This window comes from Diadema setosum, chromosome 3 (genome assembly GCF_964275005.1).
Source record: "Diadema setosum chromosome 3, eeDiaSeto1, whole genome shotgun sequence".
Taxonomy (NCBI): domain Eukaryota; kingdom Metazoa; phylum Echinodermata; class Echinoidea; order Diadematoida; family Diadematidae; genus Diadema; species Diadema setosum.
Genome location: NC_092687.1, coordinates 48,141,824 through 48,213,912, shown reverse-complemented (window position 1 = coordinate 48,213,912; position 72,089 = coordinate 48,141,824). Strand labels below are relative to the sequence as shown.

General features: G+C 36.9%; 3 protein-coding genes across 6 annotated transcripts in view; 2 read left to right on the top strand and 1 right to left on the bottom strand.

Annotated features, from left to right (window-relative positions):
* Window positions 1-4,287: 4,287 nt before the first annotated feature.
* On the bottom strand, window positions 4,288-14,148 carry LOC140226478 (inactive hydroxysteroid dehydrogenase-like protein 1). Its single transcript, XM_072306943.1, has 7 exons — window positions 13,935-14,148; window positions 11,520-11,642; window positions 10,178-10,288; window positions 9,000-9,100; window positions 6,815-6,931; window positions 5,509-5,736; window positions 4,288-4,657 (listed from the first exon to the last, which is right to left on the bottom strand). Exons 1-7 carry the CDS (start codon window positions 14,146-14,148, stop codon window positions 4,478-4,480), a joined length of 1,074 nt encoding a protein of 357 aa, XP_072163044.1. The 3' UTR covers window positions 4,288-4,477.
* Window positions 14,149-27,167: 13,019 nt separating this feature from the next.
* On the top strand, window positions 27,168-43,497 carry LOC140226476 (secreted frizzled-related protein 4-like). The gene is made up of 5 exons (XM_072306942.1): window positions 27,168-27,674; window positions 40,007-40,096; window positions 40,859-40,974; window positions 42,341-42,499; window positions 43,387-43,497. The coding sequence occupies exons 1-5, from the start codon at window positions 27,221-27,223 to the stop codon at window positions 43,489-43,491; spliced, it is 924 nt and encodes a 307-aa protein (XP_072163043.1). The 5' UTR covers window positions 27,168-27,220; the 3' UTR covers window positions 43,492-43,497.
* A 20,844-nt stretch (window positions 43,498-64,341) lies between these two features.
* The window catches only part of LOC140226475 (uncharacterized), a 10,623-nt gene continuing 2,875 nt past the window's right edge, over window positions 64,342-72,089 (top strand). For all 4 annotated transcript variants that reach the window (XR_011900964.1, XR_011900963.1, XM_072306941.1 and 1 more), the window contains exons 1-3: window positions 64,342-64,625; window positions 68,128-68,304; window positions 71,376-71,657. Coding sequence is in view for 2 of the 4 variants with exons in the window: in XM_072306941.1 (XP_072163042.1) it covers window positions 64,403-64,625; window positions 68,128-68,304; window positions 71,376-71,657 (682 nt within the window). In the remaining 2 variants the exon portion in view is untranslated. The remainder of the gene's footprint in view (window positions 64,626-68,127; window positions 68,305-71,375; window positions 71,658-72,089) is intronic.

The window sequence follows — 72,089 nt, the reverse complement described above, 5'->3', positions numbered from 1 at the left end:
ATTTGACATGTTGAATTTCTACGACCGGTCGTGGGCTTTCAGCCAATCAAGATACGGTAAAATGCAAGCGCACGCAGTACGCTTTAATACTCATTGGTAATGTACTGAAGACAGAACAGTCGTAAGCCTACTCGTAAGGTCTGATCGTACAGTGTGCGTTGGCAAGTCGTACGACTGGGTCTTATGGTCCTATAAAGGTCGTATAGTCGTGAGTCGTGTAGTGTGCGGCGGGCTTCACTCTTGTGGGCAGCCAGTTAAGACCACCTACCAGTCTAGTAACCATGCTACCTGATCTTCACAGCAATTATTACAGACACTAATACCCCAACTTTGTCACAAAATCAACGAAGAAAACCAGTAATTTCTGTAATACTACATGTACTGTTTGTTCATTACCATACAGTGGACTTCTGTTAAAATGGAAGTCTTTTTCTTTTGTTATATCGAAGTTACGGAATAACCAAACAAATGGGCAATGAAAAGACAGAGAAAATACAGTTGCGGCCTGAATTTTTACTTGTTGCAACCGGAATTTCATTATAACCATGCTCGTTATGACGGGAGTGCACTGTATTAAGTTATCATTATAATAATACTAACAGCTGGTTTATAACGTACAGCTGTATTTGACACTTGTTAGCTGGTGTAAGACCACAACACAATGCTCTAGCTATGGCCTTTCCACAAACATGGCTCATTATGAAGTCAGCCAAAACAACGTGATCAAATTTACTGTGGACAAATTCACCAAAGTTGTATCTAGCTATGTACATTCCCAAAACTGTTCGTCTGTATGTCAATATGTAGGTGTATAAAAAAAAAGTAACCCCTTTTCTTTATTCTGTTGTGTTTCAAAGAAAGAAAAGAGAGAAAAAAATTAGGCCCTGGGATGTTTGCCTTTGGGCCACCAAAAATAAAAGTTAGTGTGGAGCCCTGCCTATACAACAAATAGTTTGCCCCAAATTTACCCCCTAAATTATTATATTTTTTTTTAACACAAAATTGTGAACCTATACAGAGTTATATAAATGTATACAAGCAGGTATCTCTATGTCCTGATAAACTAACAAAAAAAAAAATCTAAAAATGGCAAGAGAGGCAAAAACAGAAAGACATTATAAAAGCACTGCCTGTGTGATGTAGCTAATCTGACTTTGGTGAAACATAGAAACACGAAGTCAAATTACAGCATTATGTTTGCAATATCAAATCAAACTGAAATAGCGCCTGGACTTATTTCAAGTTAAACAGGCACAAAGTTGATAACTGCAGAGTGTACTACATAGAAATCTCGATAATAAGAAGGATCTTAAAGTCAAGACAATTACTTTTATCTGATTTCTCACCATACACTACTACCAGGGTGCAAAGACAAGGTAATATAGAGCTATAGATTTCAGACCAACAGAATAAACCTGTTAGAAGAGGGTTTTGTTACACCTCACTTCTTCAAAATGATGTTCCATTGTATAACATGACAGGAAGACACAGCCATGAAGGCAAGTGAATTTTAGAAGAGAGAAAGCAATCACTGCTCCAACTTACTAGTATTCTAATAATGAAAATTTAGCAGAAAACTGCAATAGTTGCTGTGCCATCAACTCATTCACATATGGTTGTCACATGGCAGTCATGTGGCTACCATGTGACAGCCATAATGACTACAATGGGAATGGCATGTGACAGTCATGTGACAACCATTATGACTACAATGGGAATGACATGTGATTGCCATGTGACTACTATATGACTACAATGGGAATGGCATGTGACAGTCATGTGACAACCATTATGACTACAATGGGAATGACATGTGATTGCCATGTGACTACTATATGACTACAATGGGAATGGCATGTGACAGTCATGTGACAACCATTATGACTACAATGGGAATGACATGTGATTGCCATGTGACTACTATATGACTACAATGGGAATGGCATGTGACTGCCATCAAAATGATTGTGAAAATGATTCAAGCTGAGGAACAGGATCCACATACTGTACAAGTTCGCTATGATGATCTGTCTACAGAAATAGTTCCTTTATGACTAAATTATCTTTGTTGTACTAAAATTATCTTTGATGTATTCTTATACGCTCTCAATAATGCTCTGTTTTTATAATTACATGTATGTACAAGTACTACTCTTGGCAGTATTTCATGCTTCTCTTTCCCTCTTTTTTTTTTTAATTAAAGATTTCTCTCTTAAGACATGATTAACAGACATTCATTTCAAGATTATAAACGATGTAATGACCTGTACACATTGTTTACCTTGTCATTCCATAAAGACTGTGCCTACAATACATAGTCACGAGAAACAAATTTTGGCAATCAGTGTTAAGCTGCCTCAAACAGGTTGTGGACAAAACACAATGAATGGAAAAACAAACACACGATAAGATTACAAGAACAAAAAAAAAACAAAAACAAAAACACAACAACGACTGATATAACAAGATATTAGATGTTGCATGGAAATGTCCATAGTCCTGATTTTTCTGTTGTACAAAATCAATACATCACTGTGTGCTACTGTTACAATAAGATCAGCTGTAAGGACATATCTGCTATAATGAGCTGAATCTTGTAACTTCTCAAGAAAGAAAAAAACAAAGACTAATTCTTGAGCTCAAGTAACTCGACTTGGGAAATGACGTCATCACTCAGCAAGAGTCATCATCCAGAGAAGTCTTACTCTCTGGAACTATTAGACAGGAGATCTCATTGGTAAAAACACTTGTCAAATTGAGTCCTTTCATTATCATGTTTGAAACTTACTGTCCCATATGTAGGCCTACATCAGGGTTGTCAATAACTTAAAATTCTTCATCGTACCATGTTATACAGAAGAAGACATATACGTATACACGTGTATATTATTGTTCAAGTGTTTCCAGGATGTCTGTTTTTGGTTTATTTTTAAAAGGATGCAGTGAAAACATTTCAGCATGTTGCTGTGACAGGCTGCAACTCCTTGTGGACCACCTTGAGAAAAGTGAACATATGTTTGTGGAATGCGTTTGATATGAGTGCTCTAGATGTTGATAACAACCATACATCAATTCCAACGAGTGAACTACAGTGTAGCTTTTACCCTAACCTCTTTGTTATAATTTGAGTTCCCCATACCTGATACTGTTCATATTATTACAACCTTTTCATGCTCTTTGGTCAACTAGCATCCCAACAGAAATAAAAACCTTCTTCTGCTTGGGACCACCTAGATTTCCTCCTTTATTGGGTAACCTCATTCCATCATATCAATATTTTGTATTCACCAAGTCTATCATTATATTCTTCTTTCAAAAATCCTGTGATTTGTACAAAAGAAAAATGAATTTGTATATTACCTTTGTTAAGAAATTACCTTTGTTAAGAAATTGCAGAAATGAATAAATGTCGAAATAAAATATCAAACATAATGGATTTCATGAAATAATTAAAACTATATGAAAGGAACAGAATCTGCAAAGACACCTCGTTATATCAGGTATCTTGCTATCTCCAACCTCACTCAAACAATGTTCTACTGTATTTCTTCTTACTTCTCTCTAAACTTCACGTCAGGTTTGAATTCACTATGATATTCTGCCTGATAAATTATCCTTCAATTTGCATGCTATCAAAAAGGTTTTTGCCTCTTACGCAGTGTAACCCCACACCAATTAATACATGGCCCATCTACCTTCCCTAGTCAAAGGTTTACCACACGGACTGTGTTAGGATGTAATGCAGACCTATCAGTGTCCACATACATATCGTTCCTGGGGTGACAAGACCTGGTATCTCAAATTTGGGTGAAATTACTTTTTTGATAATGATCAGATATCCAGCAAAGTGATGTTCTGTGCAAATCCTATCCGTCATACCTTCCAAATAAGCCACCACGGCATGTCAAAGGAAAAGCTATCTCATTTGATATAGTGCTTTGGCTGCCATGTTTTTTTTTTGTTTTTTTTCTTTCCTGAACATTTGACATTTTTTAGATACACGCTGTATGGGGTCTTGTCACCCAAGATATCCCTTATGCACTAAACCAAGTTTTCATTTTATCTTGAAGCAACAGACATACCCTACATCTTCATTACAGGACTCTAAAAGGTGCAGAATTTGAATTTTGATGGAAGGAATTCTGTAGATCTGCTATCTGAAGCATAAAATGACAGAACAAAAAAAAAGAAAGAAAAAAGAATGCATAACAAAAAGTTAACATACAATGCAGCTGCACTAGCTTACTCCAAGAGAAGCACACAATACCTTACCAAAACTCTATTTGGGCAAGAAAATTATGATACATGTACATGACTCAGAAAGAAAAACACTTTATTCTCTTGTATTTGAGAATATCACGTAGGGTACAATTTACACAGCCAGAAAACTTCTCCTTTCAACACTTTGGAATCCTTACAATCAATGCACAACTTAACTCATTGCACATCACTGGTGACCTCTGACCTTGCGAGTGCTCTATGACCCTTGACCTTTTGGAGCATCCTCAGTAGGTGTCTTCTCAGAGAGTTTGTTCTTTGAACCTGACTTGCCGATCTTCAGCTTCTTCCTGATGAGGGCTTGTCTACGCAGCGCACTGTTCAAGGTACTTGCTCCCCACATCCATGTATCACGGGGTATGTGGTTTGCAATCCAGGACTGAAGAAAGTAAATTGAGAAAATCACATAATGGACTTGAACAAGACTAATCCACCAAACAACTAAATGACCTACTGCAAAAGTGGATATTCTTGGGAGAAATATTTTTCATGCGTGACCAACTAAAATGAATTTCCCGTATTTCATCTTAGTGAAATTAAAACATTTATTGTTGGTTCATATGTCAAGCAAAAATATTCTTGTGCTTTTATCTTTGCACTAGTTTCAGGTTGCACAAAATGGGCGAAAGTTTCCACACCTTGAAAATTTCCAGGTATGCAGTATTCAGCTTTAAAACTTTGTAACTTGAGTCATCCATAACTGGGGGTTTCTAAATGAGATGATTCAATGGGTTCTGCTTTGGACAGAGGTATTGCTATTTCAGTGTAAATACGTATCAACCTTCTGTTTTTCACAGCCATGTAACTTTACAAAGAAACATTTCCAGCAGACACACAGTAAGCAAAGTTTTACAGAAAATTCTAAGCTTTACTGTAATGTGAATCTTATAAAAAAGCTGTGGTTAACTTTCTTGTAAATCACCAGGAGTTAAGGTATTGCCCAGGTCTGGGAGGCATGACATTTACAGACACGTGGGCAACCATTGCAGAAAATCAAAACTTTCTCAAAAACCCTACAGAATACAGCTACTCAGTCACCACACAACGCAAGCTATTTGTGTGAGGAATAGAAGCTTTCATTGGACTGTGGCATTGGGGATTTATTGATCGGTTTGGGCAGGTTTGCACCATTTTGAGCCAAATATGCGAAATTGGCATGCCGTCAACTGAGTCCGACATGCGATTATGGCACATGAAGAGTTAACTAGAAGAGAATGGGGGATAGCTTACCTGGACGGCATGAGGCCAGTACCCAGCCGTTCTACTGCTAATGCCAATAGAGGCCACAGCATGCTTTGCATACACACTGGCGGATGGAATAAGGAACCTGGAGTGAGGCACAGTGGAGCCAAAGTCTGCCATCTTGGTGGCAACATACGAGGGCAGCAGACTCTGAACGATGATACCGTGATCCTTGTATTCATATTGCAAGGCTTGGGAGAAATAATCCAGGTACGTCTGAGGGGAAGGAAAAGAGAAAGAGAGAGAGAGAGAGAGAAGGGGAGGGGTTATAAAATCTCACTCTACCTCAGTGCACACCCTCCATAACGAACACAGTTGAAACAAAATTCAGATTACAATAAAATAAAAATTCAACCCGTAGCATTATCCCCTTTAAGTTTTTTACTGTTTATTTGTTCGGATATACCAAATTTTTTATATAATGAAAGAACACTGCAGGCTTTGAGGACTTTGTTATAACGGGAGTCCACTGTACTTTACTACTACAATTCCACCCAACTCATGACCAACATAAAATCTTCATAACAATAAAATGCACTGATTTTAACACTATATGAATTACAGTTATCAGTTGTGATAACTTCTCCTGTTCCTACCATTATCCTGTAGGACAAACAAAAATTGATAACCTCTTACCTATACTTTATTACTAGTGATGATGAAATTAATTTCAAGAAATGCAATTGGATAATGATTTATGCCTTGGCAACATTTCGCAATGAATTTTTGCTGTATGTAGTGAACAAACAGTAGGAATATGAACACTATGGAGGGATGACATCATAGGACACATAAATCCTCTCCACAAACCGAGTGGAAATGGACCAATGTTAGAACTCATGAGCAAAGGTGGCTTACTGACAGACTAAATTGACAACCATGGTGGAATATCGACAAGAAGGGTCGTACACCAGCTACACTGTAATGGAAATGTTCATGTCAAACATTTGACAGAAATCAGAGAGACTGATCACAGGGCAGCTCTGAAGCTGAAGAGTGTACAGAGTGTGACCCACTCAATACAATGAAGCTGAAAAGTGTACACAATGTTACACACCTTACACTGAAGCTGACAAGTGTTAGGAGTGCCGTTGAGGATGAGTCCCAAGTATACGTACTCGGGCAAGCATCTATGAGAAATGGATGTTGTAGCAAAATCAAAACGTCTTCAATGGGATAAACTGAAGCTGACAAGTGTACAGAGTGTAACCCACTTTACACTAAAATTGGCAAGTGTTATAGGAGTGTAATCTATATTACACTGAAGCTGACTAGTGTACAAAGTGTAACCCACCTTACAGGCAGAGTAGACAGCTAGTTGAGGGCTTGGGTGTATGGAAGCTCCAGATGAGATGTTTACCACAACACCTTTCTTTCTCTCTACCATCTGAGGCAGGATGAGGTTCGTCATCTGATGGAATGGAAAAATGACAATCCAAAAAATATCATAAAATTATGCTGAATACCTGTACAGTGTGTTTCTGTTATAACAAACACGTTTATAACAAAATTTGGTACAACAAAGTGAAAAGTCAGGCCCTAAAATTATTTCTACATATTTCACAAACCAAATTTTTTCTTCTTTTTTTTTGTTCAGATGCAGCCAAATCCTTATGTAATGAACAAAAACTGGAGACCTTGAGTGCTTTGTTAAGTATAAACAGGAATCACCTATATGTTTGATTGACTTGATATATCTGCAATATGCTAGAATCAAGCAGTTGCTGATATGAAGGGGCATGAATTTATCAGTGAATTAAAAAAAAAACAAAAAAAAACAAAAAAAAAACACACATTTTTCAGTTGACCTGAAAAAATCTGGCTTCCAAATGTTCCACACAATCTTAAATCCCCTTCATGTTGGAGAACATCAAACTTGCTAGATATTGCATTCATATTGAGATTTAACCCTAACTAGGCCGGGGGGGGCCTCCGAGGCCCCCCCCCCCTGACGTTTCGCGCGATTTATCACTATCGCGAGAAGCTATCGCCGCGACGTTTCATGACTTTTTTCTTTCGAGTCTCCCGCATCTTTTGACACCAAATTTGCGATGCCCGGGTGTGCAGTTCCGAAGTTGTGCATAAATACGCACGTGCATGTCAGACCAAAAATTGCTCAAAAAAAGGAATTTGTGTACAATTTCAATGCAAACTGTGTTTACAGGCAAATTTCATAAAAGCATGATTATTTTGGGGTTTTATACATTAAAATCAATTAATAACGCATTTTCTTGTTCGGAACAATGTCACGGACAAATTTCATCGAAAAAACAATGAAAAACATCAAGTCGAAAAAACAGAGAAATACATAAGAAATTCAAAAAACAATAAAATACTTAGGAAATTTTTTCTGATTGCGCAATTTTTTTCTCTTACATTTCCTAAGGACACTAAAAAGAATATTTACACAAAAAATGTGCATGTTTTGAGCTTTATTTAGTGATTTATACCAAATTGTCTGATTTCATGCATCATTATGCATAAATTAGCATAATTTAGTGTAAATGATAATTTTTGAAAAAATTAACTTCATGGTACTTTAGATTACATCATAGGCAATGCGTGTGCCAATTTTCGTTGCGATCGCGCGGTCGACGGCCGAGATCCGGAAGGGGGGCCTGGGAGGCCCCCCCCCCGGTTCTATCATCTACCTGAATAGCCCTGCCTAGTAAGGGTTAATGGTAAAAGTAAAACAGTTATATGTCTTCACAGAAAAAGAAATTATCAACTGAGACTCTAAAACTGTGAAGCTATAACAATTTAACACAAAGTTACCTTGACTTGTATATGTGACCCTGCATCACAAAACCAACAAAAAGTCGCCACGCATGAAGTTTTAGATAAGGGCAGATTCTGAAAGAGCAGACTCTAACTCAATTCAAATGGACCCTTCTAACCTATTGAAATCTTGGAAAGAAAGCACACACTCTGGAAAGTGTGAACTGAGAAAAGAGGCTCTGAAGTACACAGTCTATCCAAGCACTTAATCTTCACCAAACTGCACTAGCTGTGTGATGATGGGACAAAAAATAGGATGTAAACCACAGAGGCAACAACAATGAAGGGATTATCAGATTAAACTGAAATTGAGCATGTACTATTAAAACATTCTGTCCATGATTAATGCTAACTTTCAAAGCAGCAGCCTTATCCCTTCAAAAGTTATTAGAGTTAAAAGTGAAAGTAAGGATTTCAAGACATGAAAAGGAGCTTCTGAGATCTATCTGATCTCACTACTTTCCACAAAAAGAGTTGTACTGTACAAAAACTGCTTAAAACATAATTTTCCATTCATTGTACGATTCCAAACTTAGGAATAATGTAGATGAAGAATAGCTCTTTCACAAAATATGAAAAACTCAAGATTGACTTTCGACCCATTTCACCCTTTTTCGAGTCCTCCCGTAAAACCAAGGGGTGTGACTTTATGTTGGTTTTGTGATACAGGGTCACATATATTGTTTTTACTTCATACACACCAATGTGGCAGCTCCAATGTTGATATTAATCAGCTGCCAAACTCTCTCAGCTGCCATTTCCAAGAAGTACTGTGGGTAGTCCATGGCACCAACATTGTTCACTGCAAACAAACACATATCTTGGTGCCTTATTAAAGGTCATGTTTACTTTTGGAAACAGTGATTTAAACATTATTCAGGTTATGACATTTAATGCATATGTGTGGGTCTGTTGTACCACAAAAAAAAAAATCCTATCAAATAAAATGTTTGCAATAAAGCCTCTTTAAAATATAACAAGATATTTGTACACTCTATTTTCTTGATAAACCATAACTGTAAACGGTTTAGTCTTGAAACATTTGTATTATAACTACAAATTGTTCACATTCTGTATATTTAACAATTCAATTTTTTACAGCATTTGGTTGTTTCTATCCCTAACTCACATTTTAGAACTATTCTTAAGCACTAATGGTGGGTTTTTGTTTCATCTGCAAATGGTAAATTATGCCTGCAACCTGTTGAAGACATGTCTTCAGTATACCGGACAGGTGTCTATGACAAATGCGTGTTGTAGCAAAATCAGCCCATCCTCAATGGGTTTATAATGCTTTGTGAACATGTAGCCTACTCCTGATTGTTGTCAAAAGGACTTTTATAAAAGTCAAGTCATGCATAAAAAATAATATTGATGTACATCTTTTCTTGGCCTTACATAGCCATTATTTACGAATGACTCCTCATAACTACTACACTGCAGTCGCCGACTTTGATCAATACGTCATCCGCAAATTAAAACCACAACAATTGATTTAGGTGTGCCCTGCTACCATAGGAGATTAGATCAGGACCTACATGTATATGCTGAATATGTCGCAAGGTTTTTCAGGTGCTATGCAGAAATTTAAAGACACACAAACATAAATGATCCCGATCTGAATGTGACTTGCATGTATACAGCACATTGCTCTATTCAGTACTGTGTTCTACGAATACAGATTAAACCACACACAAAACCTTCCGGAAGTCCTGATTCACAAATATTTAGACTCGCTAAATTCAGGGTATATAGAGTATGGGACAATAAAGCAAATACAATGTACTTTATGAAGCAAAGATAGCAAAACAGTAAAACTAAATTTACTGTAAATTTCTGCTCTGTTGAAATAGAAATCAGGAAAAAGGCAAAATCTTACCCAAAATGCCAACCTCAATACCGTCAAGGTGTGCAGCGATGTCTGGGTAGATCTCAGCACCTTGACTAAAATCTGCCTTGATTACTTTGGTCTGGACATTATACAGGGACTCTACGAGATATGACAAAAAAGAGAAAAAAAAAAGAAAAAAAGAATTACAACAGGATCCTCTGTAATGATAAGTTTAAAAATAGTGAATAAATCCAAATACAACTTCACGGTATGAAACTATAAATCATTGCCCCCATCTTGCAGAAAACCCCCATCCGATTTGCTTTAGTGGTCAAAGAGAAATTAGGATCTTTGTAGAGCATGTCAGGAATTCCTTCCCTCCAAGTTCTGTCTACTGTGTTCACACATAAATATGTAGTTCTAAGAGCATCCAAGTGCTAAACTTGGAAGAATCACATTCATGACCTGCTTTACAACAATCCACATTTGTCTGTGACTGTCTAATCAAATTGAATGGGATTTCTGCATAATATAGCTAAGATCTTTAATATGACCCTGAGGTAGCATTTAGACAGTTTAATCATACTGAAAGTTATCAATGCAAAAATCTGATCGTAATTTTTTGGGGGACATACTGAATTAAATTGAATTAAAAAAGGAAATTGTTTGGGATCAAATGAAATAATGTCAAGAACAGTAACTAAAACAGTTAGAGAGGATGGTATAAAATGTCAATCAGGTGAATGAAAACAACCAATAAAAATGTCACAATTACAGGTCTTTAGCACAATCTCTGGCTTTTTTCACATTTTTTTTCCCCATGTTGGGTAACAAAGTTACTGGGGGCGGGTACTATGTGTGGTGGGGTGGGGCGATACATTTCAACAGAACATAATTTGAATTTGATGACAGGCTTTTCCTTGTAATATCATGCCACACTTGATACGCACTGAGTTTCAATACCCGTGTACTAGGAACAGTGAAAGTAGTACTGTCTTGCTATTGTTTAAAGTACACTTCACAAATTTACACAACAATATTTCAGAAAATGTTTATTTCCAGGGCAATCGAGGATGCCTTGGGACTTAAATCATGGTACAAGAAGTTCATAATGAGAGAAAAATGAAGAGAAGAATGTTTTCTAAAGAGACTGGAGCTTAGAAAATACTTTGCGCTGCATGTAAACCAAGTGTTTTCAATAGATAAAATTGCTGTTTAGTTTCACTGCAACTGATTGACAAATTGCCGTATATCGACGTAAATAAGCACTGAATTGATCAGTGTTTTGAATTTAAAAAAAAATGCTGTTTGTTTGTTTGTTTGAAGTTTTTCCAAGGGACTTCCAGAATGTATGAACTCTCTGAAAAGACTCTTATTGAAGAATTTTTACCTATTTCTGAGGCCACTTTCTTGAGTCTCTCACTGGATCTACTGATCAGGACAATGTTGACGCCATATTGGGCCAGCTCCATGGCGTAGGCTTTCCCAATACCGTCTGTAGAACCTGTCACCACTGGACATCAAAACAACACAAGAATTTCAGATTGTCACATCTCTGCGAGCCTTTTGCAAAGGTAGCTTGCTATAATTGCAGCACATTACGAACACACAGTGCGCGACCAGTGAGCTGTAGGAGTAGCGAGCGAGCTCCCATCCAATTGCTGTGTGCGTGTGAGTCCACCGCCCGCCTGATTGCGAGTCCATTGCAAGCCACCTTTGCAAAAGGATACATCTCTGCTGGCTTACAGCCCATCACCTTCAGAGCAACAAGAATGACGGGAAAAGCAAATCAAATCATGTGTACATACAGCTGAAGTCACGGACAAATTTCTTCACTTTAGCAATGTGGCAGCCATTAAAGGTGCATAGTCCCGGTAGTGTAGAGGGCGCTGTTGATGATACTGCCGATCACCGTTAGCATTGATACGAAGATTACCGAAGTTGAGCTGTCATCAAGAGTAAAGTGCGTAGGTGTTGCTAAGTAACGTTGCCTTCGTTGTCTTCTCTGCCCATCGCGCGGTCTGTAGTAATGCCAGGGTGCGTGCACATAGTGCTTGTTATTATGACATCACAAAAGAAGTTTACTAAAGTGGTCATCCCCCTCAGCCGAGTCATGAGCCGAACTGTGATCGGACCACAGGCTACAGTGAATCGGACTTCTTCGGACTCGGGGAAGTGGGCCAAAGCGTAAGCGCTAAAGAGGAGTCGATAGCATAGGTCTCTATAGGAAACTTGCGCCGTGCGCCCGCACACGCATTTGACTAAAACACCGGGACCATGCACCTTTAATATACGTATTATGCTCACACCTTATTCCCCCCCCCCCCCCCCCCACCATGCAGTCTATGGTATCATGGTGTAAATCTCCCTGGATGCTGCATTATTCTGAGACTGCAATGCAGACATGCTGGGGGGGGGGGGAATGTTTTTCATCCCCATGCAACTTTCTGTTTTGCTGCATATGCAATGAGCAAAAGTTGTCGCTAGAAATTCCAAGTGTTTCTTTGACGTAATTTACTATATATGACAAATTTATGATCTTAATTTTCTTTCAAATGACCAGCATCTGATCTAGTAATTCTACATTACTGTCCAGGCATGACTTTTGACTTTGCACGCAAAACATTGGCAAAAACTTAGAATCTACTTGAAAATCCAGCAGGAAACAAGTAATTTTGTATTTTTATATTCAATCTGCCCACAAATAAGGCCATAATTACAAAATGTAGATAATGCAAGAATTTAGAAAGGAATGGGATTGCGAGTAAAACTCTGATTGTACTGTGGTATTTGGCGATTTATCAGCCAGTGTGGGCGGGTTAGTGCATTTATAAATTACATCTTACATATTTTCTTGTGTTTGTGTGTGTAGAGGTATGTTGATCTATCATGTTCTCTGTGTGTTCATTGGTCAGACCCAAGTCACCCTTTTTCATCACCGATATAGATAGACCTGTGAAAGTAAATGCTTACCGGTAACATTAAATTTAAATAGATTTAACCCGGCCCGTTGAGGACGAGTCCTGAGCATACAGTACTCTGGCAAGTGTCTATGGGAAATGCTTGTTGGAGCAAAATCAGCCCGTCCTCATTGGGTTAAGTCACAATCGCCCCTCATCCTGTGCCCACTTGTGCCTGTGGTAAGCCAAATTTGGGAGTCCATACTCCAAGGTCAAAAGGTGAATCAATCTAACGTTAGAGGTCTAATGTTAGGCCACCGCCACCTAGATCTAGATTCTACATTTTTGTAAAGTTTACATCGAATTCGAAGCCGAACGAAGGTAAGAAATACAAATTTACATGTAGAGTCTAGACCTCTAGCTCTTGTTTCAGGTTTGTGGCTTTCCTTTGGACATTCTCTAAAGCTATTACGGCCAAATCGTGATATCGTTCCCTTCTTGTTCTGCGTCTCCACTATGTGCAAAGTCTATGGAGGTTGAACGAAGTCCCCGGGACCCCGGCTATGACGAATTAATGAACGGCGGTGAATGGAGTGGGGACCTATTTCGCGATAATGCCGCTAATGTATGTTTGTTTTTGTTAAAATACAATGCAGACCTTTTACTTTTATCGAAGATTGGAAAGATTGTAAGGCTATCCTGGGTTTTAGGGGTCTAAATTATTTTGGGCTTCTAACTTCAGCACATGTAATGTAGAAACTAGGAACCTGATAACTAGGACTCCCGATTCACAGTGCGCTCATCCTCGACCATTATGGCAGCACTTTACCGGAAGAAGAAGAAGAAGAACCGTGCATTCTATCACACAACACCGATTTTAACAAGTGGGACTATACAAAACTTACCTGCCCATGGACCATACTCTTTTACAAGGTTTCGTTTTGGCCGAATCTGAGGGTATAAATGCATTCGAGCGATATATTGCATTCTATAGCAAGTAGTTATCAGCTTCTTCGAGACATAGTAAGCTCCAATGACCGTCAGAGCCTCTGAGTAAAGGTGAAAAACCCGAGATATTTGAGTGTACAGAAGATCGAATCTATCCACTACAGCCGCCATCGTTCTTGGCTATCACAGCGCCCTCTCAAAGCTCCGTCTCCAAAACGAGATCATCACGCTGAACACGGCGAGTGAGTTTATAAGACCACCTAGCCGGTGAAACTCAAAACTTTGGGAGTTTGACAAGAACGTGAATGAACTCTCCCTCACATGAACTGTGAAAACGAGATGTTCTCTTAACTTTGCTCCTCTTCCTCCTTCTTCTCTCCCTCCTTTTTGTCCACCTCCTCGTCTTCATCGTCATCTTAATATTCCCTCCCTCCCTCCTCCTCCTCTCCTCCTCCTAAAATTCTCCTCTTCCTCCTTCTAACAAAAAACTCATGAAAGAATCATGGAAATATTATACAAACGAAAACGTATGATAATGGTTAATATTTCTTTTAAAATGGCCGAAATCAAAATAGCAACTTTAATCAAAATTTTGTAATACATACATTGATAATAATCAGGTATGATCCTTTATCATCAAGTCTCATTGCTCTTCATTTTTTTTTTTTTTCCAAAGCCCTGGCGTATCCTAATCATGAAGAAATCAATTATAACATCTTTACCATCAGGAACCATACTTAAATGTTGCCAATTTAGTTTTTTTTTTTAATGTATTGGGCGTCATATAGGTTAGTGTTGCAATCTATTTTGTAAATCGAATACCCAGTGTTATAAACCCCAGCTGGTGAAATTAATAAATGCCGGCAGCGTTCAAGGTGTGGGAGCTCTTGTTACGATTCAGTTAAAGTTTGTCAATGCATTTCTTTATCTAAAAGTATGTTTCGTTTCATTGTAAAGAATGGCATGCATTTATACTCATTCTCATTTGAAATCATGCAAAAGTCTTATTGTACTTTAATTAGGCCTATGTAAATGTCATATTCTGTACTTTCGTCGGAAATGAAATACAATTAAATTAAATGAAACGAAATGAAATGAATGAACAGATGAAAACATTTCAAGCTTGTTCTCACTGAGTTTCTATTCCGCTCGCAAGTAAATATTCAAACTTATCTGAAGCTCAGCAGCTGAAGGGGTTTTCTAATCTCAACACAGTGCGAATAAAGCAAAAGTATGATATTTCACGTTGACTTAAATATGACTGTACCAGTAGGCCTAGGCCTATAAATGATAATGTTGTCAGAATAAAGATTGGCGATATATTTTGCTGGGTAGATTGTAATAGAATTCATTTCGTTATCTTGTTTCTCATGCTTCAATAGTACTGCTATAGACCCAGTTATCAAAATGTCAAATTGAGCCCTGATTAATCGAACTATGCTATAAAGTCCATGACAGAGTGTTTTAAATACGTGCATGGTTGATGAATTGGCTCAGAAATTAGAGGGGGGGGGGGGAATTAAAAATCCTACAGCGCTTACCTGTTTTCCCTGAAGTTAATCATATGAAGTATGAAAAGTGAAAAGTGAACACGTAATTGAATTTCACAAAAATGGGTAAAGCAACATTCTGGACTGTACACCGATTATCAACGAATACAAAAGAGTAAAATAAAACGTTTTCACTAAACCTCAATTTAACGAGGAATATTCTCGATGTTATAACATAAACAAATGTCATCAATTTCCTTTTTTTTTTTTGCTTTTTCTCAGCAGCCTTATAGCAAAGTGTATTAAAGAAATAGGAATGGAGATATTTAAGTTTTTGATCAAAGTCTTTATATTCGTGATGACTTAAAGTTGACAAACACAGGATCAAGGGTGCTTGAGTTTGATATCTAACGACAGGGGTGCAGAACATGCCAAAGAACAGTCATGGTTGAAGTTTAAAAAAGAAATATGTGTATCAGTGTATTTCAAAGAGTGTGAAGATACATTTATCATGCGATGAAAAAAAAAAAAAACACAACAAACACAAAAAACACCCGACATACGCTATGAACATTATTGTAATGTCGCGATAATGAAAGCAGTGACAGATTTCTGGCGTGGTGTGAGAGGCTAAAACATTTATTGTACAGTCATTGTGCATCGGTAGATCGTTGCTTAACAACATATGATTGAGCAGAATGAAATCAGTCAGAAGTTAATGACTATAAAATGCTAACTGCTGAAATATCAGAATATTATGACGATAGGGGAAACAGATTAATCACTTGTCTCGCGACGAAAATCGTAGTGAGGTGCACAGTGAGGTGTATACACCTCACTACGATTGTCTTCGCGAGACAAATGATTAATCTTTTTCCCCTATCGTCAAAGTATTCACCGCGATGGTCAACATCTTCACAACATTAGAATATTTTCCAGAAGTTGAATTCGCTGCCGAGAATTTGTTTCTCCTTCTTTGTGATGAGATATTCGTGTGCATGGAATATCGATTGTATAATGTCTCGTTGAGTTGCTGTCTTTGTATGTTGTATGTTGTCGAATTGTCGTGCATGATCTGACAATGCAGACGGCAAAAAATATTTCAAAGTCAACATAATTTTTGCAGATTCATGAGAACTGTATGAAATCATGATCATAATGATTATACTATAACTAACTACAAGAAAGTGACTTTTTTTTTCTTTCACCACTGTATATATCCTTTGAGAGTAAGATAACCAAATCATGATTTATCCGCGCTGTCATAATCAAACTGATAAAAATCAAATGTGAAAAACTGATTGCAGATGGAGAGGTTGTGCAATATTTATTTAAAAAGTAAATCATAAAGAAAAGCAGTAATAGGAATTGAATGCAATATTCGTTTACCTACACTCCTCATTCACTGTCCTGCTTGAAAGGAGTGTCCCACAGTGTGTTCACAATGTGTTTATGTAATCATTAGTCGACTCTGTGAAAACGCTCGAATTTAACAGTGTGAAGAGATTCAACACTGTGTTCACAATGTGTTTACACTGTCACAATGTTCATACTGTGTTTCACATTGTGTATCACACTGTGCAGCAGGGGTTATGTAACTGCCCTTTTGTTTTTCATATCATTGTGAAATCATTCACACCTCCCAACAACAAGAACAACAACAAACGAAATCACAACTCTCCGTTTCCCACGTTCTTGTTTTATTTCCGCATACCTTCAGATGAACCTACAGACCGTCAAGTGCCATAATAAAGTCTAAAACAATTATGTATACATATAAACATAGTTTACAAACGGGACATTGGCTATTAGCCATAGTAAAAAGCGTTGTCATGGAAACGGAATTGACAGTATTATATAGCATACAATGACCTCTTTAAATATCGGATGAATCACGTCGACCTCTAGGCCTATCCAGCTGCACACGTACACTCGAAAATCATCTGCCATGGCGAAATAAAAGAAAATGAAACAATCAATAGAAAGTGAAAAGTGGTATCCATCTGGTTCTCCATTTCAACAATGTAAAGATTGAAGATTTTAAAACTAAACAGTCACTTTAGTTCTGATTCCTTAATGAAAAATACACACACACATACACACACACACACACACACACACACACAAATCACTTTAGTGACGTCAGTGTTCCATCAACTCGAATGAATGAACAGAATAATCATCTCATTTAAAATCTAAGAGAGAGAGAGAGAGAGTGGAGGGGATAGTTGTGAGTGGGGGTAGGGTGCAAATAGGTTATCAGCACAATGGATACCTGGCGTTATGAAGAGGTGATAATCACTCGAACACAGGGAAACAGAGTACCAACCTATTACTCCCCATAGTAGTCCTTTGTGATAAACAAGCCAGCAGCAAACCGGGAAGAAATCAAAATGCTCTATATTAGTTTGTCAGTCATCAGTATGACAACAGGAGTGGATCCAGGAATTCCGTAAAGGGGAGGTGCCTTTGAAAAATTAAAGGGCGACTTGCGCACGCCCCCCCCCCCCATTTTTTTTTTTCATTTTTATTTCGTTTTTTTTTCAACCAAAAATAAAGTGGGGGCGCCACTGGACAAACATCGGTATTCTTAAAGAAAGATTTACTCTTTGAAAAGAAAAGAAAAAATAACATGCCGGAATTGCACAGCTCTTTACGATATATTTCATTACAGAATATCTCATAAAGGGAAATCTTAATACAAACAAGTTCTTCAAAACATTCGTCTTGTGACGGTAATACATTGCAATCTCTCATTTTTGTTGAATATTATTTACATGATGTCAGCCCACGTTTATCCTTGCGGGTGCCTTTGACAAGAGATTTTTGAAACAGCATGCTGTCTTTTTACAGTCGCCAAATGCCCGCATTCGAAATGGTCTATCCTCAGCAGGACGGCATAGCCCGACGATCACCAGCTAGGACGCGCTATTAATAACTACCGCTCGTGATTTGACTGCAGTCACGTGACAGGTAACGTGACATGAGAGGCACAATCATAGCTAGAATAGACAAATCATAAACGAGCCACGTACTCCAAACATTTAAGAATATAAAAAGGATGGTACAGTATTGGTAGAGATGAAAATTGGGCTTTAACTTTTTTGCAAGATACCAAGAAAACACTTATAAAATAGTACAGAGCATACCACTTTAAGAGGAATTCAAAGTTTATTTAATAAAAATCTGTTTGGAGTAGCTGAAACATCCAAAAACAAAGTAAAACAAAATGGTCGTAATAAAATGTGGGTCCCACACTTTATGAGATCGCTCTGCTTTGGATATCTCGACCATTTCAAAACCAATTTTCATCAAATAAACATTGAATCCCTCTTGGAGTTACATGGTCTTTCATATTTCATATGAGGTTTCTCACTATCTCAGCAAAAAAAAAAAAAAATAATAATAATAATAATAATGATAAAAACCTGAAGTTAAGTCTCAACCAAAAGTATATGATCCCTTTAATATTATTGATTCATTCTTAAAAGTCCGTGAAACTTTTCAAAAATCGTCATAAATTTTCTGTGAAAAAAAAACATGTTCTTTGATTCTATGTTCATTCCATTTTGTTCTGCGAGCAAGTTTTCATTTCATCTTCCAATCAATCAATTACGACAATCAGAGAAGTAGGCCCTATGACGTCACAATCACGCGTATGCGTGCAGATATTGAAAAAGTAGGACTGATTCTGCTGAAAGACCACTTCCTCCTATTGTTTTATCAAATTCAAAGAAATAAAATTCAGAGAGTTGTGTTTTTTTTTATTAACCACGTTATCATAGGTTCTGATTACAGATTTAATTGTCATCATCATCATCATCATCGTTTTATGAGTTTATATCACTATTATCATTCCATTTTTTCATGATGATGCTGGTTTTTTTTTCATTATTAGTATAAACATTATCATTTATGTATCTTTATCATTATGATTAACATTAGAACATCCTTTCTAAACTTTGCTTTCCTTAGCACTGCGTTCAAATCACATCCATCAGTGTTTAAAGGACAAGTTCACCTTCATTAACATAAGGATTGAGAGAATGTAGCAATATTAGTAGAACACATCATTGAAAGTATGAGGAAAATCTGACAATCCGTTCAAAAGTTATGAATTTTTGAAGTTTTTGTGCAGTCACCGCTGGATGAGAAGACTACTGCAGTGTATGATGTCACATGCGTACAACAATATAAGGAAAATATAAAGAGAATTTCACAAAATTTCATCTTTTTACAAAAATACACATTCCCTTGACTCGTTACTGACATATGTTATGGGTAATATTATTCCCATTGCCTTTAGAAAGAGGCAAGTCAAGTGCTCTTTTGTTATGCGAAAAAAAGTGAAAATATGTTGAATTTTCTTTACATTTTCTTTATACTGTTGTACTCATATGACATCACGAGCCTTAGTAGTCTCCTCATCCAGCAGTTCCAACACAAAAACTTTAAAAATTCATAACTTTTGCATCAATTGTCCAATTTTCCTCAAACTTTCACTGATGTGTTCTACTAATATTGCTGCATTCTCTCAATCCGTATGTTTATGAAGGTGAAATTGTCCTTTAATAACTCTAAACTTTAAAGGTCCAGTTTACCTTTGGGAGCAGTGATTTCAAAAATGTTCAAGATATCACATTTGATGCATACGTGTAGATCTGTTGTATCATAAAACATCCTACCATATGAAATATTTGCAATAAAACCTAAAATATAAGGAGATATCAGGGTTTTTCTCAGTAAACCGTAACTGTATACGGTTTAGTCTGGAAAAATTTTTTATTATAACTATTGTTCACATTTTGTGTATTTAACAACACTTAACATCGATTATACGGATTCAAATTTTGACAGTGGTTGTTTCTATCCCTAACTCACATTTTAGAACTATTTTAAAGCACTAATGCTTTCATCTGCAAATGGTAAATTATGCCTTTAACCTGTTGAGGACGAGTCCCGAGTATACCTGTGTCTATGGGAGATTCGTGATGTTGTAGCAAAATCAGCCCGTCTTACCCTATTAATAGACAAGGAGAACAGCTAGAAAACTAATTTATTCTCATATAACACAAGTGTGCTTACAGTTGCCAGTATAAAGTGCCATGCAAGTGGCATTATAATTGTTATTATTATCATTATTATTATTATTATTATTATTATTATTATTATTATAATCATTATCATCATTATCATTATTATCATTATCATTATTATTATCATTATTATTATTTTCATTATTATTATTATTTTCATTATTAATATTATTGTTATTATTATTATTATCATTATTATAATTATCATTATTATTATTATTATTATTATTATTATTATTATTATTATTATTATTATTGTTGTTGTTATTATTTCATTTCATTATAGTTTCTGCATGGTACAAGTAATCAACTGAATTATCACTTTTGGAAATACTGCATACAATGGTTCATCATTATTCATGGGTTGAAAACCCATGTTAATTACTTCTTTTTCTACATCTGAAACCTCACTCCGTTATAGATTAATACACTGTGCTAGCTTTCAATTAGGAAACGAGATTCGGAAATGTAATCTCTCAGGGTCCACTTGAGGGAATGTTCACGTGACTGAAACACAAAACATTCATTGACGGCTGTCTTTCTACTCTAACTATGTTTTGATTTGGGTCACCAATTGCCAGTGGTAATGGTATGCACCCCTGCCGATGATTGCTCAAACCGCTTCCTTCCGCTAATTACGTGCTTTCGACTGTATGTTCATTATTTTTGTTTGAAAGTTAACAAAGTCTAAATTCAGGGGATTTTTCGATTCAGTTTGAAAAGTGAGCACCCACATACAGACGTGTACACACACACGCACGCCACCACCAGCGCCATTAATGACAATCTATCATTAAAGACATTGTTTACCATTTGCATAAGAAACAAAATCCCAGATTTAATGCTTCAAAATACTTCTTAAAAGTGAGTTAAGGATAGAAAAAAAAAACTATGAAAAAAATTTTGAATCAGTATAATCAACGTTAAGTTTTGTTACATGAATAAAATGTGAACAATAATTGCGGTAAAAAATGTTTCTGACTAAACTGTATATACAGTTATGGGTTAAGTGAGAAAAATAGTAATACATGTATCTCCTTATATTTCAGGCTTTATTGCGAATCTTTTTACACTGTGGCATGTTTTGTGATACATCTGACCTACCACAATGCATCAAAATATCTTGGAAATTTTTAAAATCACTGCACCCAATGGTAAACAGTACCTTTAATAATGTACTAGTAGTTGTAGTGGTGGGATGTATTGGTTTGGGTTTGCTCCACAGACGGTAATTTTGTGGTGTGGAAACGGAGATTGGTATCAATCAGTAAGTCATACGCCCTCTGTTGTTCTAATCAAGTGAGACCTGCCTATCATTCAGGGGCAGGGAGCCTCCCATTGACTGGCAGGTGTCAATCACCCCGCCCAGCCCGGACCATGACAACTCCCTTGATGTATACACCAATTATCCCCGCCAAGAATCACCAGAGAAGTGGTTATAGTCTACATTTCAGGCTCAATCAAGTGCGATGTGTACGACTCGATAAAAAGACACTGATCAATCGCAGCACAAAATGGTTTGCTGATTTTTTATTCCTTTCTGGTAATCGTTACTTTGTAACTTACGGATATTAGTCGCTTTGTTGACTTGGAATGGAGGGTATGTCTTTGCATTACATACTTTCTTCTCACATTTCGAGAAAAGATGTCTTGCTTATTGAGACTATTACGACCTTGGGTGTGATGAGTATTGATATTACCTAGTCTGTATTCCAAGACCCATTACCGAAGGTTCCTTGCTTTTCTGCAACACTGCAGTCATTATTATTGTTTATCTTTTAAAGAAAACATATTATAAATGTTTACTCCAAATGGGCACACTTTATCTGAATTCCTCTGTTCTCAGATATCTCAGAAGTACAGAGCAGTCCAGCATATTATTTATTTCCCTGCAAAAGTCATCTTCAAGCAAACGTTCATAAAATTAAGAAATAAAAGGTTTTTATTTTAGTGCCTGTTGTGGAAAAGTTGATGCAGGGCGGATCCAGGAATTCCGCAAAGGGGGGGGGGGGGGGGGGGGGAGAACAAAATTCCTGGTGCTACTTCCGGGTTTCATCTCTCTTTTTAAATTTCTTTAGTTTTAACAATAAATAGAGAGGGCGAGCTCACCTATTGCACCCCAAGATCCGCCTCTGTGACGCCACAACCAAGATATGAGAGAACTGACGATACATTTTTTTTTTTTTTTTTTTTGCACTAGATCTCAGGTCGGATTCATCATAAAGAGTATCTGTCACTCATAACCGCTACCTCTAAGCACCTGATATAACCTCATATAACCATTATCAAGTTCTTCCACAAACTATTTTTTTTTCTATTCTTTGGAACTTTGTCTTCGATGTACTTTGTTTTCTTTGTTTCGAATATTTTGCGCATTGATAATGTTTGGCATGGATGTTACAAACACTTTTCGAGTTATTATGACTAAATTCAAGGGGGAAAAAAAACAGTATCAATGAAGCAGATTCGGAACTAAAGTCGATACAAATAATGCAAATCAGATTGTCTTACTGTTCAACGTACGCCATTCATTAGAAATTATGAATCTTTTTAGTAGTTCCGTGGAAAACACCGTGTCAAATGAGATTTTAAATCTTGTTAACGAAACGTAGAGACAAAGGATCCTCAGGGCTCTGAGTACAGATTCATTTCAAAGAATGGATGATAACAATTATTTCCCAATCGTATATTTTCACAGGGAATGCCAGAAAAATATAGGATAGCCCTTTTGATGGTACTTTACATAGGATTCAAACGATCATGAGTTTTTTTTTACTTCTGTGCTGATACCGCAAGATACTACAATGCTCTAGAAAAAAACCCAGCTAACCTTTCCGTAAATTGAGAGTTAGGTAAGGGCATTGACGCACGTATATCCACGTTCATGTTTTCTCAAGTCAGAAAACCGATCTGCAATGTCGCATAATACGAGGCAATTGTAGTCTGAAATAGTAGACTAACCAATAACGGCGTGCCGTGGTGTTGTATCGTTTCCTCCGTGACAAAAGCTCGTTGTCTAAACACTCATTCACCCTACTCAATGGTGAGACAACTGTTTGGTCCGACTCCTAAAGAGTACAATACCAGGTAAACAAGTGAAGACGCTGTCTGCATCAGGATTTAATGCTTCTTAGCTCTAAGTGACAAGTTGTGGAGAGGAGACAGATTTTGGCGTCAGATTAGGTCTTCACGTTTGAGTTTGACATCGCTCGTTCGTTCGCTGCAGTGCTCGTCACATCGGCCTCTGGCGCGATCACCAGACGATCGCAGTCGTCGTCGTATGGCTCTCGAATGCCCGATCGACGATTGCTATACTTCGAGGTTGCGAGGGGTTCTGGAATCCGACACCTTCTTTTGAAATAGCGGATACGGGCCTTTTCACTCTTGCAACGTAAGGTATACATACCGTTCTTTTTCAACTTCTAATACGATCAGTTACCTAGAATAGGGAATAGTAACGGAGAAGATCTAGGAAGGTGGATACGGGGTCAATCGAGGAGCTGGACCAAGACATGTTCTGATACCGTGCTCGGTGAGTAGAATTTTCATGACAATCGTAAGTTTTAAAGTTTGCCTAGGTAATATCAGTTATATTGCTCTCCCTTTATAACGAACACGGTTATCATTTGGTTATGACGAAATTCCGGTTACAACGAAATAAAAATTCAGGCCGCAACATTATCTGCTCTAGCTATTAGCCCAAAATGTATTTTTATTGTTTATTCGTTCGGTTGTAACTAGATTTCGTTATTACGAAAGAAAACTGCCGGTCCCGAGGACTTAATTCGTTATAACGGGAGTCCACTGTAATAAACCATTCAACCTTTCATTTATTAATTCATTCACTCCTTTATCATTCATTCACTCACTCATTTATTCACTCGGTCATTTAGGCCTACTTATAATCAGTCTTTCAATCGTTCATTCAGTTGTTCATTGATTTATTCATTCATAATTCATTCATTCGTTCACTGACTCAGCTCACTATCTTTTCATTTTATTAATGAGATCAAAGATAACACACACAAACACACACACATAAAAAAAAAAACATTTCGACGAAAAAAAAAAAAAAAAACTCGATTGCGGGTCACCTGCGATGTTTATAATATGAGTTATATACGATTGTGATAATAATGTTAATGATTTGAGTTCGTTATTAGATCTCGTTGACCTGAAGAAAGAAAGTTAAATGTTATTCAATCAGCAACTATAACAAGTTAATATCATGGTTTTTATTTTTTTTTCAAATGTCACAACGACAATACGTTTTATCAGTGAATAACATGAGGTACCTCCTTGGAGCTATGTTACATATTTTGTCTATACAGGAACGAAACATTGTAAACAAAAAGTAGAACAAGGCACTACTCGTTGTGCTTGAAACTAAACATCTGTATTGTGTTGCTGTTGTTGCCTGGTATAACTTAATGATTTATATCAACTTGGGTAATAATCACCTTCTATTCTTTGCCAAATTCGTGTTGAATATTCAAACTTAAAGCACTGTCTGAAAAGAAAAGGAAAAACCACCAGACGTGATGATGAATGGAGGGAAATATCAGCATTCACGAGCGAGAGGTGATGAATCAAAATCATCTGAAATGAAGGAAAAATGGCGGGAAAACATCATGAAAATGTTGATACTCGCTGAATTACAAAGGCATATTTCTGGCAGGACTCCAAACCAAGGCTCGATGGCCAGCTGCCGAAATGATTCGTAATAGGGTAAATCTGAGGGAGACTCATATTCTTCAATAAGATGGTAATGATTCCAGGGGAGGATAAAAGAATTCAGTAAGGAGGGGGCGCCTATACAAAATTAAAAGGGGGGGGGGGCACACGCACCCCTTTATTTTTCCTTTTTATTTCTTTTGTTTTAGCAAAAGTACAGGGAATTGGGGGCGCGCGCCCGGTGGCTCCCCCTGGATCCGCAACTGTGATTCTGAGTGTGTTGAATCAAATTCATGCGTACCATTGATTAACAGCATTTTTTTTTTTTATTTCGTTTGAGTAAATTATATTTTACGAAAGCTTTGCAAGAAAAACAAAAAGTTGAAAAGCTGTTGAATGACACACTATACGCCGTCCCAACAGACATGGACGGATTCTAACGAAGTGACAAGTGAAAGGTAGGGTGACGATATCTCCGTGGGTGGTATCAATTAAACTTGGAGAACACTAAAGTTGGCTGAATGATCGAAAGTGCAACGACTCCGAACCCGCCATTGTTCGTGCGTGATAACATTGATCCATGTTTGCCGTGCTTGTTTCTCTGGCTGTCTTTGAGCAAAAACACAGAATATGAGGTGCGGTAGATTGACAGAGAGAGAGAGAGAGAGAGAGAGGGAGGGTGAGAGAGAGAGAAAGAGAGAGCAGAGGAAAGAAATAAAAAAAGAGGGAGAGAGGGTGGGGCGGAGGTGGGGGGGGGGACATGCTACATCGCTGTTTCACATTCATCTGTTGCTATACTCACGTATAGCTTCTGAGTTGTAAAGTGAAAGAAATAGCCATGAATTATCTCTATCATGTTTATATAGCACACACAAACACACATAAACGCGTGAGAGCTATTGTTTGAATCATGGCATAATCTAAAGCACACGAATAAAAACGGCAGCATGGATAACTTAACATGGTGTTTTGCTGGTTTTCATTGCAGGGTGTCACATGACCTGACAAGCGTCATCGAGATGACATCATTCATCAACCATTGTGACGTCATGACAAGAGTGGAAGCTAACTAGTTAGCTCACCTGAGGTCGCCCTATTTCTCTTGACGCTTCAACACCGTTCTGCAGTGAAGACGACACGCCTTCACTGCTTGCTCGTGGCTTGTTTTATCGGGATATTTTCCCACTAGAAAAAAATTCTCCATCCGTCACGTCTGCCGAAGAAAGAAGATTAAGTGGTTAGCTGGATAGTGTGTTAACCTCCATGGCCTGAACTTCAATCATTCATTTATTTATTACCACTGTTGCATGGAAAAAGAAACTCTGGTTCACATGGGAAAGAAAGCACAACGAACCTCAGCGAAGTGACGCATTTTTGCGGAAAACCACTCTGGTCTAAGATTGGGTTATAAGTTGAGAAGTTACCAAACGCTAGAAGTATTGTTTCTCCGTCGATGTGCTTACACGAGGTTTATAATGAGAGGTGGGAAGTGATGAAGCGATCACTCCAGTGGTGAGTGGCGAGCAGACAGGACCAGAGATCTGGTATACGTAGCAGATCAGTCACCCTCTCTGGTAGACTGTAAGGATTCATTTTCAGCTCTAGAATAGTCCCATTTTGTTACATCGCTGAATGTACCACAGACCAAATAGTGTGCTCATTTATTTGTGCGACTCTGACCGACAAAATCAAGATCTATAACAGGAACCCGTTGGGAATCTGCTACATTTTTCCAGTTTATTCCATCATTTCTCTTCCGAAATATTTTAGGGAAGAAGCCAAGGAAAGGAGTGAGGCACGTGGTGAGAAAATTCTAAGAGAGATAAACTGAGAGAAACTTTCTTTGTTTTCCGTCTTTGCAAGAAAAGAGAGACTAGAATAATGGGGTTTCGAGCCAGAGACTTCTTTCGGTCCAGCTTCCCAAGACCGTCGCTGGCGAATTCCTCCTCACACGCAGCGGGCCTACGATACCTGGTGTGCTTTATGACGCTACTCGTCCCGGTGCGTAACATGGTAGTTGAGAATCGCCCCGAATGCCAACCGGTGGAGCTACCAATGTGTCACGGCATGCCTTACAACCTTACGCGCATGCCGAACCTACTTCACCACAGTACGCAGGAAAACGCCAAGCTAGCCATAGAACAGTTTCTTCCACTCGTAGAAACCAACTGTAACAGCAACTTGACATTCTTTCTCTGCGCCATCTACGCGCCTATTTGCACCGTCGGCTTCATGGAAGATCCCGTGCCGCCGTGCAAGAGTCTTTGTGAGAGCGTACGCGCAGACTGTGAACCAATCATCGTGCCGTATAACATCTCCTGGCCGACCTATCTGTCATGTGACCAGTTTCCCGAGTACACGTCAGGTGTGTGTATCACCCGCGAGGCGATCGTCGACTCGGGTCCAACCACAGAGCTCATGGTTCCCACTCCACAAGGTAAGACTTGTTGCCGATAATGACCTTTGAGGAGTCACCTAAAGGCATGATTTATGTCAACCAATGGAAACCCTTCTTCTGCTACAGAAAGATGAACTTCTAGCTTCAGTCCAACCCTTTCAGAAAGTGTTATTAAGTTCCAACTTAAAAAGAAAAGATAAAGCCTTGTAATACCCACGTGAAATGTCAAAATCTTAGAGACTATATAGAAGTATAATGGAAATGGCGTTTGGTTAAAAGAGAAAAGAAACAAAAAGGATGAAAACAGCAACCAGACAACCCAAATTAGACCACTTTTAAAGAAAAAAAAAATAGTTAACCTCGGGAGCTGACTTCAAAGTAAAGCCAAGGTGGCAGAAAACGAGAATTTAATGATTGACCTTTGACCTGTGTTTTCTTATTCGAACAGAAGGGAAACAATGCATTGAAAGTATATTAGACCAACTCATGATTGACCTGTGTTTTCTTATTCCAACAGAAGGGAAACAATGCATTGACAGTATATTAGACCAACTCATGATTGACCTGTGTTTTCTTATTCGAACAGAAGGGAAACAATGCATTGACAGTATATTAGACCAACTCATGATTGACCTGTGTTTTCTTATTCGAACAGAAGGGAAACAATGCATTGACAGTATATTAGACCAACTCATGATTGACCTGAGTTTTCTTATTCGAACAGAAGTGAAACAATGCATTGAAAGTATATTAGACCACTTTCAAATGCTGTAACATTAATATTTTGAACGATGGGGTGATGTCCGTTATCCCAAATGATCACAAATCAGAAAATAAGGTTAGTTATTCTGAAACACACAAATTCCGTATTATACGTGTAGCTGTTCATCAGAATGAAAATTAAATGGGGTTTCTTAATCCGAAAATGATATAGGTTTTCCCGGCCAATTTCGCACTTTTATCAGTCCATTTAATAAAAGGTTCATTCAATTTAGCGAAAATCCTCGTCACTGCACATTTTGTCATTCAAAATTGCAACTTGTTCGTTCAATCTAGCATTTCGGTCAATGAAATTCGCACATTTACCTTTCGAATTCGTAAAACGGGCATTCAAATTGGCACGTGCTCTTCAGTCATTCAAATTCGCCAGCACTGGCGGAAAATGGTATTTCAGTCATTCAATTTCGCGTATGGGCAGTCAAATTCCAAACATGTTCATTCAAATTGGCGTAATGTTATTTCTATTTTGAAAAGGTGAGAACCGTGATTTATACGTATTTAAATGTGAATTCTTGTTTCATCCACACACTGTCAAGTATATAGTAAAAGGTATCTTTGACCCTAAATACCTCGTGTTTATTGTTCTGTTCGTTGCTCTTCCATACATGTTATCAGAACTATACATGCCATGCTTGCACCAGTACCATAGATTCACTTCACTTTCTTATGTCCAGTCATGGCAGCACGAGTTAGATACAGGCGTATATCTCAAGAAGACAGGGAAAGAATCATAGAAGCATTTGAGGGTAATAACCTTGACAAAATGATAGTACTGATGGCTAGAGCTGATCCAAGAACTTTTATTCATTCCTAATGATAATTAACGCAATCTAGCACCCACCAAATGAAAATAATGAAACATGCAGATGAAAGAAATAATCACGATGTAAATTGAAACCTCCTTCTCCCAATTATTGACAAAACAAACTTAAGATCAATGTATCTGTGAATGAAATAATGCTATCGAAGATTATAAACACATACACATATTTTGAAAGTACTGTTGCAAAGGTGATATCAGAATAAAAGCATAAACGTGTCTGCTAAATTGACTGCAGTAAATGCGAAATTGGATGCCCAAGAATGAATTCGAATGAATGAGCGCAGCGTATACGTGATCACGTGACTATATCGTGCTAATTTGAATGAACGATTTGCGAAATGGTGCTGTTCTTACGAATTTGAACTGAAAAAGTTCTGATTCGAATGACGTAAAAGGTAATTTGAATGCTCCAAAATGAATTTGAATGAAAAGATTATAAAATTGAAATACCGAACATGCCGTCTAGGCTACATTGTGCTAAATTGAATGCAGCAATTACGAATTAGACTGAAAAAAGTGCGAAATTGGCCGGGAAAACCTATATTATGGTCCATTAATCCGAAAATCACAAAATGGTGCATATACGTATACCGAACCTTCGGAATTAAGAACATTATTATATTCAGAATCCTGAACCTTTTTTTTTTTTTTTTTCAAACTAACAATCCTTCTGAATAACGAACCTCATTTCCTCTCCAAAACAAACGAAAGTACGGAATAATGAACCTTGTTTCATTTTTCAACCAACGCACCTTTGGAAAGAGGACCTTATTTGATTTTTAGACTAATTAAAAAAAATAATAATAATAATAATGAACCTTCGGAATTCCGAACTGTAACCGAGCGATGGCACCACCGAAGCGCATGTGGTCATTAGGTAAACCATCAGAACTTTACGGGGCTTTTACCTTATAAAAAGGAGAAATCCACTCCATTTCTGGTTCCTTCATAAGAAAGAAAAAAAAAATCGTCCAGAACTCTGCAAAAATGATCGAAAATCGGATAGCAAATAAGGATGTTATTGCATTTTGACATTCTCAAATTGTTGGAAAACACTTCTTGACCAGTCGTTATGAATATTTAAATCAGCAAGGTAATGATGTCATGTTCTCCCAATTTTTTATTCATTTCATATACAGATTTCAGCTGTGTAAATATAAGACCTGCTTTAAGACCATCCCCCCCCCCCCCCAAAAAAAAAAAAAAATGAAAACAACAACTAATGTTTACTTTGATATATTTTGGTATGGGCGTATGAGTTTACCTGCATGTAGTAATAGCTAAAAACAACAATTTTTCCCGAATTTCATATATAATATCCATAAGAAAATATTGGGGGCGTGACATCATCTGATCACTCATTTGAATATTCTGAAGGACTGGTCAAGAAATGTTTTCCGAAGAAATGTTAAATTCCAAAATGTCTTATCTTCCTTCAATATTTCTGATCCGACATTTGACATTTTTTGAACGTTCTGTGGGGAATGCTTTGCTCTTTCTTTTAAACGTTATTTATTTGGGGGATTTCCTCTTTAAAAGCTGGACACCTTGAAAGTTGGTAATAAAATTGAACATGTAATAGTTGCTGTCATTTGAAAACGACTAGTTGTATTTTATTGAATACAAATTCTGTAAGATGCCAAAACTTTGATATATCTATCTTACCGAATTGTTGCAACTTTACTTTATTTTGGTTTTAATCGGTTTAATTCGGTTTTTACAAGGAAAATGGAAATTAGCCAAATTTTATTTCAATTGTTCTGTCAAAATTATTGATCTGACAGATCAATGATCTGAAAAAAAAAAACGAAACAAAACAAACAGACAAACATCGAACGAGATAATTTAGACTACCAAGCATCCACCCATTGTCATGTGGATATTAATGTGAGTGACCGTTACTTTGGCCAAAATAAAAATGCAAGACGAAAATGATTTGGTCGAGATAATGATGACGTTTGCCAAGATGTCTAAAGTTTTCTAACATCATGTGCCTGATAATATGACAGCCTAGGACAAATTTTGAAATTTGAAACATATCAGTGCTTCTGAAGCATGATATTGATGGACAGTATTAAGTACTTCAAAATACATCGACATCTTATCCTCAAATGGCTGAACCCTTTATGTGCTTTGAGTGCCGATTGGTACATAACACCCATAGCATTGGATACACTGCTCCAACTCCCTGAAATGAAGTGGGTTACACTTCAAATCCGATTCCTCTCATTTACACGTATGTCAATGTGAAGGACAGTTTTCATATGGTTTTTATTCCTCAGCGACGAAGTGTCGCCGGAGACACGATGTTTTTGGTTTGTCCGTCCTTTTTTTTTTATTTCAATTTTCAATTTCAATTTTCAATTTCCTTCAATCCGTCCGTACAGTAAAATACAGCACAGATAGGACAAAACGTACAACTGTCGGACAAGGGTCATATCGCGCTATCCGTTTTTTGCGAGGAAAAACTTTGCGCATGCCCATTTTTTTTTTTTCGCCGCTCTGACGGAAATCACCGGAAGATAAACGTCAGTCCAAAGAATAAAGGTGACTTGAAACACATTTTAACGGATATCAATGGATGCCAAAAATCGACATTCGTTTTTCCTGCGTTTACTTTATCGGGCAAAGTACATGGGCATAATCAAATTTGTGGACAGCGTAACTAAAAAAAAAACTGTATGAGGTATCCAAATGAGACTTGGCATGTATGCATGAGTGGACGAAGTTGTGCCTATCAACTTTTGAGTGCACATACTCAAGGTCAAAGGTCAAAGGCAAGGTCAAGTGCTGAAAATTTCACTATTTCCCCCATATCTATGCCATGCCTGAAGGTATTTTCTTGAAAGTTAGTGTATACATGTATTACCAGAGAAAGATTCCTTAGAGCAAGTTTCGGGTCGTGAGGTCAAAGGTAAAACGTCAAGAGAAAGTGCTAAAATTTCACCTTTTTCTCCTTATCTCGGAAATGGTCCAAGGTATCCTCATGAAACGTAGTACGTGTGCATGCACTGCCTGACAATGATTCTCTTGGGAATTTGGGGGTCATGAGGTCAAAGTTCAAGGGTCAAAAGGTCAGGTCAAGGTCAACTCCTCAAAATACCACTTTATTTCCTTCATATCTATGTAACACCTGAAGGTGTTTTATTGAGCCTTAGTGTTTGCATGTGTTTTCCAATAAAGATTATCTAGGATAGTTTTTGGCCAAAAGATCAAAGGTTAAAAAATTAAAGGTCAAGTGAATGTGCTAAATTTCACTTTTTCCTCCATATCTAGGAAGTGACTCAAGGTATCATCATAAAACTTAGTACATATCTATGCATGTACTTAATGATTGGTTCCCTGGGTAATTTTAAGGTCACGCGGTCAAAGGTCAAGGATCAAAGGCCAGATTAAAATGCTGAAATTTCACCATTTAATGCAGAAATTTAAATTTTTCTCCATACTTTGGAAATTGGTCAATGCATATAAAATGGTCAAAGGTCAAGTAACAATCGTCAATTTACATAATACCAACTCTTTACATGGTATAGCCATTGATCCAATTTATTTCAAAGAAAGTGAACAATCTCCACATTTGTGACAAAGATGTAATATAATTTTTTGCCAATAATTACAACGTACGTGAAACTGTCATCAGACATTGTCAAGACGTACTACAAACTTATTGGGAGAACCATGCATTATGGCGGATGCATGCCAGTTGCCATAGCGACATTTCTAGTTGTGATAATAGTCTAAGAGGATAAAATTGGACAAAGTTTATAACGTAAGACATATGGAACACTATGAGTCTAGAAAAAAATCAGGAAAAATGGTATGGCCGGTTTCTCCATCAAAGTTTCCTGATTAATACATTACAACTATCCCAAAGTTGTTGAAAATATACATGTAGTTAAAAAACTACACGTAATTGCCAATATTTTTTTCTGTGTTTCACACGATTTTCATAACCACTGTATATCAAGTTAATATCTTTGCAAATCATATGTTCATAAGCATAGGTTTTATTATCGTCATAAAAACGGTGTCGATATTTCTCTACATCTTTGTGGTTCTCTAAATTGTACTCGCCAATCTCAACACCACGATGTATTTAATATTTGTCCTGCGCTTATATCATAGTCCAAGGCGACAAATTTACCCAATGTACATTGTGCGTGTGCTCACATCACTTCATAAAAAGTGAAAAAAAAAGCAAGAACAGGGATATAGCAAAGGAAAACATGATCTCACCTAACCGTTATTCTTTTTTTTTTCGCTCACTATTTGAATTCGAAGATATAAAGCGACTGCCGACGAGTTTTTCAGTGGTGACTCACTTGATGAATATTTCTTGGCGTCATTATTGAAGTCATAACTCAGACAGACACCAAACAAGCTAGCTGCATCCTGATTGTGTCAGACCGACCCAATAGCTCGCTAACCTTGTTACCACAAACATGTCGTCGCATACCTTCACATACCTTGCCATTGACCTCTTGTACACTTTAACTAGAACAGCGTGCCATGCTCAATGTCGGCTCTATTGTCCGTGTGATTTACAGCGCACAGTCAATCACGTGACTAGTCTATGTTCTCTGGGAGAGAAGTGTTTCATCACACTTTCGTTGATCCATCTTACGGCTTGTTGCAAGGAAGTTGCAATTACAGTGGACTCCCGTTATAAGGAAGTCCATGGGACCGGCGGCGGTTTTCTTTCGTTCAAAGAAACGAAAGGAACACATAGAGTGGATTATGTTGCGGCCTGAATTTTTACTTCGTTGTCCGTGCTCGTTATAACCGGAGTGCACTGTGATTGCTGCAAACTCCCTTCTTGCAACGGAAACTTGCAACTGAATGCAAGTTGCAACGCAAATATCTATTGCAAATTTTGAAATAGATATTTGCGATTGATTGCAACTCGACTTTCTTGCAACACCCCCTTACATTGTTTTAGGGTTTTTAACGCTGTCACCACAATCATCGTCACCGCGATTGTCGTTACCATGGTCGTCACGATCATCATCATCATCATCATCATTGATTTCATCCTCATTTAATCCTCCCTCATCGCTGTCATTTTCAAAATTACTGTTGTCGTCGTCCTAATCGTTTTCAACATCATGTTCGTCTACATCTTCTTCGCCAGACATCAAGAGAGGTCCATTATCTAATTCTATCACCATGACAACAGTCTCCATGATGGCCATCGTCTGCTTCTCTACCTCAGTTCTTGCCATCATCCTTATTTTCACCAAAATTCTCCTCTTATTTATTGCAGATGGTTTATAGGTGTCGGTTGCGGACGATGTGAGCCTGTTTTTACAATGACCTCATTGTTTCAGACAGAGCCATCGTGGAATGCTTGTTTTTATGTTTTATAATCATGGTGCTGTGGAGAGGAGAGAAAGTAATGAGACAGGTTGTAGAAATGGAACAGAGAAGCACTGTGGTAGCTGCATCGTAAATCTAATCGATTTGTGACGTAGGTGACCACAGCCATGGTGATGTGGATATTGTCTTTTAGTCCATTCCTAACCCTAACTGCAAATAACAATTCTTGTCTGTTTCTCAAGATTTCTTGTAGACCTTTTAGAAGACATTAATAATCTTGAGACTCATGATATTTAATTTCGTTTTTTTTTTCTTGGTGAAAACTTTAAACAATGAGTTCATTTTCGTGGCACGGAGAAAACACAGCAAGTTGAATTATTTATGGTTTCAACAGCTTAACTCGTCGCACAGTTGCGCTGCTGTTTGTAAACATGGTCATCGGCATAGGACAAAAAAGCATGCCACATTACCACCCCTCAACTGATGGACAAGATGCATTAATAACCAATATAGATTTAACTGCTGAAAGTCTGCCTTTCGAATAGAACCCTCCATAATATCCCTATAGTACATCCCTGTATAGCTTTATCATGACAACCTTTTCTGCATAGATGCATAGATTGTTACCATGGTTACGCCGCGGTTTCTTTCGGGAGGATAGTTTGAACTTCCAGACTGGAAGGGAATTGATCAAGTAGAAGAAAAGAAAAAAATAAACAAAGAAAGATGTTTAACGAAGCTACGCGGATTTTCACCCACACGTGAAACTACAAAATAAATACACAAGATATTTTCCAGTCCATAATTAATATACCAGTACATGTACTGCAAATAATGCCACAAAGCCAAGCTACTCATCAGGTACATTCAATGTGCCTGAAGTAAGTACACACAGCAAAAAGCCCGGTGTTAGATATGAAATACAGAGCTGGTGTTAAATTTCCGGTGCTAATTTATGGTGTTAGATTGACATCTCCGGATGTCACTTCAAAATGTATAATCATTTTTAAAATAGTTTCTTAGTTACTGGGTTGTTGTTGTTGTTGGTTGTTGTTTTTTGTTGTTGTTGTTGTTGTTGTTTTGTTGTTGTTGAACTTCAACAAGATGATCAAGAATTTGCCGATAAAGTACTTCATTTTTGGAAACAAAAAGTTGTGAACAGATTTACACCACAGTAACAACAGTTGGTGTGGTCTCCCATTGAGGATGGACGGGTGTTATATCATTGACATTAACACCAGCAATATCAAATCAACACCATGCAGTTTCACTGTTGAATTAACACCAGCGCAGTGTTAAAAATATCACCACTTACAGTCTGTGTCAAATTAACGCCACGAAGTACCAGGTAACACTTTTCAGCACCATCACTACATATTTTCTATACACCTGTGGGTGTGGTCCTCTATTGACATTTGATCGGTGTTAGATTTAACATCATTGGTGTTAAATCTAAGACCGATGTTTTGCAGTGCATGAATACCTAAACCATAATCTATAGCTATATAGCAACTTATCGCAGCTCGATTCTGGCCAGCAATATTTTGCTTAAAGGGATAGTCTTGGTTGAAATGGGTGCTCAGTTTTGTGTAAGATAATCAGAAACCACTTGTTTGGTTTAGTTTTATTTCTGTTTTTGTGAAATCTCTAAAGGGATATTCTTGGTTGAAATGGATGCTCAGTTTTTTGTAAGATTATCAGAAACCACTTGTTTGATTTGGTTTTATTTCTGTATTTGTGATATTTCTAAAGGAATCGTCTTGGTTGAAATGGGTGCTCGGTTTTTGTAAGATAATCAGAAACTACTTGTTTGGTTTGGTTTTCTGTATTGGTGAAATTTCTGTACTTGTGAGGTATGAAAGAGCATAATGATACAATTCTAAGAGAAATTCAAATTTTATTTGAAAATTATTCTAAAATTGGTTTTGAAATGGCCGGCCGAGATATCCAGATACAATAAGGTTGTTACAAAAGACGGAACCCACCTTTTATTATAGGACCACATTGTTTTACTTTCTTCTACTTATAGTTTTAGGATATATCATGTATTTTCCATATACTCAAGAGGACTTCAATATTTCTTCCATACTCAAGGTGACCATAATCTTGTCTTTCATTTTCATTTCCTCCATTCTCAAAGGAAACTCAGTCTTCTCTGAATATTGAAAACGGTGCCAAAATATAGAATAATTCATACTCATTATTATATTCCACAAAAACAAGTATCCATTCTCTCTCTCTCTCTCTCTCTCTCTCTCTCTCATAGCACTCTCTCTCTCTCTCTTTCCCTTTCTCTCTCTCTCTCTCTCACACACAGACAGACAGACAGACAATCATTCACATTGTATACGCAAATCCTGAATATTTCTTGATGAGAACAGCCACCCTTGAGGCGTTCATTTGTGAACAGTGATTTAAAAATGTTCAAGATGTTTCACTTTTGATGCATGGTGTATAATGTCATGGTTGTATCACAAAACATCCTATCATATAAAAATGTTGTAATAAAGCAGAAATATTAGGAAATATTGCTATTTTTCTCATTAACCCATAACTGTAGATGGCTTAATCTCGAAACACTTGTATTATAACTATTGTCCACATTTTGTATATTTAGCAATACTTGACATCGATTATATCTGGTTCCATTTTGTGCATATGATTGATTCTATCCTGAACTCACATTTTAGAACTTTTTTGAAGCTCTAATGCTGGGTTTCTGTTTCATCTGCTAAAGGTAAATAATGCCTTTAACTGTGCGAACTCTGCAGCGAGTATTGGCTGTAGATCCAGTCAATGTCATTGGTATGTGTATAACATCTCCCCGGGGGTAACCGTACTAATATGATACACGGGGAGATCTCAGCAGCTACGCCACGTAACTCGCCAAGACATTATTGGATGTTTACGATACGGCGGTTACCCCCACAGTGCTGGTATAAATATAGACGAGACATTTTTGATGGATGGAATGCCCAAAATCCCAGGAAATGAATGGCTAGAGGAAATCTACGTCACATGACATATAATTCTGCCTTAGAAAGAATTGATGTTATTGATATTATTTCGCAATTCGCTTAAAATAATAGAGAAAGCAAGGACACAAGTAATACAGTTAAAGCAGATTTATTCTTGAAACTGAAACGAAGGGTAAATCCAAACTGCAACTAAGACAATAACAGTAGTAGTTACAGATTTGATTAGTGCTGCGGAAGATACGCTTTAACGCTCTTTTTTATTTTTTATTTTTTGCACCAGACCTCATGGCCGTGGGACTTTGATAGCATCCAGTCCCATAGCCAAGAAACCATGGAAGTAACAAAAGTGAATCTCTTTCACGTTAAAGGGACTGTACAGTTCTGGTTGAGATGAGGATTTAGCTTTTAACGTTTTGCGAGATATTCAGAAACCACTCTATGAGATGTCAAAGAGCATGCAATTCTAAGGGAATCAAAAGATTATTTGATGAAAATCGGTTTTGAAATGGCTGAGATATCCAAAAACAAGGTGAAACAAAGAGATCCTAATAAAAGGCGTGGCCTGCCGCCTTTTATCAATGTCAGTTTTTTTGTTTGATATCTCAGCCATTTGAAAAACAATTTTCATCATATAAACGTTGAATCCTTCTTAAAATTACATGCTCTTTCATATTTCATGAGAGGTTTCTCATGATTTCACTCAGGAATGTTCAAAACATGAATCCCCACCTCAACCAGTATTGTAGAGTCCCTTTAATCTCTCGTTTACCATGTTTACTTTCCGGTAGACATCTTGAAGACTTCTTTTCATTTTACCATGGAGCTATAAACGAAACGCTTGTAGCTCCATGGTTTTACTGTTCTTATTTTGGTACATCATAATAAAACCCTTTTATACTCCCACCCATCCCAGTGGGTATCCACGGGGCCCGGGGGAGGGGGCGCCCTCTCTTTATTTTATTTATTTTTTAATGATAATGATTATGAATAACATTTATATAGCGCTTAATTCTGATGTTTCTGAGCGCATTGATCCGGAAAAAAAAGAAGAAAAGAAGTATGACATTAAAATAAAATATAGCATTATGTAAATATACGTATTATGATATAACATGCAGCAGCAAAACAACATAATTAAAGTTGAGTAAACAGATAAGTTTTCAATGATGACTTGAACTTATCAACGTTATCAGCATTAGGAATATGGAGAGGAAGTTTTTTCCAGAGAGACGGGGAAATAACAGAAAAAGCCCTATCACCATAGCGGGTGCAGGTGCGGGGACCATGTGATAGTTGGAGAGTGGAGGAAGAAAAACAAAAAAAACAAGAGAAATAAGAAGGAAAAAAACGGGGAGGGGGCGTGCGCCCGGCCACCCTTTTTATTTTGTAAAGGCGCCTCCTCTTTACGGAATTCCTTGATCCGCCCCTGCATCCCATGCTGGCTATGGTATTTTCAAAGATTCAAATATCAAAAAGGTCTAGTCCAAGGCGTCCCAATCACCTCAACTATAACGCCCAAAGATCTCCCCCCCCCCCTTTTTTTTTACTCCATCATGTCCATGTATGGAATTAATGTTGTTTGAGTCTTGTTTGTATGTTTGCTTAACCACTCAGTGGTCATTCATCATAATAGCAAATTTTCTATTGAAAATTTATATTGTTGATTTGCTGCTTTCAACAACCTCCAAAACAACATCCCTTTCGTTGCGGAAATTTTTCATTCATTAATTCGTTTAAGAATCAAGGAAGCAAATAAGACAATACGAAAAGTAAAAAAAAAAAATAGAAAGAAAGAAGGAAAGAAAGAAAGAAAGAAAGTAACGAGCAAGAACACAAGCAATCAATAATACCGGAGACCAAACCTACAACCTTCCAAGATTATTAATTTGATCCAAAGCTGAATTCAAATCTGTGAACCAAACTACTGCAGAGGACTCTGAACTTAGTGCGGAATGTAATGTTAAAACTATAGAGGGCAGTCTTGTAATTTTCTTGACTGACGGCAAAACCGAATCAGCCATACTCTGCTGTAACAGTGTAAACTATGCTCGCTGATTCGCTTTTAGCTTAAATCTCACAGATTTATGGAGGTCTTATATGAAAGAGTCATATTAAAGTGGAAAATGCTGATGAGATAGATGCCAACATCCATTTAAATTTCATTTGAATCTCGTACAGCAGCAGGGATTTATAGTAGTTGTCTAATAACATTTTGGAGAATATGAACCCCATGTGATACCCTATGCATGTCCAACAAAAATAAAAAAGAATAATTATGATAATTCTACCCATGGGCAGCAAGTCCATGTCGACCATAAAGATATATAGTCGAAGAACTTTTTTTTTCTTACGTCTTCTCCTTGCTCATCAAAATGTCATGCCAAAATGGTGTTCTATCATTCATTTCATTTATGATACAGTCATTAATATAATGCCGTGTCACATGTTGTTCTTTTTTTTTTCTCTTTTACCAGTGCCTTTAATCCCTCCAGACAACTGTGAGCTGTGTCCTTACAACTTCGAGATTTCAAAGAATGTCTTCTTCGAAAAAGAGTACGAATACAGTAAGTCGGTTCCTTGCTGTCGATACTTTAAATGATTTTTATTATTTTCTTCTTGAACCATTTCCTTCGATGTGCTGTGATTGTCATAGAGATACCATAATTGGCACACCAACTTCTCTCATAAGAAATATTTCCGCTATAGTGGCAGTGGTAATTCTACTATTGCCTTGATTAACATATTCATGAAATTACTACAAGTAAAATGTGATGTCATGAGAATATCAAGCTCGAAGTAACTGGAAAGTAAATGATGACAATTCGTCAGAACGTCACAAGAAAATGTTCAATTATACCACAATCCAACTGTTACATGTTGGAGAAAGAAATTAAAGAAAATGAGAAATATTATTATTTAGGATAAATATAAGTGATCACTGATTTAATCAATGTAGCACATCATCTTTTTGCTTGAATCCTAAAAAAAAAGTATGTTGTATATGACAACTAGTATTTACAACAATTATATGGTCCATGAAAACAAAACGATTAAAAGTGAAAATCAATAAAAAGGGGTTTGTGGATTTAAGGATCATATTTCCGTGTGTTACGACGCTGATGTTCCCTCACGTTTTCTCTCTCTCTTCTTTTTAAATACAATATGTATTCAGCATGCTCTACTCTTGTTACCTTCCAAACACAAATAAAACAGTCAAATCATGACAGCGGTTTTTGTTTAAAGTGATTTTACAGAAACTATATGATATTTTTGTTTGTTTGATTATACCTCGGTAAAACATATTTCATTTCTATCTATGTTCACAGTAATCCATGCGGTCGTCCAAGGATTTTCTCACGGGTCGCGTCGGGGTGAAATAGCCGTCACTGTCATCATTCAACACGTGATCAAATCAAGCGATATTCAGATTCCTACGGGAGAAGTGAGTTCTGCGTGTCCTTTACTGACTTTCTGACTGCTCTAACCAGAAACCATTGCTAGTATTTACAAGCGTTGCTTTCAATTCGTTCAAACACCTACAACTTCGCATTTTCTTCTTAGCCAGCAATCAGGTCTCACCAAAAACGTGTTGAATTGTCCAATTACTTGTTTTCACTTTAGAAAAAAAAAATGAAACGTCTTTGTATAATATATAGTGCATTTTTTATTTTCTCCTATGATTGAAGTGTAATGACGGCCCCTTTGCTGTATTTCGAGTACCTGTGAAAAACCTGTTAAAGAGGAAATCCAGTCCAAATACAAGTTAGTTTGATAAAAACGAGTAAAATCTTTCAAGTTCAACAGTACAAATTTGACTGAAATTAGAAGAAAAGTAAGGAAATTATGACATTTTGACGTTTTTCTAATTTCTGCAAAACAGCTCTTGTCTTATACAGTGGATATGAATATGCAAATGAGTGATCTAAACATGTCATATCCTCACAATTTTCCATTGATCGTGTAAAAAAAAAAAGAAAAGAAAATTCAATGTTTTTGTCATTGAAGTCGAAAATATGACAATATTTCTGTTTAAGTCACTTCAGAATAGTGAGCAGTTATATACAAGGATTTGAGCCTTGGGTATAATATACGTTTGAATGAAAAACTGGAAATTTCAAAATGTTTATGTATGTACAGCTATTTGGTAAGTTATGAGGGAATGGCATGCTTACTTTAACTGCCATTTGCATATTCATTTTGACCGTTCAAGAACTGTTTCCCCGAAAATAGCGAAGCTTCAAAATGTTATAACTTCTTTTTTTTTTCATCCTATTTTGATTAAATTTATACCGCCGAACTCGTATTATTAAACTCTTCTTTTTTTTTTCTCAGAATATTATTTTGGACTGGGTTCCCTTTGAAGGTTCCAAATATTGCTCTTGATATATATATGGTTAGAACTAAAATCGTGTTTGAGGTCACCGCTGACTTTATTGTGCCTCTTTTGTCCGTTTTTTAACCTTCCAAAATCAATCGATCAACATTTAACTTTTGACGTAATCACCAGCATTCACTTGTGTAGAGATCAAAGTATAGACTTATATTTTAAATCACTCTTTGTTGGCCATAATCGGGGGAATTCCAAAATAAGACGAAAACATGATTAATGGTTTATGCAATCAGTCATACGCATAAATCAACTATTGCGAGGCATATGCCTACTCAAGCCCCAAGCTATATGGCAAAAACGGGAAAAAAAAAGAAAAAAAAAATGTAGACATAAAAGATTACCCAAATCGAACAGGTCTGTATTCTTTCCGTCCAATCATCGTGTTTGTCTTGCTGTTGTTGTTGTTTTACCGACACAGGTCCAGCTTTCGATTAATCACGTGTGCGCATGCCCGAAGCTGTCTGTCGGTGAGGAGTACATGATCATGTGTTACCAGGATCTCATTCATGGGAGATTACTACTGGAGAATGATTGTTTGGCTCAACCCTGGCATAACAAGTACACCAAGAGAGTTAAGGTTGGTAACCATGGTAACGAGAACGATCGCGTGACTTATTTTATTAACATTTTTTGTTTAATATTTCCACTGGAGCATTTTAAAGTGGGTCAGAATGGGATTGCAATTTGCAGTCTGCAAATTATTTCATTGTTTTCTTTTTTTTTTCACATAGAGATATGAAGGTTTTTGTTTTCTTGCAAACGTAATGATGGCTTTCCTCATTGCTTTCTGTGGTTTAGAAGGAAAGCAGTAAATCCCCAAAGAGATATCCAATATCCATTTTTTTTTTTTTTTTTTTTTTTTTTTTTTTTTTTTTTTTAAGATTGAATCATGGATCTATAACTTACCGGGGGTTTTAGCTTCATGATTGAGCATATCACGACACTTCGACATGTTCGTGGAAAACTAAATTCCAATGATTGTGGGAGAGGTTTTTATGGTTGTGATGTGAAGTTTCTGCGATGGAGCTGTAAAGAAGTCGGAGTTGCCAATGGTGGTGGAAATGATGCTGAAATGGTGACGATATGAAGTCTGGAGCTATGAAAAAAAAATTCACCCACTCCCAAATGACCGACATTTAATGTTGTTTTACTACTTTGTCGTACATGTATCACGCTGTTAATAATGTAAAAGAAAGCTAAAATATTATGTGTCAGCTTTCATCGATTTAGGACGTCAGTTCCTTCTTTTTTTGAATGGGGCTTCAGTTTGTACACCTTTATTTTCCTGATTTCTTTCTTTTTGTAACTGTTGCTATGGGGGAAAAACTTGATAAGCAGAGATCTCAACCAGTTTTACTCTTTGGTGGATAATAGCAGACGGCAGAATACTTTTTTTCTACATTATAACTGGTAACCCATGCATTGATTTTGTTCTTTCACTGCTTCCGTCTTTACTCTATACAGAAATGGGACAAAAAGCTGGTGAGGGATCAGCGCGAGAGAGACTCGAGCGACTTGCCGAGTAGCAGACGGAATCGCGATGCGGGCTTCTATGACCTCTATTTATAGGTCATAGGTCATAGGTTAAAGATCCGTCACATCTGGCGAGACATAACTAATTTTTGTTCTGTATGAAGGAAATGATTCGAAATCGATAACTTTGTAAATTACGTTATTAATGGCATTAGAATGGGAATAACGAAATTGCTATGGGGGTAATAAAAGTTTGATGAGTGTATGTATGTATGCATGTGCGTGCGTTTGTGCGTGTGTGTGCGTGTTTGCGTGCGTTTGTGTGTGTGTGTGTGTGTGTGTGTTTGCGTGCGGGTTTTGTGTGTGTGTATGTGCGTGCGTGCTTGTCTGCTTTAATAGTGTGAGTGTGTATGTAGGTACCTACGTGTTCTGCAATGACTGTATGTCCCACCTGCTTATTAACGAACAATGAGGATCGGTTTGCTAGGGATCGTACAGTTTTGGTTGAGACCTAATTTGAAGTTTCTAACTCTTTTCTTTTTTTTTTGGTGAGAAAATGAAAAACCTGTCATGAAATATGAAAGATCATGTAATTCTGTGAGGAATTCCACATTACTTTGATGAAAATTGGTTTGGAAATGGCTAATTAAGATATCCAACAAAAAAAAAAGAGCGATTTTTTATAAAGTGTGGACCCACACTTTATTCCGGTCGCTTTGTTTTACTCAGTCTGTTTCAGTCATTCCAAACTCGATTTTCATCAAATAAACTTCGAATTACTCTTAAAATCGTATGTTCTTTACTACATCATACGTGTTTTCTTGGTATCTCGCAAAAAGTGAAAAACCCAATTCTCATCTCCACCAATACCGTATCATCCCTTTAAAGACCCGGTAAAAACCATGGGATCGATAGAGTGGGAAGGTCTGCCCGGTTCGGACATGTACTCGAAAATCCCCGTATTAAATTGTGTACAGCTGTATCACTGATCGCTATGCATTAGGACACATTTACACACCCGCAGAACTCGACAGGAGTCGACCTTTACCAATGAGTGTACGCTCTGATGCACACAAAAGTCATCATTCGCTGAACCGTGGTATTTGTAATTTCCGAATATAATCCGGTGAGCAGCGAATGACTGTTCCACGTAGGTTCGAATCCTGCTCGAGTATGTACGCCCATGATTTTTTTTTTTTTTTTTTTTTATCATTGCTACTATTAAACCACTGATCAATTCAGTGCTGATTTACGTAGATGTAAGGCAATTTGTCAATCAATTGCAATGAAAACATCTCGACGGAAGAATTTCATGAATTTGAATGACTGCAGGCCACTCATGAATTCCAAATGCTATAACCAGGTCTTTATGTTTGGGACAGAGTAGACCCAACTCACAGAATATTTAAGACTAGCCTTTTGCAAAGGAAGCTCGCTATATGATTTCAGCACACGCACACAGGGGGCAATGGGAGCGAATTGCGAGAGCAGCCGCGAGCTCGCTCCCATCTGCCCATCCGACTGCTGTGTGCGCGCGAGTCCACCGCCCGCTGTATAGGGCTCACACGGGTAAATAATTCCCCATAGAAACGTGTGTTAAAATTCAAATTTCAAAACATTCTGTAAAATATAGCTGCGAGAAATAAGGTGTTTCAGCATCACTAACCTGGATAAGTGAGATATACCCTTTCATCCATCAAATTTCCAGGGTGGATTCTTCAGCTCAAATTCTGTTGAGAGTCCGCAAAGCCAGACTACGAGTTCTTGTCACTCAAAAAATCACCTATTTTCCGTACACGTACCCAATGAAATATAGTCCCCTCAAATTCCATCAGAAAAGCTTTCATCTTCCAACCAAAATGCACTTTGTAGAGGAATTGATACTCAATATCTACAGCTTTTCAGTTTTTTGCCAAACTACATCATTGATTTTTATTTTTTTTTTCTTCATTTATTTTGGTATCTTTGGTACGAATTTGTGAAGGGGTCTGGGACAGTGGTTTTTATTTACAGGTGTGAGCCCTATAATGCGAGTCCATTGCGAGCCGCCTTTGCAAAAGGCGGAGATATGACGAGCTAAAATAATTGAAAGCATACAATTAGTGCTTGTCTAGAATATTCATGTAGTATAACTGAATAGATAAAGGAGTATCTATGAGAATCGGTGAGTGATACGGTTTACAATTTTAAAGGGATCGTATAGTTTTGGTTGAGACCTAACTTCAGGTTTGTAACATTTCTTGGTGAGATAATGAGAAACCTCTTTTGAAATAGTACAGAGCATTTAATTCCAAGAGGGATTCAACGTTTATTTGATGAAAATTGATTTTGAAATGGCTGAGATATCCAAAATAGAGCAATCCTAATAAAAGGTGTGATCCACCTTTTATTACGACCGCTTTGGTTTACTTTGTTTTTGGATGTCTGAGCCATTCCAAAACCGATTTTCATCTAATAAAATTTGAATTTCTCGGAGAATGTTATGCTCTGTTCTATTTCATAAGTGGTTTCTTGATATCTTGCAAAAAGTTAAGAGCGCAATTCTCATCTCCACCAATGTACCATCCCTTTAATAACATTTGAGACAAAATTCACACGTCCCTATTGAAAAGTATAATTATTACCTCGTGTTAAGGCCACCGCACACTACACGATCCGACTGGTCTTAAAGTCTTAAGCAAAGCTGGGTCTTAAGACCAGTCGTACGACCGGACACCGCACACTATACGACCCGACTGTAAAGCGCGCGCAGTGCGCACTGCGTGCGCTTGCATTTTACTGCATTGTGAATGGCTGAACGCCTACGACCAGTCGTAGAAATTCAACATGTCAAATCTCTACGACTGGCGCTAAGACCCAGTCGTACGACTAGAAAATGGCAAGACTGTGACGTCACACTTCTAGTCTTAAGGTCTTAAGACCGGCGAATCGGGGCAAAATCGTGTAGTGTGCGGCGGGGTTTAGATACCAGGCTGACACATGCATGTCTAATTGTGTGAAATTTTTGCATGGTGATATTGTAAATTACTTTACCGTCTTTGATGATGATGATGAAACAGCACTTACATAGTGCCATTTATCTGTATAAAACATTCAAAGGCGCCGAGCTCCCAATAGTGTCACACATCATTCACAAAGTTGCTGGAAAAGATAAGTCTTAAGTTCAGACTTGAACAGGTATTGACGTATTGAGGCTGTTGCATTTCCGAAGTGGGACTGACGGTTGAGATTTCCACGAACGTAGCGGAACAGAAAAGAAGGCTCCATCCCCATACATATTTTAGGCGGGTATTGTGTTCTCTAAAGTGTGAAAATAAAAATCTATACTACGACTTGAGTTGGTTTCAATAGGAAGCTTTAAGCCAAGCCTTTACCCAATAGACAAAACCGTTGGCGATAGCTAGAATTGCAGAACGTGTAATTATTTGTATTGTTGTGATGTGTGATATTTCCAATGTGTGTTGCAATGAAAAGTATTTTTCTTTGTAAGATATATTGACTTCACTTGTTTCGCTTGATTTTATCTCTGGATAAATTTGTGTCACGCGCTTCATCTATTGATATGAGGTGCTGTAGAAGTAAATCTGAAATTTGTGAAGATAGCGACTGCATATAGTGCAGTGAGTTAACAGAACCTGACTGTCGTTAAGTGTTTCATGTGTTTTAAATTGGCGATAAAATCGCTACTGTTGTATTCTTTGTTCGATTTTTAAACACTGTCTTACACATGGCCTCGGACTATTACGCTGATGCTAAAGTTACTCCCATACTTACTGTCAATAAAGACTATTTCATCAACACTGTACCAGAACTATCTTTAGTAGCCTTCAAAATATGTGTAGAAAGTTTGAATCTTTGAATGCTGTCTGAAGAAGGTTGAGAAAATTCATTTTGATATTGCGATCTTTAAATTCATGTAATGATAACGTATGGATTATTTCGTGTCACGAAATAAACATGAGATATTAAGCTGTTATCAAAGCCACGTTTTGAAAACATGTCTCTTCTCGCCCTGTAATTGTTATTATCCGATCAAGTTAGTAAAAGTAATCCACGAACTTCAGAGAAAGAGAGAGTAGGGAGAAAGAAGAGAGGGTGAGAGAGAGAGAGAGAGAGAGAAAGAAAGAGAGAGAGGGAGAAACCAACCAAGGATAGTAAGGTAATGACCATGATATAGCGGCATGCATTAAATAAAACTTATACACAATGCACACACACGTTTTCATTGTACAAATATACTATACTATATACTATACATGATATAGCGGCACGCATTAAACAGAACTTATACACAATGTACACACTATAAATTATCCACATTATGACAACATGCACAAAATGCATAAAATACACGTATTAAATAAATGGGTCAGAATTTTAAATGATGAACAATTGAGCCAAAACAGCACCAAATTTAAAAAGTAGGAATTACTCAAAATCGTTTGATATTGTAAATTTAGTACCAGCTTTAATAGACCCAATTATACCAGGATCTTCCCAGAGGAACAAGTTTTTATGCACTGCCGCGGAAGTTTACCATTTCCAGAGCAGCGAACGTCCGTGAGGAATAATACTGCCCATGCATTTGAATACCATTTAACATAGCTTGTAACGTTCTTATTCAGTTTATCATATCTATTCATTATATCTGTGACTTTGATATTATACAATATGGTTCGTTAAAACGAACATTTTATAGCGCGTTATTTCGAAACCGTATTCATACGGTTTATCAATCCGAAAATGAATTAAAGTTTGCAATCATTTTTTTTTTTTTTTTTTTTTTGGTTCGGTAAATGAGAGGAATCTCCGAAGGTTAATCGAAAGGTTTGTTATTGGAACAGGAAATAAGGTTCGTTAATCCTTCACACGGAAGCACACTATCCTGCCAATGACCACACGATCCTACAAATGCACCTAATTTTTCTCCAGAATCAAAATTCAAAACCGAAGACACAGCCACGAAAGGAACAATGATGCCATGGTGGAACCAAAAGGACCAATAATCAAAACGCATCAATGTGAAATTTGCTGGGAAAAGATGGTCGTTGTAAATCGAAATCTGGATATGACTGAGTGGTCATCAGCTTAGTCCCATGATGTTTCACTTTATCATGGAGCAGAATAAGCATCCAGGGGGTGAGTTTTCTCGCTAGTGAGGTGAGGTTATCCAGTGGTTTGTCGTACGAGTCTACCAGTACCATCATCTTTGATACTATCCCACTGCGAAATACCATGGCAAAATCACAACGCAAACATTCTTTGTAAACTAACAGTTCATACACTTTCTCTGGAAAACCATGAACTGAAGACTTCCGTTGTAAGCTCCCGAAACATATTACCAATGATTGCATCGATACACTGTGAAACACCATCTCCTGAAACATGACATTTGGGATGAAACACTGGAAGAGGAGCAGATAAAGTATCTAACTGGAGAAGTGAAATTGATATAATTATGCAAATATAAATGGGGAAATATCTGAAGGGTTTGTTTGCAAAAACCGATAAGTCCATTTTTGAAGATTTTGAAGTACGATCTCTGTCATAAAGTACAAAATAATACCTTTTAATTGATATATTGGTCACTACATACAGAGGTATATTTTTGAAGTTATGGTCAAAAGAAGCCAAAATTTTCTCATTATTCTCTTTCAATACTTGACCTTTAATCGAAAATATCTCAATTTGGCAAATATGGACTTATCGGTTTTTGCAAACAAACTCTTCATCTAGACATTATAGCAGTTAGCCATCCAAAATGACCGCCACCATTTCAGCAGGGTCACTTCCAGTGGAATTTTTTTCGACAATACGCTGTTAGATACATCCATTCAGGGCGACCGGTCATTCTCCCCAAATCGGATCAGCAACAACGCCACACCTGGTAGCCCTATTGCCATGTCTGACAGTCCCAACGCCCATGACAATAACCATTTATATAGCACCGTGGATTCTTCATTGTGTCTCCAGAATTTATCACCAAAAGTCAAACACCTCTCGAAAGAATTGAATGATCTGCAGGTGGTCGTCAATGCACTTACTCCACAGAACAATGAAAGTGACTGTTCTGTATTAAACCGAGAAAATCAATGGTTTTGCCACTTCAAAGGGGGAGCATCAAACATCCGCCCAATATCCTAGCGTTGACGAACAACTGAGAGATTACCGTGACAAACACAAAGTACAACATGCCTCGCTAATCACACCCCAATCTGTGACTTCAGAAGGAGCCTCTCTTCTGATCATTGGTGACTCAATGACAAAAAAGATAGTACCTTCGAGATTACCAAAGCAACGACGAGTTGCAAGCCAATCCCTCCCCGGTGCACGGATAAAGGATGCGTTTGAGGCGACATTTGCAGCGGCCAATCAACATCAGCCTGATGAAATACTCCTCCATCTGGGGACAAAATATTTACCCTGTGAAGATGACAACGAGGTGATTGCCAAATTAGCATCTCTGGCTGACCAAATAGTCGAGGAGACAAGTGCTTCTGCTATCACACTGTCATCGATCATACATCGCGCAAATGAAACAACAAAGGAGTTCAGCAAAGTGGAAGATGTAAACAGAGGTCTCAAACTTCTAGCCAATAAGCACGGCTGGTCATTCATCGACAACAGCAACATCGACCCTCGCTCACACCTGTCGGTAGATGGCGTACGTCTAGATGGCTTTGGCATTCGTGCTCTCGCTGCAGGAAACTATACATCATGTACCTAGTGCACATTCGCGGAAACAAGCGTTTTATTCACCGATGAGTCGTGGCCGAATTGGCCTCATCATCACCAGAAATTCCGTCGGAGACCGAAAGGAAGGGTACTGTACTCCCTCGCGATTAGATGGATAATCTTGAAACCGCCAAGAGACTGCTAAAGCCCGATAACTAGACGGTACATTCCAAATGTAGACTTATGTGGGCTGAAAATACGTCACCTCAATGTTAACTCGCTCCGCAATATAAGTCGTGAGATTGAAACAAATCATTTGATTAGGGTACCCATCTGGAAACTGTTACCGGTTCGAAAGTAGCACCTATCAATGTGTATAGCCTTCTGTCCCAAATAGATGAAATTCAATATATTTTGATAGCACTTAATTTTGATATTTTATGTATTTCTGAAACGTGGCTTCATGAACAAATGGGAGATCATGAGGATCTCATAGAGAGCTGTTATAATATTAAAAGAAAGGATCGTGTATGTAAAATAGGAGGTGTTTGTATATACGTAAGAATCTCTTCAAGTACAACCGATGGAAGTGAATTTATTGTGGAATATGATATTGAATCAGTATTAATTGAACTAAAATGTAAGAAAAATGAATTTATTGGTAAGTTGTATAATCGTCCCCCTAACAGTGGTAATGATTTCTTTTTAAATATGTACCAACCAATATGTTTGATAAACTATTAATGGATAACAAGGAGCTTGTAATTTTGGGTGATTTTGTTGTTGATTATAGTGGTGGAAATATCTCACAAATCCATGTATTAGAATGCCTTGTCCACAAGGCAACACGGGTTACCGCCTCCTCTTCTACTTGTATTGACCTTATACTTACTATACAATACCAGAGAACCATGTTATAACTGATGTTGCACAGATCTCTTTAAGTGACCATTACATGATTTTAACGTTTGCCAGCTGTTACAGCTAGAAATTCAGGTCATAAACTGGCCTGTTTCAGAGATTACAGTGAATTCAATTATGATAATTTGATCAATGTTAAGTAGTTGTGATGTTCTGAAGGTCTTTCATCTGAAATTATCTGTGATGATATTTGGCAAAATTGGATCTATAATGCATTTTTTAAACATTTGTGATAAACGTGCACTAATTTGATATGTTCGAATTAAGAATAAACACAATTCATGGATAACAACAGAAATTATTAGTATGATGTAGAAGTGAATAACCTTAAACGTATAAGGCTATATGTGTTATTTCTTTGAATGAATATCGGAAACAAAGAAACATTGTCACTGATGCAATCCGTAAGTCTAAGAAAGCGTATTTATGATCAGTTTCTGAAGAGTATGAATTACACAGAGCCACGTGACAATCATGTAAAACAGCTGTGTAAAAGTTTAGTTTGTAAAGTATTTTCTTTACGACGACTTAGTAGGCCTAGTACCTTAACACTCGGTCACTTAATATCCTATACAGGTCTATACCATTCAACCGTTGATTTACTGTATATATATTTATATATATATAAATATACATATATATATATATATATATATATATATATATATATATATATATATATATATAGATATATAGATATATATATATATGAAGAGTTTGTTTGCAAAAACCGATAAGTCCATATTTGCCAAATGGTGATATTTGCGATTAAAGGTCAAGAAAAATGAAGAGAATAATAAGATATTTTTTGCTTCTTTTGACCATAACTTTAAAAACATACCTTTTTATGTAGTGACCAATATATCACTTAAAAGGTATTATTTTGTACTTTGTGACGGAGTTCGTACTTCAAAATCTTCAAAAAATGGACTTATCGGTTTTTGCAAACAAGCCCTTCATATATATATATATATATATATATATATATATATATATACATTATATTCATACATAATGTACAAGCATATGTGACCGTGCATCACAAAGCGAACAAAAAGTTGCACACACTGATTTTGTTTGCCTTTGTATGTTTTGTTTTTGTTTCTGTGAACGTGAATTTCGTGATATGAACTGGAACAAAATTCGAATAAAGAATTAAAAAAGAAATAGTGTAAATGTGCGTGTGTGTGTATAATTGAGTGTGCTGTGTGTTTGCTTCAGTTCCTGATGCTGCATCAATGGGGTTGCTGAAGACTGTGTGTTTGAGTCCTGTACATTGCATCACCCATTTTTTGATATTGGTATTGATTGATGTGAATAATGGGCAGCATAATGAATTATACTCTAAAAATTCGGCGATTTTTGAAATCTATCTCAGTCCGGCAGTCCTTTTGTTGGAAAACGTTTTAATCTTGGTCTTTTGATGTTGTCTTTTTTACAGTAATCCCCTGTGAGGGAAACTGCATTGTCCACGTAAGACTTCAGTGTAAAACAGCTTTTAGCTAACCGTTTTTAATCATGTTTATGTTGAAAATAGATAAATAAATAAATAAATAAATAAATAAATAAATAAATAAATAAAAACATAAATAAATACAAAAATAAATAAATAAATACATAATCAGATAACTGTAGGATTATACCACCATGACTCAAAGATTATCCATGATAAAAGGCTGTTTGAGAGGTGAAATATCACTTATTTATTCATCTATTCATTTATCTATTCATCCTTTATCTCTCTCGTCATATTTCCCTTTCTTATCTGTTCACCATATATCGTGTGTATATCGTATATTTCTGTACATTGTTTCGTTTTCTTTTCATTAATCGTTTTTTTTTTTCACTCTTATATGCTATGTTTTTGGACCCGATACCCAGAATATAAATGGGTTGTTGAGTAAAATTTAATAAACTTTTCAAAATTTTCAACATTTCAAACTTTCAACTTTATAACACACACACACACACACACACACACACACACACACACACACACATATCAGCACTATAGTTATCTGCCCATTATGGTTTGTGCGAGAAATTCGTGCACATTGTCATTGGTACAGAAGGAATCAATGACAAATTGAGAGTTGTTTTTTTTTTTTCATTAATTTTTTTATAAACGCTTTCATCATGGGGGCTGCGGCAGTGTTTCATGTTGTTTCTTTTTATTCATTAACTAACGTAGCAAAGCAACATGAGTATAAAACGAATAATGCTATAATGACTGATTGTGAAATTCAAAGCGCATAACTTGCGTCTGCTATTCATAAAGTATCACGACATGTAGAGGAAGTATAGTGATATCACACACGTTGAGGACATGTAGGATGTTTTTTTGTTAAAACAAAAGAAATAAAAAGAAAAAAATGGGGGAGGGGTGCGTGCGCCCCCCTTTAATTTTGTAAACGCGCCCCCTCTTTACGGAATTCCTGGATCCGCCCCTGCAAAATGTCAACAAAACCCGTTAAATTGCCAGGCAGTGAAAACAAGAAAAACGGAAAGTGAGATTGTCTACAGCGGTATAAGGCGTGGTAATGAATATCCAGTAACTAGTGTAGGTTTTTACTAATGCCAAACAAACCAGTATTGGGAAGCAGTGCCTCAATTCACCTTTTGATTTATTCAGAAATAAATTTTCATCTAATGTGTACATTATGAGGATTCCGTCATTCTCGACTGAGACATAAGATGAAAGTTTTTATTTAGATTGATTAGTTTGAGGCCAATTTAGGCCATTTATTCGGCAAAATAGAACACACACAGACACACACATACACAAAAAAACATAGCAATAGTGGCGTTTACAATGAGAGCCAGGCAGCCTTGAAAGCATCTTGTGCTTGTGTTATAGGTTGCCTACACATGAAAATACTAATGTACTATACAGTAGCAACATAATTATATTTCATCATCCACTATGAAATCTTCAGTTATTCTTTCTTATTCACTTTTTAATATTGCCACTTCCTTGCAGGCCTATGTGATTACGCCGCCGAGTAAATACGCCCTTTGATGCCTACACAAAGTGTCACCGGAGTGTTCGTGTTTTCCGCTTGTCCTTCCGGGTAGGGGGCTACATTCAGAGGTCTCACATGTCATAATTATTTCCTTCTTATTGGTATTTTGAGTTTGCAGATTGATGATTTATGATAAACAATATGATACTACATGTAAAACTTGTGGGGAAGATTCGGAGGGATATAAAATGAAAGGATACGTTGTTTTTGATACTGGGATTTCTTTCAAATCATTTCGATACTGTTTGATGCCTTATAATAATCTCATCAAAAAGAGACTTCAGGATCGTTCACATCCATAATTCATATATCGGTCTTTCAGCAAATTACAGCACCCCCCCAAAAAAAAAAATATATATATATATGTATGTATATATATATATATATATATATATATATATATATATATATATATATATGTATATATATATATATATGTATATATATATATATATATATATATATATATATATATATGTATATATATATATATATGTATATGTATATATATATATATATATATATATATATATATATATATATATATATAAACAGATCAGCAACAGCAACAACAAACAAACCAAAACAAAATATTTCATCCACTATTTTTAACTGAAACTGAACAGAAAAATACAAAATCTGACTGATGTGTGATTGTCAGTTTAGGCTTGTCATATTATACCAACCACCAATATCGGACCAGGCTAAATCATCTATGCGAGATTCTTTGTAGATCTATAAACATGATCATTGAGGCCGCCAGTGTGCAGTGTTTCTTGTTTTGTTTTGTTTTTTTAATTCACAAACATACAATATAAGAAGGTATAAATGCATAATACCCGTATGGATATGTGAATGTATTGCTATAAATCCCTGTAAAATTCAAAGCGCATATTCCTTGCATCTGCTATTCACAAAGTATCACGGCATTCAAACAGACTGCAGTGATATCATTTTCGTTGCGGACTATCGTGTATACAGACTGACAAAAAAAAAAGTCAACAAAAACCGGTAAATTAGAGGCAGTGAAAATAAAAACGGGAAGTGAGGTTCTCTATATCAAGAAGGCGTGTTGTTACATATCCAGTAACAAAAAAGTAATACCAGTATATTGAGAATCAGTTCCTCATTTTCCATGTCTAGTTTGATTAGTTTAGTCATGGATTTTCATTAATGTGTGAAATGAGAGAATTCGTTCGAGACACTTTTACTTCAAAGTGTTATAATCCACTAACCGCTTCAGGGTTGTTTTTCACTAATATTTCATCACTTACACAATATCTGTGGTCTTGCTGAATGAAGACGCTGTTACATAATATACAAACCTTTTCTTCTTGTAAAGAACTGAACGACGTAAATGCAATCAATGCAAAAACCAGTCTCAATTGCTGAATTTATTTAGGATATGCTACTAGTGTATATATATATATATATATATATATTATATTTAATTTCATAAATGAAATCATGACCGATTTGTTATGTTTTATTCCACCTTTCTAATCTTTAAGCATTTATTAGGAAAATTCTGTTTGAGCATGCCTTCAGATCATAAGCATTAAACACCTTTAGCTATGTAAGATAAACAACCATTTTGTCGATTATTATGTCACGCAGGAAACATGTCAAACTGATAATCAACATTGCTGAATTTGATTTTCAAAACTGCGAGCTCAAAGCTACAAACGACAAAATAATGCAATTTAAGCAGAATGCAAAATGAATTTAGTAAGCTCTATCAAGAATAATTTGATGAAAGGGATTGATAACAAGTATAGTGTATATTGAAATGAATGTCAATTATCTCTGCAAATTATATGTTGCTTACACTTAACATAATACGATCATTATGATCAAACGCATACAATAATGAGAAATAATGCAGAACTAAAGTAGTCGAACATAGTTGCATGATACAGGAGAGATTAAAAACTAAACTCTTTAAATGCATTAAAATAAAGTAAGCAAGAGCCGTGTAAAAATTGTGTGAGACGGAAATGAGACGGAGCAGAGACATTACGTTGCGCGGACGAATTTTGATGCGCGAGTTGTCTCTCTACCCGCATGCATCTAACCACCCGTGACTCAATAAAAACAAGGAAATTTAAGGCCGGATGACGAACCGAGATTGAAACCAACTTTAAACCATAGGACATAAGCAAGTGTCTCCGGAAATCTGGAAAGAAATTTCTTCTGATGATTTCCACATTGATATCTGTGAGTATTATAGACAGCAGCAAGTATATGAAATACTCTGAATGTTGACTTTCATTTTCTCTAACCACTAATTTTCCTTACGTATACTGGATACTCACTCTTCTTTTCTTAGTGAAAATACTGAAGGCGAATGAAATTAGGATGTGTGCGGCGAATAACGACTTGCTTTGCTGCTAGTTACTAACGATTTTACTGATTTTCTACGTAGGTATCTATTTGTTAATGCATTGTCTATATCGTGATATATGCTCATGATTTTATTAAATATTGCCATCTCTACTCCATCCAGAAGGATTCTCATGTTATCCAGGAATCTCATCAAAATGACTGACAGCCGAGTGTTTGTGCATGTCGGGATTCTTCTCATAAATATTCACTATAGCGGTAAGGAGTACCACTGATTTAATCTAGTTATTATTTTACATTATATGACACCATTCAATTTCAGTATTATTATGAAATAAATCCTCATAGACAGCTACAACGTGTGAAGCAGCGAAGAGATTGGCGGAAGTCGTGATGCAAAGGAAATGTAAAATCTTGCAAGATTGAGAGTCACTATTCATAGTGCAACTCTTAATCTGGGGAAGTTGTGATGACATAAATATTGACTTAATTACGCTGGAACTTATTCCATTATTCATAATCTATCATTAAATGCACACACACACACACACACACACACATCCTCATCCATATGTTGTATATAGATTTATTTTTCGTATGTGTATACATGACTGTGCGTGTGGGTGTGTTATGACAAGTGTCCATTTATTCGTGGCTCAGAATGATCCCCTTGTTTTCTGTTATTGTTCTTTCAGTTGCAATGACAGTGAACCTCGAGGTACCCTCGCCTCTCCGGGCTGGCCTTGAAGTCACAGCAGTGTGCTCAGGAAATGACATCCACGGCTCGGCTGCTCTGACCTGGTATTTGAACGGCGTCCAAATCACAGACGGCTTCACCACTACCAGCGAAATCAGCCGAAGCGATGATTTCTGTACCTTTAATGAAGAGAGTAGACGGACCGCTAAAAATAGCCATATCAAATTGAAATACTAATTAGCCTGTGATAGATGAATTCTGAATGTATATGAGTTAAGAAGATTGTACTCTACCTTGAAAGACTGACCAAATGGTTCAAAAAATGGAAATCACTCGTGTAAAAAGACAAACGTTTTCTGCCACATGGTTATAAGGGTTATAATTGAAATTATTGTCACTGTGCAAACGCGTACTCTCGATATGTAAAAAAAAAAATCTGCACAGACAAAAATACTTTAAAAAGCAAGACGAAAACCATGCAACATCTATCGAGCAACGTAATATACAATGCTATTCAAGTTCAAAGACAGTAAGGTTTATAAACACCAAAATATGCTGGGTGATAAAGACATTTTAACAGACAGATGGCGAAACGGAAAGCAATGGGGCAATTGAAGTCGGATGTCAACTTTTACCAACTTTGATGAAAATCGGGAAGAGTCAGATTTTAACACCAGTAAAGGTAAACATTTCTCAAAGATACAGAAAAGGTACAGAGTTTGATACCTTATCGATTTTACCCGGGTTGTAATAACTCCTGAGGATGTGTTATTTTCTGTCGATTACTAATTCTTTAACCTAGGGGCAGTGGGTGCCGTGAGACGAATGCACTGCGTAACAAAAAGTCCACTCTGGTGCTTCAGCATGCGGCGACTTTTGTGGAAACACATGTCCCGGATATTCGGGTGAGTACATGAGACTTGAAAAGTTGAATACGATCCAAAATACATAATGTAAAGGCCTACAAGGCAACACATTGTACCAGACACCAAGTGCGCGCGATTATCCACACGAGACAAGTAGTACTCCTGTACGACCGAAAGTAAGGCTATCAAGTATACGATATGGGAGTCGACACATAGACCTATAATGCACACGTCTGAATTTGAACTCTCAAAAATATTGATACACTAGCTGTATTCAGTTCCGATTACTTTGACTTCCCTGCCCCGGTCTTGTCTGTGTTGTTTTACAGTACTTTGCTTTTATTTGTTTATGGATTTTTTTTTCTCTACTCCGTAAGGAGGTGGCACTTAATAATAATAATAATAATAATACTAATGCCATTAATCATAATAATGATAATGAAAATAATAGTAATAATAATGATAATAATGATAATAATGATGATGATGTCTTATTTATCCAGGGCAGCCTCTGCAGTGTTATCACTGCTCTACCAGAGGGCCCTGCCATTATTATTACCCTAGCGTTGCCAGGTATACCCATTTATACACCTATGGGTCGAGAGGAACATTGTGGATAAAAACATCTTGTCCAAGGACGTAATCACCGGGCGGGAATCAAACTCGGGTCCTCTTATTGGGAGTCGAGAGTCTTGTCCACTATGCCACATTGCCCCCACATATTATATTAAACAAAAAAAAAGATATTTCCTCTGATATCAGCAATAATAGAATGTTTGCCTTCTACCCTATCAACCTACAATTTGCTTTTTTGCAATTTGCGAGGGATTCTAAAAAGAAAGAATAGGGGACTTTGGTGTAATGCTTGAGACTAAAGGTAGAATTCCTATCATCAATTTGGACGATGCTTTAAGATACAGACACTTTTTTAAAAAGATATTCCTGTTCACAACCCTTATTCTCCCAATCATAATCACAACTGGAAAACTTCTGTATTACCCTAACAACCTTTATGAAAGAACGCCTTTGGGACGATTTTGACTCATCAGCTGTTGGTTTGTTTTATTTCATATCTGTCCGTATAACCGGGGAATACTACACATTATACACTTTGGCATGGCTCGACACTAACTTTTTTGTTTGGTGGCCCGATGGGGCCACCAAAATCCTAAATTTCAAATTTTTGGTGGCCCGAGAGAAAAATTTGGTGTCCCGAAAACAAAAATAATAAAAAACATTAAAAGTCTTTTTTTTTTTTTTAATGAGTCAAATATTTAAGTTTTATGACATTAAGAATTAGAAGTCGGACATAATCATCTACTCATAAATAAACTTCAACAAACTTGCAACACTCACTCTCAGGCACTCATTCAGTCCTTTTTATCCATCCTTTAAACAAATTTAACTGCTAATTTCCGTCGCAAAAAGTTACGAATTTATTGATATACTTTTCAACATATGTTGGTGGCCCGAGGCGGGCCACCAAATTTGCCTTTTTTTTTTTAAATTTGGTGGCCCGACTTACATTTTTGGTGGCCCCGGGCCACCGGGCCACCGTTAGTGTCGAGCCCTGACTTTGGTATGGTACAGAATGTTGTACACCCAAGGCCCGTAACTAGAGGAGGGGGTTCAGGGCGCCCACCCCCCCTCCCGTTTGCCACCAGCCCCCCCAAAAAAAATAAGAAGAAAAGACAAAGTGCGTTCCCTTTGATTAAAAAACAAACAAGAAACCATCATTCTGTGTGAGGCGATTGCAGTGCAGTGGTACCAGAAACAAAACCTGTTTGTTTGTTTGTTTGTTTATTTGCTTGTTTGTTTGTTTGCTTGTCAGGTAATTAAACCCGGAAGTGAGACCAGAGATATTTCTTGCGCCTCAATGTTGAACATAAACTTGAACTGAAATTCTGAAACCTCTAATAAAAACCCTATGTATATTATACGGGCCTATGAGGCCCTACTTTGCAAGTGAACCTGTCAATGTAATGTCACTCCAAAGGGAGAGCGGGGTGAACTTAGTGGAACAAAACTTTTTGATTAATTTTTTCGTATAACTTTTCTGATATTGAGAATGGGACAGTCATGTCTCGGACCCAATGACAAGATGCTAGGCCACATGATGTGTTGTTACTTCTTATTCCTACAAGTCTCATATTTGTGTTATTATCAAATAATTTTAAAGATGTGTGAACTGAATCAATAAATATTGGGTGAATGAAAACGGGTGAATTGGGCCACCCACTGGTAAAAGACAGTGGGATATTATCAAAGTGGGACAAAGAGTAACTAGGCAAGCGATGAACTTATCATGTGAGTGTGTGTGTGTGTGTGTGTTTGTGTGTCTGTATGTTGTTGTTGTTGTTGTTTTAAAGAAAGAAAGAAGAGAGAGAGAGAGGGGAAAAAAATGGGGAATTTATACAAAAATGCCCGGGGCGATACTTATACTTGAGAAACATTATAAAAATTAGAGATATTAATCAAGAATATTAAATATACAATGTGTCCACGAGAGAGCTCAGATCGTTTCAACGAGGGAGCTCATGATGAATACTAATTCACCCATGCACAAAATGTACACTCAAACACATACACACACGCACACACACACACACACCATCACACCTTCAACCACGCACACATACTAGTATCAGGGGTCAACCAAAATGTATACAACATAAAGCACACAGACATTGCTTTGAATTTTGGAATCACTCCTAATTTTTGGCACTGAAGATTTCCACTCTCTCTTCGACTTGAAGCCCGCTGGTATACTCACATCATTAAAACCACCACTATATGTATTTGTACAATATGTCTCCATTGTTTTGCTGCAAAATTACTTTGCTCCATTCATCTGGTTTTTTCCAGTATCTAATAAGTGGTCATATTACTCATCGACGGTCTTGATTTTGGTTACAGCTCGTTATTCCGAAGGTTCGTTATTCCGAAGGCTCTTTATTCCTAAGATTCGTTATTCCGAAGGTTCATTGTTCCGAATTTCATTTTCGGATTAACCAATCTTCGGAATAAAGAACCTTCGAAATAACGCCACAAATTTTCGGATTAACGAACCCTTTTTCAGTATCGGATTAACGAACCTCTAGGTATAGGGAATTTGCATGTTTCGGATTAGCGACCCTTCGGAATAACGAACCTTCGGAACAGCGAACCTTCGGAATAAGGAACAGCACCCCTTGATTTTATCAGCTTTTAGATTATCAGATTTATCTTACCTGAGAAAGAACATGCCAGATGAAAACCATGGATTTCAATAATTAAGTACAGCGTTGAGAAAATACAGCACATCCAGCTGCTGCTTTTCCACCTTTTCCCTTCGAATTTCCATTTTAAAAAATGGAGAAAAAAAAAGAGACACGTGAAGAACAATTTACAATAGAAAAATAGCCACAATTAATACAAAGAAGAAAAAAGAAAAGAATTCATTACATAGACCTCGTGAGAGAAAAACAAAAGGAGTAAAGGGAAGAGAGAAATAACCTGGTGAGATTGTGATCCCTCCCCATCTATCACCGTTTACGTATAATGGATCCCCCCCCCCCCCCCACCCTGCTCGATGGATCCGGAACATTAGTTGAAGCATGTGAAAATTTATTGAATGCTTATATGACCAATGACAATCATTCATTCCAAAATATTGGTCAGCAAGGGAGAGTGGGGCATTAGCTGTGTACATTGGTTTGTTATTTTTGCTGCTGAGGGCAGGGCATTGTCAATATACCTAGCCCCCCTTGACCTCGTATCCCATCCCGGTCAACACCATTGCTGGAAAAAAATAGATCCGCGAAACATGTCATAACATCACATTATGTATCTCTGGTATGTAAAATTTCGGTTTCAAAAGGTACTACATCCAGTTTCGGTTTAAAAGGTAGTACATCCACAAAAATATTTAAAGAAAAAATATTGATTCATTGAAAAACAAATGCATGGACCTGCATATGAGAGTGGTTTTAGTGTTGTATCATTTAGCAGTATAGAAGGGGAAAATATCATTCCAGTCTGAGCTTGCTAAATAAATTATGACAATAAAAAAAATCACGTTTTTCTCAGAACTTGAAATTATTGATGTAGTACCTTTTGAAACAGAACTCTTCATAAATTCTTCTTCTTCTTTTTTTACGATAATGATACAGCTATTTAATTTTCTCTTCTCTTTCTCTCTCTCTCTCTCTCTCTCTCTCTGTATGAGAAAATAATACACATAAAGAGTTCAATAGCAAAACGTATTATATCCATCATGGTCTATCAGAGAAAATTACAATTAAAACTTCTGAAATTAAAGACAATGATAAGCAGTACAGGGATATTTTTATCATAACTTTGAATTAAAGGAAAAGTGGGTTAATGACAATAATGTCCCATTATGCCCCAGTATTGGAACTCACAAGGCCTACACATAGCGTGCTTAGTGTCTGCTAAAGATATATAGCAGTGAATTCAAAAAGCATTTCACACTGAATGCAAAAAAAAAAAACCTACAAAAATAGTGACATGAAAAATTAAACTTGCCAGCAGAGTTGTTGTAGAGCTGTTACCATGTGCTTGTACTCTGATGCCATAGGCCTAATAGGGGACAAGACCTGAAAAAAAAAAATAGGAGGATGGTCGACCTACACTTGCATCCCCCCCCCCTCTAAAATTTCTGTCTGATAATAGCCCTGGGTCTGTTATAAGAGAATGTCGGACGGGGGACGTTTGGGGGGGGGGGGGGATGGGGAGGGTCAGTCATTGTATTTACAATGTTCAACTGTAGAGGGCTCACCCATTTCAACGATCGCATCCGTGATTTGTTATAATCCTAGCACAAAATTTTTTGATCAGTAATTGCAATACTTGGACGCCGTTCTGCTTGCTTTGGCTAAATGGTGAGTGAAGCAAAATTTAAAGTAACATCTGAAGCTATTATTTATGAACACGTGCATGAAAATTGAATGATCTTCGAGGGCTATACTGCTAAGCAATGAAAATTCTCGGGATATGATTTAGTTCTATTCAAACGTTACCTGCTATTGGGTTTGCATGTTTTAGACTACTGTATGTGGTATGGTATGGGCAATCACGCGTAGTGTGTGCAAACAGCATAGTTTTGCGCGCGTAGTGAATGTTGGCGAAAGGATCGGACGCTTGGAGAATGCAATGTTATAATGGGAATGGGCGAAAGAAAACCGGTGGAATAATGTATGTAATAGGCCTAAGTTAGTAGACCAAAGTTGATGGCAGGTTTGGAGATATTATAAGGTTTTGTGAACGTGAGAGTATAAACCATTAGGACTTAAGGTTTGACTGAAATTCTGTAGTGATCATGAGGGTATAGACATGAAATCCATCGAGATCTCGTCAGGGGGAATGTAAAGATCAATCGAGTAGGCCTACGGTTACAGTATTGCAAATATTTAATAGGCTACGCTAGAGAACTGCTCAAATTAGATAAACTCGACTAGGGTGGGTCTACGTAAATTATTACGTTCACAGTTCCAGTTTGTGTGCGGAGTAAAAATTGAAAATTTACAAAAAGCATTTTGAGGAACATCTTCTTTTCGAATTTGGTATGAAACAATACAAAATAAAACAAAGGTAGGTTGTTATGTTGTTTGCAACAAAGAAACTGATTTGACTAATGTTAATTTACACATTAACTTTATACGATGGATACTTCATGTTTATTAATAATAATAATATGCGCAACAGTTACAGGAAAAAAAATGTAGGCCTAATGAATATGTAACGGTAGCCGTTACGCCTGTTTAAAGTTCTCACAATCATTAGGTTTGTGTTAGTGTGTGACATTTGTTTTGTACGGACGAGAAACAATTCGACATCATTTCTGTTTGTTGTTTTAATCTGAATGTATTTTGTTTTACTCATTTCAGGGCCGTGTCAGAATGTTGGAAGTTGACAACTTGGGAATTTGACGTGTTGTTTGTACTGTTAAGAAAGGTCCTCTCATTGTTCGTGTCAGAGGCGTCGTTTACTTTCTAGTTGTCTCAGTTCTCAGAAATGGTTGTGCTTTGTTTGTTTGTTTGCTTGTTTGTTTTTCTGATGTCGTTCCTGTGTCCTGATCTGGTGAGATGTCACTACTCGATATAAACATCGACCTAAAGACCTACGACACGCTCACAACACCAATACTCAGATTATTATGTTTGAATATGAATTTTTTCACACATGAATGATCACACAAGCCTGTAAGGAAATGCACGGCTGTGTGTCTGAAGTCTTGAGTGTTGTGTGCATATTTTACCATGTGTATCAAACCACACTGTAATATGTCTTATCTAACTCATGAGCAATTCAACCTTTGCATGTCATTCACGTGATTTTCATATTACCATTTATCTATCTATTTATCTTTTTATCTCATGTTTATTACAGTGAGGCTGGTTGGTGGATCAACCCAAAATGAAGGCCGAGTTGAGATATCGTGTAACGGGCAGTGGGGCACGGTGTGTGACGTTGACTGGAATATGAGAAACGCGCACGTGGTGTGCAGAGATCTCGGCTACTCATCGGCCTCAGCTAGTTATAGGTCAGCGCACTTTGGGCAGGGATCTGGACCAATCTGGGTTAACTTGGCTCTCTGTGATGGAACGGAAAACTCTCTGGTTCATTGCTTTCGTCTGCCATGGGGATGTCATGCGTCATACTGTACTCACAGTAAAGACGCCGGAGTGAGGTGTGAAGGAGACCGTAAGTTTGATTCATTTATTCACGCATTTCATAATGTACTGAGTAACTCAGGCCAAGTTACAGAAACGAAAATAATAAAATAAAAATCTAAGATGAAAAATGATGATTTAAAATTGAATTAAAGAAGTCTCTCGATCGAGTTTTGTTTCTTTCTTTATCTCTCTCCCTCTCTCTCTCTCTCTCTCTCTTTGCCACTACCACTTCACACAGTGTTGTACGTCAAAATCAATACACAATCTAGCGGGAGGCACAGTGATTGTGTAGTGTAGTTTTGCATCGCCAAGCAAATTGCAAACATGCACAAACTCTCCCTAAATATTTTACAAACGAAAGTCCCTACAACTGAGTCTACAAAGTCTGGTAAAAGTTGAATATTTGCTGTTAATTTTTTTCACTTTTAGACTCATTTAGAAATGACTGTACTTCGCTGCCGTGTACGTGTACACTACCGCACTGCGGCCAACTGTTGGGAGTGCAGCGCAGAGCTTCAATTCAAACCATCAAGTTATTTTAGAATGGGTAAAAGTGTAACCGAAAAAATGAACTTCTACAAGGCTTTTACAATTTCAAATGTGGTTTGGATTACAAAACATTTAGGGCGAGTTTGTAGATGTGTGAATATTATCATAATAAATATGAGGCGAAACGAAACTACAACTTGTACCACATGAATGATCGCCCGGCCCAATGTCGGGCACGAGTCCTGGGGTGGTATTCTGAAAATCTTCCTAAATTTCTTTCTAAATATTGGCCAGAATCCTAAGGCACAAAGTTATGAAGTGCTTAAAAAAGATAAGACCATTATTCTAACACCCGGGTCTGACACTTGATCCCAAGAACTTCTTACTGTAAATTGAGACATCCTTATCCCAGCCCACTGCAGTTTCTGATATCAAAATCAACATTACTAGTCGTCGCTTTTGAAAAAAAGTAACCAGCGCAATGACATTATTATGAAATTCAAGTGACAGCAGGTTAATGACAATTCGTGTTTTAATTTAACTGGAATACCCATGATACAGTCCTAAAACATGAACTTCTTACAAGAAAAGAAGCATTAAAAGAAAATGGCTGACTTTTTGTTTGCTTGTTTGTTTTGTACAAAAGTAAACAAACAGACAACAAGGGTTAGTTCTAGTCAGTGTATACAACACACGTGTGTTAGGCTACGTTGACGGTATGTGGCCGGCTGACCGGCTGGATCCATCCAGCTAGCTACACGATCGACCAGCGGGCCGGCGCCCGAGGGCAGCGCGGCGGCAAACGCTACCAATGTGCCTAGTACATGTATACATACGCCGGCCATTACGCCTGTTCGTTGTGCGTATGTAGGCTTACAGTACAGCGAGTACTGACTGAACGTTCATGGATTCTTTCAGAGAATTTTATGCACTCACATCAATTTGTATAGGAAAGCAAACACCCAACTTGCAGTCTCCATTACTTAGAGTAACAGAAGTAATTACTCACAATGTTATAATTCATACCAGAGAGAATTCTCTGCCTCGCATATTACGTGTTTGTATGAAATGGCGCCCACTACGAAATGTATAATCTTTTCATACTCACACAGCCTTTGAAAGTCTTTATAATGAAGGCGGCAATTCATGGGGGAAACATGGGTAATCTTTCCTCTGTAATGTTGCATCCTTCTGTTTGCTATAGCCGCTGACATGATTCTTTGTATATCTTGCTATATCTTAGAAATAACATTGATTATCATGATAACGTACTTAGTTCAGGTTTAAGGCTTTCGTAATTTATAGTCTTCCTAAAATTATTTTTTAAGTGCATTCTAGAATACAATGAACCAATTTCTTCTTAAAGTCAGAAAAGTGCATATCTTTATAATTCATCCTTATTCTAATATTCTATGTTTCTTCCTGCTTAGTTAAAGAAAGTAGAGAAAGAAAGGTTTTCAGAATATCAATTAAGAAAAAAAAAAATCTTGACATAGGTAGAAAAAATCTTCGTTCTCAGGAAGGTTTTCAGAATACCATCCCCAGTACATAATATTTTAAAACAAAGCCAGCCTGGCTCTAAATAAACCTGTACGAGTTTGTGGAACAACTTGTCCATTCACAACGTAATTGTTGATGCATTCTAAACAGCTAGTAAATAGACACACTGTTATGACAATGCAAAGTGATCATACAATTGTACATTGCGAAACATATGGGAATTTTGGATTTTTTCCCCTTTTTTTTATCTGAGGCTAAGAAAAATAAATATCGAAGATTTTTTTTAATGTTTTCATATGTGATGTGAAAAAAAAATGATGAATACTAACAGCAACAAGAATAACAATAACAACACACCAGAATGACAAAATCAGATGGGCGCTGGGATGAGAAACCTACCTTCTTCTTTTTTTAGGCCTTATATTCATTGAGCATATAAAGGTGACAAATATGTGGGTAGATTATCATACACTAGCACCAGATTATTTTTTGTTTCAACCAACACTTTTGTTACAAGTCGATTTGAGATACTATTTCCTCCTATTTCTTACTTTGAAAACATTTTAGAGCAAATCTCGACAGTTCTGCAGTCATAAGAAAATAATGTTTGTCTTTAGAGACTTGAAGACACACTTGACAGCAATATCTCTTTTTTTATTTTCAAATTATTATAATTTGTCGAAGACACACCTATAAGGAGGTAATGTAACTATAACATTTTTGTACTACGATATATAACCCATTGTTTATGAGTGTCCTTGGTTCTGGCATGGCGCATTGATACATTTTTATTGCGTGATGAAGCGAACCACTATATTGTCTACGCCTATTGAGGTTAAGTTGAAGAAAGCTTCAGCCGCGGCGTCTACCATAGAAGGTCAAGTTGTTTCGTTTGAAACATCTGTCATTATTTTTGGAAGTATAGTTCAGCACTACAAGACTTTGTAAAACCACAAACTAAATCATCCAGGGAACATGGATGTTTATCATAACTTCTTGAATCCATTGCTGTCACACGCACACTTGCCGTAGGTAGCCATCCATGTACTAGTAGACCTACTTCCGTCCTGCTATTCAGGCCTGAAGCTATTTCCATTGACAACCGTCCTAAGACAGGATTGAGAAATACTTGGTTCAGATCAATTTTACGTCATGTATGAAGTCATCTTTATCACTCGTTCTTATAATGGAAGACTTTCTTACTTCTTCTTCTTTTTTTGTTACCGTGCATGACAAAGTTTACATTGTTTATCATGTTCTTCTTTATAATATCGTTGGTGCATATACTTCTGTTCAAGGTACTGTCCTTGTCAGATGAATGAAAGTTAATCTGTAAATGTGTGCCGCTTTGAATCTTTTTTATTCTTTTAATGGAAATCGATAAACTATTGAATTGGATATAATCGAAAGCTCTGTGAAATGAGCAAGGCCCAAACTTCCAATGATAAATGTATACATTTATGTCAAAGATAAATCTTCTGATGTTATTCAGACTCATTCCAGTTCGTTGGTTTTTATTTTTCTTTGTTTCTCGTGTGAAGGAAGCGATAATGCTGTCAACGAGTCTGTTACTTCGGGTCTTGACTACCGTATCAATCGTTATACATACTATAACGTTAGTAGCGAGCTGACGTTCACTCCAACCAAAGCTGACAATGAGGGCGTACTTCAGTGTCGTCTCATCGGCAGTGAACGATCCCGAACCTTGGAAGTTCAACGTAAGTACCACAGGGTACAGCTTTAGTTCAGTATCTGATCTATCGGGACCTGCTTGTAAGGCAAAAGGATGTCGTGCTCCTGTGTAAGGTCCTATTCGAGCATTATAGAAGGCTATTCTGGTTCCTATGCAGACACAAGATGATGATGTCTCGAGATACAATTCATGAGAAGATACGATATGTGTATTCTTACAATACTGTAACCAAAAGTGTGACATTGTACTACAAATTAAATTCCACTATAATGACCTCAGAAAATAAGCTTCATTTTAATGAATAAAGACTTCAGGATTGTACAGAGAGATATACAATGTATTCAGGATTGTACAGAGAGATAGTGCACAATAGAATCTCTGTACAAATTTAAATCAGAAACATTTTATTTTGTGTACATTCCTTTAGGGAAATCCACTGAAAATGCTTGGTGTCCTATGTAACAACCATTACATAGAATAAAATTATTGAAAATAATTTTAAACTCATATCGTTGATCACAAAATATTGTTACACTTGATTTGTTAATAATGTAACTAATGTATTGTGATAACATTGCAGAATTTTACTGTTTGTACTTATGTTAGGCATTTTCCAAATATGCATAAGAACGCGTGTCGCAACGCGCGTCGCGGTTGGACATCAAAGAGAAAGAGGCAAATAGATTCTTCCCAAATATTATATATAATTTATATTCTTTTCTTTCGGATACCTATCCTGGAAAGAAACTCAGGAAAACCATAAAGGCCAGTAAATAGTATTGGAAATGTACAAAATAAAAGATCAAATCTTCATGTGTAACGGTGGTTTCATTGGACACAAAAAAAAAAAAAAATGCTGATCTACTATTGTTAATTTTGACACAAAGATATGAATATTTTGGAACAAAAGTTGCATATTTTTCATCCCCCCATTGAGGTCATTAAAACAGCAAAAATGCATTGATTTCAGAATTCCGATCGACCTTTTCTATAGGATCACTGCGTAACGGTTGTCGCGCGGACACCAAGCGTAACACGCGTTACGCACTGTTTATGATGGCATTTTAGGAATGAACAAGGTTTATAAACATAATCTTTATTCCTCCGCCAACGAAGTGGCCGGAGGCATTATGTTTTCGGGTCGTCCGTCCGTCCGTCCGTACGTCCGTCCCGTTTTGTTTTTGTCGATATCTCAAGAACCGTGAGGTGGTTTCGCATCAAACTTGGTATGAGGGTATATCCTGGGGGGATAATACTATGTTTGAATTTTAGGGTCACGGGGTCAAAGGTCTAAGGTCACAGGTTATTTTGTGAAAAAAGGTTGAAATTTCATGTTTTTCTCCATATCTCGCAAATGGTTCAAGGTATCTTCATGGAACTTTAGTATATATGCATGTACCGATGGGCAGTGATTATCTAGGAAAGTTGGGGGCCATGGGTCAAAGGTCAGGGGGTCAAAGGTCAAGGTCAACTCCTCAAAATATCACTACTTTCCTTATATTTATGCAATGCCTGAAGGATTTTTTTAAAACTTGATGTATGCATGTGTAACCCAAAATATATTTTGTGGGAAGTTTCTTACCAAAAGGTCAATGGTCAAAACGTCAAAGGTCAAGTGAAAGTGCTAAATTGCACTTCTTCCTCCATATCTCAAAAGTAACTCAAGGTATTATCATGAAACTTACATATTTATGCATGTTCTACCTAACAGTGATTCTCTTTGGAACTGTGAGGTCAAAGGTCAAAGGCCAGGTTTAGATAATACTGTTTTACCATTTGATACTGAAATTATACTTGTTCTCAATACCTTGAAAATTACTCAATGCGTAAACTTATAAAAGGGTCAAAAGTCAAGTAAAAATCATCAGTTCCCCCAAATACCTGCACTCTGACGTTTTAATCATTCATCCAATTGAACCTAGTTCTAGGAAAGTGAACATTCAGCACATTTGTGGCAAACCTGTCATTTTAATATTTTGCCAGTTGTGTGAAACTTTCATCACATTGTCAAGACATTGTACTATAGACCTACATTTGTATTAGGACAACCATGCATTATGGCGGAGGCATACACCAGTTGCCGTAGCGACATTTCTAGTTTTTACATGTCATTCCAAATAGGCATGTTCTGGAATAAATAATCAAAAACACTCATAAAAACATATAATGTAGTTGAGTATGATGCATTTGATCTTAGGGGCACTAATCATGTCACAAATTTAGTGTCCTAAAATGGTCAATTTTTAAGGCAAATTGTTCAAAATATACATGAAAAATGTAAGGTTTCATATGATTTTATTTCCAGTATCTTTCATATTTGTGGGCTACATATCCTGAAAGTTTTAAGTCTTAATTATGTTTAATTTTTGAAATAGGGCTAATCAAACGCAATCACCTTAAATCTCTGCAGCATCGTAAAAATACACATATGCACTTAGGGATAGTAATCTTGATCCTTTTACTATAAAAAAGAGAAGAGAAATATCCAAGGGTATTTCTTACAATAAACTCAAACAAAAATTGTGTCAAAAATACGAACGCTGGGAATTAGTATGAAGACACACATGACACCCCCAGTGCACCAAAATAATACTGACTGCTCGTTAGCTGATAAGAAAATTTTGGCATGTATGTGTCATTCTTATGCCTGATAAGCATTATTTGCTCTCATTCGTTTGAAGATATGAAGGGGTCGGTGCAATATAGTGCTAACCCACACTTCTGTCAAAAATGAGTTACATGCATTTTCATAATCCTTATCCTTCACTCTAACCTCCGTGAAAATATCATATTTGAATTCAACCAATAAGATGGTAAAAAATGTACAATGTATGGATTTTCCAAACGTTCAACAGCGATTATCTCAAAATGACAATTTTGTGGGTTAGCACTATATTGCACCGACCCCTTCATATTATATGAACACCTGCCTGTAACATTTTAGTGTGAAGACTCATAACATACTCCTGAAAGAAATTGTGTTAAAGTAAGTCCTACTTTTTTAACATGTCATTTATTTTGTCGATGTTTCTGCCTGAATTGTGAACATTAGAATGAGTTATAATCTGTTTACATTTTATCCTTGTCACGTGACAGACCCTCCAGCAGACAATATCATCTTGATCAAGATCGTCGACAACGAGGACGGACAAGAAACCGATGGCCTCAGGATCATGTGTCACGTCGACCCACGTGACGAGCCGTTTCCACCAATAGAAACTTACGAGATTGCAGTGAATGACGTCATCGAATCAGCTTCAAACTCCCCTTCCTTGATCCTTGAGTCCATTCCGAGAGAATGCGTTGAAATCTCCTGTACCGGTATCAACGACATTGGTAGGACGAACACGACAAAGACTTACTGTCCAAGAAGCGACGGTAAGATGATAAAATTTTCCATAGAATTATTATGTTATGCAAAATCTCTTGAGACCATTGCAAGGAAAAGTCCATTTGAGTTCATACACACATTCTCTCACCAAATCTACATAATAACCACTTTCTCTTACGTATTGTTATATTCGCGAGACAGAAAAGTCGTTTGAAGATTTATCCATCTTTATCATCTACATACACCAGTTCTGTAAAAAAATGATAATGATAAGGGTAGCACCTTTATCGTTGATTCTTCCAAGTTGATTAAGGATACACATTAGTACATGTTGCCGTGTGAAATAAAAAAAAAAAGAACAAAATACAAGAAAAAAAGTTGTGGCACTATAGATTATATTCATTAATTTTTTTTGATATCTTTTTGTTTTTATCCTAAACCTATCGATCAATACGTTTAAATTTCAATCGATCTAATAG

Coding starts and splice junctions, on each gene's coding strand:
- LOC140226476 (XM_072306942.1), top strand. CDS start 27,221: ATGACGCTACTCGTCCCGGTGCGTAACATGGTAGTTGAGAATCGCCCC. Junction 40,097..40,858: donor CGAAAAAGAGTACGAATACA/GTAAGTCGGTTC, acceptor CTATGTTCACAG/TAATCCATGCGGTCGTCCAA. Junction 42,500..43,386: donor AGTACACCAAGAGAGTTAAG/GTTGGTAACCAT, acceptor TACTCTATACAG/AAATGGGACAAAAAGCTGGT.
- LOC140226478 (XM_072306943.1), bottom strand. CDS start 14,148: ATGGCGGCTGTAGTGGATAGATTCGATCTTCTGTACACTCAAATATCT. Junction 11,643..13,934: donor AGAGTATGGTCCATGGGCAG/GTAAGTTTTGTA, acceptor TTTGATGTCCAG/TGGTGACAGGTTCTACAGAC. Junction 5,737..6,814: donor CTGTCTACTCTGCCTGTAAG/GTGGGTTACACT, acceptor CCTTCCCCTCAG/ACGTACCTGGATTATTTCTC.